This window comes from Heterodontus francisci, chromosome 37, assembly GCF_036365525.1.
Source record: "Heterodontus francisci isolate sHetFra1 chromosome 37, sHetFra1.hap1, whole genome shotgun sequence".
NCBI lineage: Eukaryota > Metazoa > Chordata > Chondrichthyes > Heterodontiformes > Heterodontidae > Heterodontus > Heterodontus francisci.
Genome location: NC_090407.1, coordinates 33,605,626 through 33,677,714, shown reverse-complemented (window position 1 = coordinate 33,677,714; position 72,089 = coordinate 33,605,626). Strand labels below are relative to the sequence as shown.

The 72,089-nt window shown below is 43.2% G+C and overlaps 2 protein-coding genes across 3 annotated transcripts; one reads left to right on the top strand and one right to left on the bottom strand.

Moving 5' to 3' along the window:
* Window positions 1-8,366: 8,366 nt before the first annotated feature.
* On the top strand, window positions 8,367-19,238 carry LOC137351925 (uncharacterized). Of its 2 annotated transcripts, XM_068016806.1 has the most exons (5): window positions 8,367-8,577; window positions 10,527-10,672; window positions 12,886-12,993; window positions 14,966-15,069; window positions 16,359-19,238. In XM_068016806.1, exons 1-5 carry the CDS (start codon window positions 8,431-8,433, stop codon window positions 16,529-16,531), a joined length of 678 nt encoding a protein of 225 aa, XP_067872907.1. In that variant the 5' UTR covers window positions 8,367-8,430; the 3' UTR covers window positions 16,532-19,238. The 2 variants fall into 2 exon arrangements, with proteins under 2 accessions (XP_067872907.1, XP_067872908.1); XM_068016807.1 differs by lacking the exon at window positions 12,886-12,993.
* A 7,884-nt stretch (window positions 19,239-27,122) lies between these two features.
* On the bottom strand, window positions 27,123-65,531 carry srm (spermidine synthase). Its single transcript, XM_068017506.1, has 8 exons — window positions 65,265-65,531; window positions 42,611-42,731; window positions 40,963-41,055; window positions 38,029-38,182; window positions 36,205-36,288; window positions 31,677-31,822; window positions 29,987-30,109; window positions 27,123-28,949 (listed from the first exon to the last, which is right to left on the bottom strand). Exons 1-8 carry the CDS (start codon window positions 65,393-65,395, stop codon window positions 28,932-28,934), a joined length of 870 nt encoding a protein of 289 aa, XP_067873607.1. The 5' UTR covers window positions 65,396-65,531; the 3' UTR covers window positions 27,123-28,931.
* Between the last annotated feature and the right edge of the window lie 6,558 nt (window positions 65,532-72,089).

The window sequence follows — 72,089 nt, the reverse complement described above, 5'->3', positions numbered from 1 at the left end:
TATTCTTTTGACCCAGGGTATCTTTTCTTAAAGGTCTCCACAAACCACTGACCACTTCGAGGCACTTACCCATTGTCTCTCTAGACAAGGAGGCCAAAGATTATCTTTTCTTAAAGTCTTTTCCTAAAATCTTTAAGAAAAGATAATCTTTGGCCTCCTTGTCTAGAGAGACAATGGGTAATCGCCTAGAGGTGGTCAGTGGTTTGTGGAGCAGCGCCTGGAGTGGCTATAAAGGCCAATTCCAGAGTGACAGACTCTTCCACAGGTGCTGCAGATAAAATTGGTTGTCAGGGCTGTTACAACAGTTGGCTCTCCCCTTGCGCTTCTGTCTTTATTCCTGCCAACTGCTAAGGCTCTTCGACTCGCCACTCTTTAGCCCCGCCTTTATGGCTGGCCGCCAGCTCTGGAGATCATTGGCAACTGACTCCCCTGACTTGTGGTCAATGTCACAGGACTTCATGTCGCGTTTGCAGACGTCTTTAAAGCGGAGACATGGACGGCCGGTGGGTCTGATACCAGTGACGAGCTCGCTGTACAATGTGTCCTTGGGGATCCTGCCATCTTCCATGCGGCTCACATGGCCAAGCCATCTCAAGCGCCGCTGGCTCAGTAGGGTGTATATGCTGGGGATGTTGGCTGCCTCGAGGACTTCTGCGTTGGAGATACGGTCCTGCCACCTGATGCCAAGGATTCTCCGGAGGCAGCGAAGATGGAATGAGTTGAGATATTGCTCTTGGCTGACATACATTGTCCAGGCCTCGCTGCCATAGAGCAAGGTACTGAGGACACAGGCTTGAAACATTCAAAATTTTGTGTTCTGTATCAGTGCGCCATTTTCCCACAACCTCTTGGCCAGTCTGGACATAGCAGCGGACGCCTTTCCCATGCGCTTGTTGATTTCTGCATCGAAAGACAGGTTACTGGTGATAGTTGAGCCTAGGTAGGTGAACTCTTGGACCACTCCCAGAGCGCGGTCGCCAATATTGATGGATGGAACATTTCTGACGACCTGTGCCATGGTTGATGGTTAGGCCAAATCCGTTGCAGGCAGCCGCAATCCTGTCGATGAGTCTCTGCAGACACTCTTCAGTGTGAGGTGTGAATGCAGCATCATCAGCAAAGAGGAATTCCCTGATGAGGACTTTCCGTACTTTGGTCTTCGCTCTAAGAGGGGCAAGGTTGAACAACTTGCCATCTGATCTTGTGTGGAGGAAAATTTCTTCTTCTGAAGACTTGAAAGCATGTGAGAGCAGCAGTGAGAAGAAGATCCCAAACAGTGTGGGTGTGAGAACACAGCCCTGTTTCACGCCATTCAGGATAGGAAAGGGGTCTGATGAGGTACCACTATGCTGAATTGTGCCTTTCATATTGTCATGGAATGAGGTGATGATACTTAGTAGCTTTGGTGGACATCCAATCTTTGCTAGTAGTCTGAAGAGACCACGTCTGCTGACGAGGTCAAAGGCTTTGGTGAGAGTCATTAAAGCAACGTAGAGGGGCATCTGTTGTTCGCGGCATTTCTCCTGTAGCTGGCGAAGGGAGAACAGCATGTCAATGGTGGATCTCTCTGTTCAAAATCGCAACTGTGCCTCAGGGTAGACATGCTCAGCCAGCTTCTGGAGTCTGTTTAAAACGACTCGAGCAAAGACTTTCCCCACTATGCTGAGCAGGGAGATTCCACGGTAGTTGTTGCAGTCACTGCTGTCACCCTTGTTCTTATAGAGGGTGATGATATTGGCATTGTGCATGTCCTGTGGTACTGCTCCCTCATCCCAGCACAGGCAAAGCAGTTCATGTAGTGCTGAGAGTATAGCAGGCTTGGCACTCTTGATTATTTCAGGGGTAATGCCATCCTTTCCAGGGGCTTTTCCACTGGCTAGAGAATCAATGGCATCACTGAGTTCCGATTTTTCTCCCCCTTTGCTCTGTACTCTCTGGCATCGCACACCATCTCGAGGACAGCACCTGAACACACAGTGATGTATAATGAAACCCCAGGAAATGTGTAAGAGCAGCTGGGGCAAAGGAGTGATACTTTCTCTTCCTTTCTGTCGGAAAATACCTGGCCTCTGCTCTGAGGTTGGAAACTCATTGTGCTGGGATTCATGGTCATCAACTAGAGTCTTATCCCCTTATCCCTCTGACTAACTCGACTGCCTCCATCTCAGCAATTGTTCCTTAATGATTTATTACAGTAATGCAAAATGTATAACTTTGCTTCACCAAAGGTACAGTTGGCAATTACACACTGGCCAGTTTTGAACCTTCATGCAGACCAGATACACTCCCTGTTCGATCTGAGGCTTGTGCTGTGTCAGCTGACTGATAAGTGTGATACAAATGGCCTTGATGCCGTCTTGGGCTAGAGAAAGAGAAATAAGCCAGAATTCCATCTCTTGAATACTATCCATGACTCATGGTCAAAAGTATGTGTATTTGGATTGCTGATGAGGACTGTGGTACTCTTCATGGCTAAATACTTTGCTTATACTCAATTCAGTCTGCTCATACATGAGGAATAGGCACTTACGAGGCTGGGCAGTGGCTGTGGGACCATACCCCAACTGAACCAAAACACTGCTGCTCATATGCTAATTCACACCACTTCCGCTTACCTATCACCCCTGTGCTTGCTAGTCTACATTGTCTCCCATTACAGCAATGTCTCAAATTTAAAGTTCAAATCCTTGTGTTCAATCCCCTCCATGGCCTCACCTCTCCCTATCTCTGTAACCTCATCCAGCCCTACAACCCTTCAAGAACTCTGCATTCTTCCAATTCTGGTCTCTTGTGCATGCCTGGTTTTTAATCGCTTCACGATTGTTGGCCGTGCCTTCAGCTGTCTCTGGAATTGCCTCCCTAAACCTCTCTATTCCTCTGCCCCTCATTCCTTCTTTAAGATGCTCCTAAAAACCCACCTCTTTGACAAAGCTTTTGGTCACCTGCCCTAATACTTCCTTAAATGGCTCAGTGTCAAATTTTGTATTGATAACACTCCTGTGTAGCACCTTGATGCTTTACTATGTTCTTTTGGGCCTCCTTATCTCGAGAGACAATGGATACGCGCCTGGAGGTGGTCAGTGGTTTGTGAAGCAGCGCCTGGAGTGGCTATAAAGGCCAATTCTGGAGTGACAGGCTCTTCCACAGGTGCTGCAGAGAAATTTGTTTGTTGGGGCTGTTGCACAGTTGGCTCTCCCCTTGCGCCTCTGTCTTTTTTCCTGCCAACTACTAAGTCTCTTCGACTCGCCACAATTTAGCCCTGTCTTTATGGCTGCCCGCCAGCTCTGGCGAATGCTGGCAACTGACTCCCACGACTTGTGATCAATGTCACACGATTTCATGTCGCGTTTGCAGACGTCTTTATAACGGAGACATGGACGGCCGGTGGGTCTGATACCAGTGGCGAGCTCGCTGTACAATGTGTCTTTGGGGATCCTGCCATCTTCCATGCGGCTCACATGGCCAAGCCATGTTAAAGGTTGTTAAAGGTGCTTTATAAATGAAAGTTGTTGTTTTATTTTTTGAGTCAGCAGAGAAGGGGATAAAAATGGATGGGGAGAAAATGTTGAAATAATCTCATTTTATTCATTCATTTAAATCCCAGTGTGGTGTCTCACTAGATGGGTGCAAGAAATCAGCCATATAGAGTTACAGCCTTGTGTCCAACGTGCACTCCCAGGTAGTGAAGCTCCACTCTGGGACTGGAGCCTCTGAAATTACCCCTACAGGGTTGTTGCACTGAGACATTTATACAGCTACATTTCCTATATGTATGTTTCGATTCCAACACAAGTGAAAATAGTTTCTCTGTATTTATGCTATTGAATGCTTTCAACATTTTTTAAAACCTCAATCAGATCGCCCCTCAGTCTTTTATACTCAAACTACCTCTCTGGGCATCCAGAATATTTACAACTTATTTTAATTCTGAAAGTATTTTATTGTGGGTCTTGAAATTCCTGCCTGCCACTTGCGGTTTTCTGTGGATGAAAGGATGAGCTGAAGGCTTAATGTTGGTATTTAAAAGGTAGACCTTGTTAAGTAACTCCTCATATATCTTTCTCTTTCTCAGTGTACTTCACATTACGATTCTCCAATAGCTCCTTCAGTCAATACCATCCAATTTCACATTGGTCTTTGATTTATCAATTACTCTTTTTGGGATTCCTCAGATTAAGATTTCCAAAACTGGCACTCACTGGTCATTGTTAATGTAAATATCTACTTGATCAATAACATAGAAACTGTGCCCCTCGTTGCCATGTCAATTGACTGTTGCTCCACAGGTCCAAGTGGATTTGCATAATCCAAATATGATGATCTCAGGGCATCAATGTGTCTGCAGTCAGCCCCTACTAGGTATGGGAGAGTGACTGGGCCCAATAGCCTGAGTTTGCCAGTTTTCTTTGGGGAAGCAGCCTGCTGTCTCCCCTCACTCTCTCTTCACAGAATGAGTTGAGATCAGGGATATCAAGGTGAACTAATTCAATCGCCAATCCATTCAGGGAGTCAGATCTATTCTGGCCCCAAACTGACAAATAACCCCCTCAGAAGATGCTTTCGTGTCACTGTAGGAACCTCGCCACCAGCTTTAGCGAATCTGGACAAGTCTCTTTGCAGGTGACACTGGCTGCGAGAGTTCCAGGTTTCAGAATCCCATGCTGTTACCACAGCTCTCACACAATTCAAAAAGCGTCTTTAGTCAATCGCCCTCTAGACCTTCCAGGTAAAAGTTTGATTTGAGTTGATTCCCTTTGGTTTAGTTTAGTTTAGAGATACAGCACTGAAACAGGCCCTTCGGCCCACCGAGTCTGTGCCGACCATCAACCACCCATTTTATACTAATTCTACATTAATTCCATATTCCTACCACATCCCCACCTGTCCCTATTTTTCCCTACCACCTACCTATACTAGGGGCAATTGCTAATGGCCAATTTACCTATCAACCTGCAAGTCTTTGGCATGTGGGAGGAAACTGGAGCACCTGGAGGAAACCCACGCAGACACAGGGAGAACTTGCAAACTCCACACAGGCAGTACCCAGGATTGAACCCGGGTCGCTGGAGCTGTGAGGCTGCGGTGCTAACCACTGCGCCACTGTGCTGCCCAGTGCCGTGCCACTGTGGTTGATGGCCATACTAAAGGTCCTCCAGCCATATTACAGCTGATTGTGGCATGGAAATGCTCTTGTTAGAATCTCCTTCTGTTCCTGTTAGAAGAGAAATTGCTAGAATGTTTTTGCAACATTGTTGCATTTCTGATAGGGGCTAGTCGAAACCAACCACTGATCTTTACATCTCACTCACCCAACCACACTAACCATATGGTGAAGGCAACCACTTTTGACCTGGGCCAACTTAATGAGGTTCTACTGTATTTTTATTAACCTAAAAATACACCTGCAGAATAGAAGTACCTAAATTCAAATATAATAACAACCAGAAAGTGTAGGAAATACTCAGCAGATCTGGCAGCATCTGTGGAGAGAGAAACAGAGTTAACGTTTCAGGTCTGTGACCTTTTATTTTCTGTTTTTATTTATATTTCTGTTTTTATTTCGGATTTCCAGCATCCACAGTATTTTGCTTTCATCTAAATTCAGTCTTTTTTTTTCCCTTTTTAAGTGGCAGCATTCTTGCCTCTGAGCTAGAAGGTGGGAGGTTCGGGTGCCAGTCTCAGTTCTGAGTCCATAACCAGTTGACACTCCAGTGCTGAAGGATCATTGTATTGTGTGCAGCTGTTGTCCTTCTGTTGAGATTTTAAGTGGAGACTCAATCTGCTTGTGGTTCAGGTGGCCATTAGAGTTCCCACAATTTGAAGGCAATCAAGTTCTTTGATGTCCTGGCCAACACTCCTCCCTCAATAAATACCATAAGAGAGAAAAACATAACAGTAACCGATCATTTATCTCATTGATGTTTGTGACCACTGCATCATCAAAGTGAATTGTTGTATATGTAGTGCTTAGAAATGTTTGTGAGACACATGTTAAATTTTGTATAAAATACATTCTCTCATAAAGCCCTGTTTTCTGATTGGTTGTTTTTTTTTGTCTATGCATATCTGTTCCACTAGCATTCAGGGTTTGTGATCTGATTTGCTCTTTTTGGCTGTAAATCTCACTCCTAACATTTCCACAATGTTGATGCTTTTGATCTCCAGTTTCTGACGTTTGCTTTGCTGCTCATAAAAAAATCACTGAAGACTTTAATCTCCAGGTGACAAGTCAAAGAAGTGGAAGAAAATAGACTTTAAAATCTAAGTTTTTCTGCCCTGGCTATATTTTACAAACTTTCTGGGAACCTCAATCAAAACAGCACCTTAAAGCAAGTGGCAACCTTACCTGGTCTTGGCATTAATCCCAGGCTATGGCAGCCTGTGGGGATTATTTATCTGCAAAGTACAAATCTTTTAACGACACAAAGTTAATGAAACTAGTATTGACTACATGTAAGTTAGCTACAAACATCAATTTAATTTAATCAACAGAGAGACTCCCATTTAGGTTTTGTCAAACATAGAAACATAGAAAATAGGAGCAGGAGTAGGTCATTCGGCCCTTCGAGCCTGCTCCGCCATTCATTATGATCATGGCTGATCATCGAACTCAGTAACCTGTTCCCACTTTTGCCCCATATCCTTTGATCTCTTTAAACCCAAGAGCTATATCTAATCCTTCTTGAAAACATACAATATTTTGGCCTCAACTGCTTTCTGTGGTAGTGAATTCCACAGGTTCACCACGCTCTGAGTGAAGTAATTTCTCCTCATCGCAGTCCTCAATGGTTTACCCCATATCCTTAGACTATGACCCCTGGTTCTGGACTCCCCCACCATCAGGAACATCCTTCCTGCTTCTACCCTGTCAAGTCCTGTTAGAATTTTATAGATTTCTATGAGATCCCCCCTCACTCTTCTGAACTCCAGCGAATATAATTCTAACCGACTCAATCTCACCTCATACGTCAGTCTCACCGTCCCAGGAATCAGTCTGGTAAACCTTCACTGCACTCCCTCAATAGCAAGAACATCCTTCCTCAAATAAGGAGACCAAAACTGCACACAATATTCCAGGTGTGGCCTCACATCCCTGCTCCTGTACTCGAATCCTCTCGCTATGAAGGCCAACATACCATTTGTCTTTTTTACCGTCTGTTGCACCTGCATGCTTATCTTCAGCGACTGGTGTACGAGAACACCCAGGTCTCGCTGCATATTCCCCTTTCTCAGTTTATAGCCGTTCAGATAATAATCTGCCTTCCTGTTTTTGCTACCAAAGTGAATAATCTCACATTTATGCACATTATACTGCATCTGCCATGCATTTGCCCATTCACTCAACTTGTCCAAATCACCCTGAAGCCTCTCTGCATCCTCCTCACAACTCACCCTCCCACCCGGTCTTGTGTCATCTGCAAATTTGGAGATATTACATTTAGTTCCCTCATCTAAATCATTAATATATGTTGTGAATAGCTGGGGTCCCAGCACCGATCTCTGCGGTACCCCACCAGTCACTGCCTGCCATTCAGAAAAAGATCCATTTATCCCTACTCTTTGTTTCCTGTCTGCCAACCAATTTTCTATCCATCGCAATACACTGCCCCCAATCCCATGCGCTTTAATTTTACATGCTAATCTCTTATGTGGGACTTTGTCAAAAGCCTTCTGAAAGTCGAAATAAACCACATCCATTGGCTCCCCCTCATCAACTCTACTAGTGACATCCTCGAAGAATTCCAGTAGGTTTGTCAAGCATGATTTCCCTTTCGTAAATCCATGCGGACTCTGTCCGATTCTACCACTGTTCTCCAAGTGCTCTGCTATAAAATCTTTGATAATGGACTCTCGAATTTTCCCCACTACCGATGTCAGGCTGACTGGTCTGTAATTCCCTGCTTTCTCTCTCTCTCCCTTTTTAAATAGTGGGGTTACATTAGCTACCCTCCAATCTGTAGGAGCTGTTCCAGAGTCTATAGAATCTTGGAAGATGACTACCAATGCATCCACTATTTCTAGGGCCACTTCCTTAAGTACTCTGGGATGCATACCATCAGGCCCTGGGGATTTATCGGCCTTCAATCCCATCAATTTCCCCAACACCATTTCTCTACTAATACTGATTTCCTTCAGTTCTTCTCTCTCACTAAACCCTGTGTTCCCCAACATTTCTGGTATGATATTTGTGTCCTCCTTTGTGAAGACAGAACCAAAGTTAATTGATTTACAGAGAGACAGCAAAGCTTTTGCACTGACAGCTGGTTTCAGTTCAAACAGCACCCTCTGGTGACACACTTCCATGTCTACAGCAACAGGCTAAGATGTTTACGTGGGTTGCTAATAGTAACCAAATTTTAAAACTTTTCCTCCAAGCTTCATGTGCTGGCCCTCAGCAGGCTTCTTGTGAAACTGGTGTAAAACCAAGAAATGCCTCCAAAGAAAAAAACCTTTGTGAAGAAAAAGAAGAAAAGGGTCACCAAAAAAGAGCCTCAAAAAACATCAGAGATTATCAAGAATCCTCCAGATCCTGTTAAACCTGATTACATGCCCCCGCCCACGATGCTGAGGGAGAAGGTGAGGTTGTTCTTAATCTGGTCATGTTAAAACCGAGACTTATTGTCAGAGTTGATTTGAGAATTTTCAAGGCTTCTCAATGAGATTTGTCATGGTAGCTTCTCAATCCTGTGTGCTTTTTCCATCTTCTGTATTGTGTGTGTGTGGCACGGAGATGAAAAGGCAGCATCTGCAATTGTGTGGCTGAGAATAAGTCTTTTTATATTTTTCATTTTTCAATTCCTCAGTGCCTTCCCTTATCCTATTTGATTTTTACCTTCTTTCCCTATCCAATTCTTTCCCCTCCTTTTCTCTCTTAACAATATTACTTCCTTACTGGGTTGGTCTATAGATACCAACCGTTGCACCAACTGCACCCGCCCAAACCCCAACCCCACTCCCCCCTCCACCCATCATCAACCTGCACCTCTGCTGGCATCCCACCAAGTGAACCTGATCTCCTGGTGAAGGTGAAAATAAACAAAATAATAAGAGGATTAACATATTGAAAGTTGGCTGTGCTAGTTTGAAGCACATCCTGGATGGTGTTAAAGATAAATGTGTGTCTGAGTGTGTGTATGTGTATTCTGTATTTGTGTGTCTATGTCTGCGAATGTGTGTGTGTAAAAGTGTGCATTTGTGTGTTTGTGTGTCTGTGAGTGTATATGTGTATTTGTGAGTATGCATGTGCGTGAGTGTGTCTATGTATGAGTGTGTGAGCATGAGTGAGTGAGTAGGTGGGTGTCTGAGTGAGTCTGTGTGCATGTGAGTCAATATGTGTGTGTTTGTGAGTGTGCATGTGTGAGTGTGCGCATGTTTGTGTGTGAGTGTGAGTTTGATTGGGGGTGGAAGTTTGTGCTGGCTAGGGTCTCAACATTGGGGGAAACCAATGCTGAGATCGCCACGTTGCCTCTTTTCCGGAAGGCCCGTCGAATTTAGTGCCAATCAGGCACTTACCTGGACAGCGGCTGGCCTTCCATAGATTTAGGACCTCGCCACCAGAAGTACCAGCCTTGCAAAGCTGCCAGCCAATCAGAGGCCAGCAACTGCAGTGCCAGCACAGAGATGGTGGTTGCTGCTGTAGCTACAGCCACCAGACACCTAGGAGTAGCGCTGGAACCAGGCTGAAGGTAGGTCAGGGCGGGAGGGTCTCAAGGGGTGTTGGGGGGGGGGATCAGCAGCAAGGACAGGGGGATGGCCCTAAGCGGGCCCTCCCCTTCCTGATGCCAGGCCCTGTGTTCAGACACTAAGTGATTTTTCATGCTGTGCTTCCCGTGTGGTGACAGGGCCGCCCACCGCATAGGTAATTGCAGCTACAGTGGGAAGAGGCCCTTAATTAGGGGTTAATTACCCAGTTAAGGGCATCAGTTGGTGGTGGGGCAGGAAGGCCGTTCACAGGCCTTCTAGCCCCGGACTAGATTTCAGTGGAGAAGGGATGGTCCCCCCGCCCCCCACCACCATCCCACCCGATTTTATGCTCTCCCCGCCTCCAAACCTGCCCTGGGGGAGAGCATAAAATTCCACCCTGTGTGTCTGAGTGTGTGTATGTGTATTCTGTGTTTGTGTGTCTATGTCTGCGAATGTGAGTGTGTAAAAGTGTGTGTCTGTGTGTGTTTGTGTGTGCATGTATCTGTGGGTGCATGTGTGTGTGTGTGCGTGTGCCTGTGTGAATGTGGACCTGCCCTGCCTATCTCTGTAACCTCCTCCATGCCATGCCTCCAGCCGTCTAGGCTGTAAACTCTGGAATTCCATTCCGAAACCTATCTGCCTCTTTACCTCTCTTTCTTCCTTTAAGATGTTCATTGAAACCTACCTCTTTGACTAAAAGCTTTTGGCCACAAATCCTAATGTTTCCTTTGTTGGCTCAGTGTCAATTTTTTCTGATCATGCCACTTGTTGGTGCCTTTGGTTGTTGAGCCATTGGGGAACTTTGGAGATCTGTGACCTCTTCAATGTTCTTTCCTCTACAGCTACTCGCTTTTCTCCAGGACTGGAAAGCTGAACAGCAGGAAGTGACAGGGGGAAAGCTGTCTGACAAAATCCACCAGGAACTGACACCCCAGGACATCAGGGATCTCAGGCTAGTGTTTGATGCCACTGACACAATTAAGACAGGGTGAGTGTGAAAGGAAACTGTTAATACACCACAGGATTCAGATGAAAAAAGCAAAGCACTGCAAGACTGAAACAAGAACAGAAAATGCTGGTAATATACAGCAGGCTAGTCAGCATCAAGTGCAGGAAGATATCGATGGACTGGTCAGGTGGGCAGAAAAGTGGCAAATGGAATTCAACCCGGAGAAGTGTGAGGTGATACATTTGGGGAGGTCAAACAAGGCAAAGGAATACACGATTAATGGGAGAATATTGAGAAATGTAGAGGAAATGAGGACCTTGGAGTGAATGTCCACAGATCGCTGAAGGTAGCAGGACAGGTCGGATAGCAGGAAGGCATATGGAATCCTTTCCTTTATTAGCCGAGGTATAGAATACAAGAGCAGAGAGGTTATGCTGGATCTGTATAAATCATTGGTTAGGCCATAACTTGAGTACTGTGTGCAGTTCTGGTCACTTCATTACAGAAAGGATGTAATTGCACTAGAGAGGGTACAGAGGAGATTTACGAGGATGTTGCCGGGACTGGAAGATTACAGCTATGAGGAAAGATTGGACAGGCTGGGGTTGTTTTCCTTGGAACAGAAAAGGCTGAAGGGAGATCTGATTGAAATGTACAAAATTGTGAGGGGCCTGGATAGAGTGGAGGTGAAGGGCCTATTTACATTAGCAGAGAGGTCAGTGCCTAGGGGGCATAGGTTTAAAGTGATTAGTAGAAAGATTAGAGGGGAGATGAGGAAACATTTTTTCACCCAGAGTGTGGTGGGGTCTGGAACTCACTGCCTGAAAGGATAGTAGAAGCAGAAACCCTCAACCCATTTAAAAAGTGTCTGGATATGTACATCAAGTGTCATAACCCGTAGGGCTATGGACCAAATGCTGGAAGGTGGGATTAGGCTGGATGGCTCATTGTTCAGCCGGCACAGACACAATGGGCCAAATGGCCTCTTTCTGTGCCGTAGACTTGCTATGATCCTATGATTTATTAAGGGAGAAGGGCCCGAACCTATCTTCAGGTCTTGTGGTTTTGTTTTTAATATACCATGGTGTCAGAATTAACTGGGCATCTTGCTATATTTAGAACAGAACAAATACAACAGAGTAATGTAAATTAGAACAAACAAAATCTTGGGGTGATTTGGCAACACTCTGTGCGCAAACGCTTAGTGTAATGAGGTGAATGAATTGAAGTCTTGGTCATGATCACTTTCTGGTTTGAGCTGCATTGAACATGGAGGTGCAGTGCGGCGGGTGGTGGGATTTTGGAGTGGGGAGAGAGGGAATCAGAGGAGAATGCCCCACAACTGAGCAAACCCAGGAACAACCCCTTAACTGAGCCCTTAACCTGTTAACCTATGTAAGCAGCAGTGAGACGGCTGTGTATCCGGACTGTGGGCTACAATGGTGTCAAGCCAGGAAGATGAAGAAGGGTTAAAATTCGAGGAGCAACAGGTGGAAAAAGAATCTGGAATTTATTCTCCCTGTCACCATGCTCCGAGACCTATGTTGAGGTTCAAGCAGACAATAATACCAGGGTAACGAACATTAATTATATCCTTAAGCAGGTAAGCGGTATCCCAAGCACTCTTTTAACAGGACTACTGAACTCTCACCCTCAGTGTGGTCATTTCTGAAAATAATGGGGTCTTCATGTCTGTATCCTAACTCACGACAAGTCCCATTCACCCATCACCCCTGTACTTGCTGACCTACATTGGTTCCTGGTTGAAATTCTGAACCTTGTTTTCAAACCCCTCCATGTCCTCACCCCTCCCTATTTCTGTAACCTCTTCCAGCTCTATAACCCTCCAAGATATCTGTGCGCCTCCAACTATCTGATTTTAATCGCTCCATCATTGGCAGTCATGCCTTCAACTGCCTGGGCTCAAAGCTCTGGAATTCCCTCGCTAAACCTCTCCACTTTTCTTTCCTCCTTTAAGATGCTCTTTAAAACCTAACTCTTTGACCAAGCTTTTGGTCATCTCCCTTAATATCTCCTTATGTGGCTTGGTGTCAAATTTTGTGTGATAACACTCTTAGGAAGCACCTTGGGATGTTTTACTATGATAAAGCAGAACAATTTTTGATAAATTCTAATCAGGCAGCACATATTGAAAACTCACATTGTGATCAAATACAGTCAGAAATTCTTGGGATTTTATTTATTTAACATTAGAAAATGCTTTACGTTTGTTAACTCCTTCTTTTACTCAGGTATCTTAATCTAAATGAAGTTTATACAGCTCTGCGGACCCTGGGATTTAGTGTCAGTCATCATGGACTGAGGAAAATGCTGAGGAATTTGGGGGAATCAAAAGAAGAGTAAGTGTAGATAATAATGGCCATAATTCACTGTGACAATCAGCACTTCTATCCTAAAATTTTGAGGTCTCACAAAAACCATTGTTTGTCAGAACTCTTCATATTACACAATCCCTTCAATCCAGCAGGTTGAACTCATTTCCTTTCTCTTCCCCTTTACTCTACCCTATTCTGGAAAGTGTTGACCTCTGCTTACGGAGGGTTCAATGGGCACCACCAGGTACCCTCACCCAAAAATCTATTCTTCACCTAGGATCCTAGAAAGTGAGAATTATCAAGTCACTTGGCCGCAGGGATAATCATTGTCCTTCTAAGATGTCCAATGCATGTGGTACTTTCCAGCAGATGTCATTACGGAGTACTCAAGAATGGAAATTTAGCTGATTTTTCCCCTTCATAACCCAGAGGTACTGGGGCCAACTATAGTGCCCTACCATTACTTTGTCTGATATGAGCACAGACCAGGGGGTAAATATAAGACCTTGGTTAGCCTGCCTGTTTCAGTACCTTTTCATATGGCACACACTGAGAAAACAGGAAGCCCATAGCTTCCATTGCCTTTGTCTATGATGAATGGTTCAGTTGCCTTTGTATTACTTTAGGTACAATTATTTAGGTACATCACCTCATTCCATGACAATATGAAAGGCACAATTCAACATGGTGGCTCCTCATCAGAGCCCTTTCCTATCCTGAGTGGCGTGAAACAGGGCTGTGTTCTCGCACCCACACTTTTTGGGATTTTCTTCTCCCTGCTGCTTTCACATGCGTTCAAGTCCTCTGAAGAAGGAATTTTCCTCCACACAAGATCAGGGGGCAGGTTGTTCAACCTTGCCCGTCTAAGAGCGAAGTCCAAAGTACGGAAAGTCCTCATCAGGGAACTCCTCTTTGCTGACGATGCTGCTTTAACATCTCACACTGAAGAATGCCTGCAGAGTCTCATCGACAGGTTTGCGGCTGCCTGCAATGAATTTGGCCTAACCATCAGCCTCAAGAAAACGAACATCATGGGGCAGGACGTCAGAAATGCTCCATCCATCAATATTGGCGACCACGCTCTGGAAGTGGTTCAAGAGTTCACCTACCTAGGCTCAACTATCACCAGTAACCTGTCTCTAGATGCAGAAATCAACAAGCGCATGGGTAAGGCTTCCACTGCTATGTCCAGACTGGCCAAGAGAGTGTGGGAAAATGGCGCACTGACACGGAACACAAAAGTCCGAGTGTATCAGGCCTGTGTCCTCAGTACCTTGCTCTATGGCAGCGAGGCCTGGACAACGTATATCAGCCAAGAGCGACGTCTCAATTCATTCCATCTTCGCTGCCTCCGGAGAATACTTGGCATCAGGTGGCAGGACCGTATCTCCAACACAGAAGTCCTCGAGGCGGCCAACATCTCCAGCTTGTACGCACTACTGAGTCAGCGGCGCTTGAGATGGCTTGGCCATGTGAACCGCATGGAAGATGGCAGGATCCCCAAAGACACATTGTACAGCGAGCTCGCCACTGGTATCAGACCCACCGGCCATCCACGTCTCCGCTTTAAAGACGTCTGCAAACGCGACATGAAATCCTGTGACATTGATCACAAGTCGTGGGAGTCAGTTGCCAGTGTTCGCCAGAGCTGGCGGGCTGCCATAAAGACAGGGCTAAAATGTGGCGAGTCGAAGAGACTTAGTAGTTGGCAGGAAAAAAGACAGAGGCGCAAGGGGAGAGCCAACTGTGCAACAGCCCTGACAAATTTCTCTGCAGCACCTGTGGAAGAGCCTGTCACTCTAGAATTGGCCTTTATAGCCACTCCAGGCGCTGCTTCACAAACTACTGACCACCTCCAGGCGCGTATCCATTGTCTCTCGAGATAAGGAGGCCCAAAAGATTTTAGTTTCATTGTTTATTTTTGTGGTTGAACTGAGGGTGTGAGTGCTGGCAAATGGAAAACGTCCCTACTTTCTGAATTTTGTGTTTTCCACAGGAAAGTAAGTTTCTCTGATTTCCTTCAGATTGTAATAGAGGGCCAGGGAGATTCGAGAGACACCTATGAGGAGATTAAACAAGGGTTCAGTCTCTTTGACTGTGGTAAGTAATATTAGGCCAACTTTCAAAATAAAGACAAGAATTTCACTAGACAACACATTCATGGATATAAGCAGGCATCCGTATTGCAGAATGACAGGATGGTAAATTTCATTCCCTAAAGAACAATGAACCAGTTGGGTTTTTGCAACAATCCAGTAGTTTCATGGTCACCATTACTGATACTAGCTCTTTTATCCCCCCAGATCTAGTTAATCAATTGAACTTAAACTCCCCAGATGTCATGGTGTGATTTGAACTCCTTTCTCTGGATCATTAGTCTGGACATCTAGATTACAAGTCCAGCAACATAACACTATGATACCATACCTCCTTATTGCACTTGCTGTGATATTTTGTTTTATGTGATAAGGGCTATCTGAATGTAAATAGTTATTGTGTAGTTCAGTTGAAGTTTGTTCTGCCAGCTCTTTATATGGTAATCTGGTACTACCAGTTCTCACGTTGCCCTCAGTAACTCAGTAGTTTTCGGAATGAATGTTTACAAAAGTAAAAGAAACTGCTGTCAGTTATCTAAAGGGTTGTAATTCAATCTATCAAATTTAACTATCAATAGATACCTATTAGAACATTCGTCATTTAATGAACTAAATTCAGGTCAGTATTTTGCAGTTTCTCTCCTCTTCTCATTTCTAAAGCTGCTGACTCATACAGGCATTTCACATTGGAAAAGTCTTTTTCCAATCCCTCACCCAAGCTCCACCCTCAGTGTGTGAGTCCAGACACTGAGATCACAGTCGACTCCAATTCTGTCCAGTGCATCTTACATTGTTGAGAAAGAGAGAACAGAAATGCTTCCTGCAGGCTTTGGGTAAATATTAACAATTATGTCTAAAAACAAGAAATCAGTTCTGATGAAGGGTCACTGACCTGAAACGTTAACTCCACTTCTCTCTCCACAGATGCTGCCAGACCTGCTGAGTATTTCCAGCATTTCTTGTTTTTATTTCAAATTTCCAGCATCTGCAGTATTTTGCTTTTAATTTAATTATCAGGCCCACTGATTTGGTGCAGTGTGACATCCCAGAAATCTCAGCATTTGATGTTTGTGGGGTGATTTGCTACCCAAATACTTCAATTTTGCATAAAAGGTCCTGGTGGCAGTTTCTGAGTAGATCTAGAGCACCAAATTATGTGCTACAACAAATATTTTGTCTTCTCCTGTAAACAAGACTGCAACTGTGAAAGAAGAATGAGAAAAAAGATAAATTAAAAAGAAAAAATAAATTTATCAGCTCTTTATGTAAGTGTGTAAATGTGATTACTTGCAGATGGTGATGGAAAAATAACCTTTGACAATCTCAAAGATGCTTGCAAGTCGGCAGGTGTCTATTTCTCACACCAAGATTTGCGGGAGATGATCAGAGAAGTGGACACTAATGGAGATGGTACCGTGGACATGGAAGAGTTCATCAATCTCATGCTACAGACAAACCTGTTTTGATTGGCCAACTACTCTGGACATTCTAGTTCTGTTAGCAGCTTCATTCCAATTCATATTTTAACCATTTCTCTCTGTGTCTGGTCAAATCTACCTCTTCATTCCTAGTCCACCTGAGGATACACCAAAAAGAACATAATTGATTTTGGATATAGATTAGACCTTACACTGCCATCTGTTTTTTATTGGCATTTTAAAATTCAAAATAGAAGTAATTCCCCTTTTCATCCAAAATGTCCCTTTCTAGATGAAAAAACTGCAATATCCATATTCATGACAGATTCCAAAGTACTGGAACATGCACCAAATAAAGTGTCAGAAATCTAAGTTTACTGGGGAGATATGCCCATAGGCCTCCCTGGAAAATAGATTATGGGGGTGTATTTCAATGGTGTTTCTGCTGTTCCACGGCCGTAGCTTTGATAGAAATTCTGTTCATGTGCTTAAACTAGTTCCTGCCAAACTTCTATTAAAGTTATGATGGCACAGCAGCAGACGCCCCATGGAAATTCTGGCATTGGTCTCTTCAACTTTTACATTTCTGCTTCAAGCTTCCATCTAGAAATGTTTTTCCTCCCTCCAATATTTGGAAAGGAATAGTTTAAGTTGCAATTCCATGTAACTACTTCTTGTCATGTCATAGGCTTATATTCAGGACTCTTTCTGAGCCAGTTGCTCTTTTTTGGAGCTTGTATTCAGCTTTTCCTGTCATCTAGCTTGGCATCTATGAGGTATCTGGTTTTTAACTTTTTGTCCCCTGGTGTTTGAATTCCTCTCCAGTGAATTGTTTGCTTGGGTCAACTTTCTCAATCCCTTTAGTTTTAAACTATTTCAACTATGCTGGTCAGAAAGAAATGGTTTTGATTGAATTAGAAGTAGACAGATGAGATACTTGGCGGTGGGAAAAACAAGAAGAACCAAAAAGGGAGAGAGTTAAAGGATTGCCCCACCATATAATCAATGCATTTTGCTCCTTGAGTTTGTGATTCTTGTATTTTCCTGTGTGGGAGGAACTGTTGCTTTGGGATTTAAATGCAAGTTTATATGTACAACATTGAGAACATACTGTGGCATCAGTACCAAACCATTCTGCTACAAACTAACACTGCAGTTGCAGGCTATATCTGGAGTCAGAGCCCAACCCGATATCACAGCAAAGTGGAGTGAGACTCTTTGGAGGAAGGAATCTCATTCTGCTTCATGTTGGAGTTAATTCAGGTCTTAATCCCTGATTTAGATGCCAAAGTTTCGCGTTGTTGCAAAATCAAAACTGCTTGGTATCTATGCTAACCTTATAATGCAAGTGCACTGTAACATACAAGCCCGGCACCAATATGCCACCACACTAGATGCCCTTACCTAGAGGTATAACAAGAGCCTGTCTGCCTCAGCCAGTAATGTGGGAGAGCATTTTGGTGGTAATGATCATAATTCAGTCAGTTTTAACATAATTATGGAAAAGGACGGATAGAACAGGAGTTAGAGTTCTCAATAGGGGCAAGGCCAACTGTACTGAGTTGAGGAGTGATGTCATGCAAGTGGACTGGGAACAGCTACTTAAAGGTAAATCAGTGTCAGAGCAGTGGGAGACATTCAAAGGGGAGATTTGAGGGGTTCAGAGTAAACATGTTCACACAAAGAAAAAGGGTGAGACAGCCAAATCTAGAGCCCCATGGATGTCAAGGAGCTTACAGGGTAAGATAAGGCAGAAAAGGAAAGTGTATGTCTGATATTGAGAACTCAATACTGCAGAGAGCCGAGAGGAGTATAGAAAGTGGAGGGGTGAAATCAGAAAGGAAATTAGGAAAGCAAAGAGAGGGCATGAAAGAATATTGGCAAACAAAACCAAGGTGAACCCAAAGATGTTTTAGCAATATTTTAAGAGTAAGAGGATAACTAAGGAGAGAGTAGGGCCCATAAAAGGTAAAGGTAACCTTTGTGTAGGGGCAGAAGATGTTGGTATGGTTCTTAACGAATACTTTGCGTCTGTCTTCACAAAGGAGGAGGATGATGCAGATATTATAGTTAAGGAGGAGGAGTGTGAAGTATTAGATGTGATAAACATAGGAAGAGAGGAAGTATTAATGGGATTAGAATCCTTGAAAGTTGATAAATCGCCAGGGCCAGATGAAATGTACCCCAGGCTGTTAAAAGAAGCAAGAGACGAAATAGCAGAAGGTCTGACCATCATTTTCCAGTCCTCACTGGATACTGGTGTGGTGCCAGAGGATTGGAGAACTGCTAACGTTGTACCTCTGTTAACAAAGGGAGCGAGGGATAGACCAAAAATTACAGGCCATTCAGTCTATCCTCAGTAGTGGGCAAATTATTGGAATCTATTCTGAGAGACAGGATAAACTGTCACTTAGAAAGGCACAGGTTAGTTAAGGATAGTCAGCATGGATTTGTCAAGGGAAGACCTTGTTTGATCAACATGATCGAATTTTTTGAAGAAGTAACAAGGAAGATAGATGAGGGTAGTGCAGTTGATGTGGTCCACATGGATTTTAGCAAGGCTTTTGACAAGGTCTCACATGGCAGACTGGTTAAAAAAATAAAATCACATGGGATCCAGGAAAATGCAGCAAGGTGGATACAAAATTGGCTCAGTGGCAGGAAACAAAGGGTAGTTGTTGATGGGTGTTTTTGCAACTGAAGAGCTGTTTCTTTTTTTTTTATTTGTTTGTGGGATGTGGGTGTCACTGAATAGGTCAGCATTTATTGCCCATCCCAAATTGCCCTTGAATTGAGTGGCTTGCTAGGCCATTTCAGAGGGCATTTAAGAGGTAACCATATTGCTGTGGGCTGGAGTCACATGTAGGCTAAACCAGGTGAGTATGACAGATTTCCTTCCCTAAAGGACATTAGAGAACCAGATGGGTTTTTACAACAATTGACGATGGTTTCATGGTCATCATTAGACTAACTTTTTAGTTTCCAGTGGCATTCCGCAGGGCTCAGTACTGGTTCCCCTGCTTTTTGTAGTATATATTAACGATTTGTGTGTAAATGTAGGGGGCATGATCAAGAAGTTTGCAGACGACACAAAGACTGGCTGTGTGGTAGATAGCAAGGAGGATAGCTGCAGGCTGCAGGAAGATATTCATGGTCTGGTCAGATGGGAATAAAAGTGGCAAATGGAATTCAACCCGTAGAAGTATGACGTGATGTATTTGGGGAGGTCAAACAAGGCAAAGGAATATACGATTAATGGGAGAATACGGAGAGGTGTAGAGGAAGTGAGGGACCTTGGAGTGAATGTCCACAGAGTCCTGAAGGTAGTAGGGCATGTCAATAAGGTGGTTAAGAAGGCAAATGAAATCCTTTCCTTTATTATCCGAGGTATAGAATATAAGAACAAGAAGGTTATGCTGGAACTGTATAAATCATTGGTTAGTCCACAACTTGAGTACTGTGTGCAGTTCTGGTCACCTCATTACAGAAAGGATGTAATTGCACGGGAGAGGGTACAGAGGTGATTTATGAGAATGTTGCCAAAACTAGAAGATTACAACTCTGAAGAAAGATTGGATAGGCTGTGGTTGTTCTCCTTGGAAGAGAAGGCTGAGGGGAGATCTGATTGAAATGTACAAAATTGTGAGAGGCCTGGATAGAGTGGATGTGAAGGGCCTATTTACAATAACAGAGAGGTCATAGAGTTATACAGCACAGAAACAGGCCCTTTGGCCCATTGTGTCTATGCCAACCATACAGCACCCAACTATTCTAATCCCATATTCCTGCACTTGGCCCATAGCCTTGTATGCTCTGGCGTTTCAAGTGCTCATCTAAATACTTCTTAAATGTTGTAGGGTCCGTGCCTCCACCACCTCTTCAGGCAGTGTGTTCCAGATTCCAACCACCCTCTGGGTGATAAAATGTTTCCTCAAATCCACCCTAAACCTCCTGCCCCTTACCCTAAATCTATGCCCCCTGGTTCTTGACCCCTCCGCTAAGGGAAAAAGTTTCTTCCTATCTAACCTATCAATGCCCCTCATAATCTTGTACACCTCAATCATGTCCCCCCTCAGCCTTCGCTGCTCCAAGGAAAACAACCCTAGCCTTTTCAGTCTCTCTTCATAGCTGAAATGCTCCAGCCCAGGCAACATCCTGGTGAATCTCCTCTGCACCCTCTCCAGTGCAATCACATCCTCCCTATAGTGTGGTGGCCAGAACTGTACACAGTACTCCAGCTGTGGCCTAACTAGCATTTTTGTATGTAGCTCCATCATAACCTCCCAGCTCTTATATTCTATGCCTCGGCTAAGAAAGGCAAAAATTCCATATGCCTTCCTAACCACCTTATTTACCTGTGCTGCTGCCTTCAGTGATCTATGGACAAGTACACCAAGGTCCTTCAGCCTTTCTGTACTTCCTAGGGTCCTACCATCCATTGTCACTGACTAGGGGGCATAGATTTAAAGTGATTGGTAGGCAGATTAGAGGGAAGATGAGGAAAATATTTTCACCCAGTGGGTGGTGGGGGTCTGGAACTCACTGCCTGAAAGGATAGTGGAGGCAGAAACCCTCAACTCATTTAAAAGGTGTCTGGATATGCACCTCAAGTGTCATAACTGCAGGGCTACAGACCAAATGCTGGAAGGTGGAATTAGATTGGGTGGCTCGTTTTTCAGCCAGCACAGACACAATGGGCCAAGTGGCCTCTTTCTGTGCCGTAAACATTCTATGATTTATGATGGAGTGGCAATGCTAATAAAATATTATCGATGGTTTGGTGACGAGCCCACCCATAACCCTGTCAGTGTGATAGTGAGTTAGAGGAAGAAAATAAATTTGTTATATCTAGGCTGTTTCTTTTTAAATATTCGCTCATGGGATGTGAGCATCACTGCAAGGCCAGCATTTGTTGTCTGTCCCTAATTGCCCTCAAGAAGGTGGTGGGAAGTCACCTTTTTGAACTGTTACAGTCCATGTGGTGTAAGTACGCCCACAGAACTTGCAGGTGGTGGTGCTCCCATGAGCCTTCTGCCCTTGCTCTTCTCGGTGTAGAGATCATGGGTTTGCAAGGTGCTGTTGAAGGAGCCTTGGCATATTGCTGCAATGCACCTTGTAGATGGTACACACTGCAGCAATGTGCACCGGTGAAGGAGGGAGTGAATTATTTGCAAGCATTGTTCCCATACATAGTCATCCAATACCTTTTAGCCTGGTAGTTGGGTGTGGACAAGGCATCATTTTTTAATTATGTCGTTGCACATGACACACTAAGTCAGCCTGTTTGCAAGTGCGTTTACAGCATTTGGCTTGTAGCATGGTATGCTGATGTACTGAATCAACTCAACCCCCTTCAGGGGGGTCAGAAAAAAGGGTAGAGCTCATGGCAGCATAGACATAAATATACATGAGTCATCACATCTTGGGTTATTTTTGTTCAGGCACGCCAACGATAGAAGCATAGGCCTAAAGCCAACAATACTCTGGCTATGCTTGGTAGGTAGGAGTGGAACAGAGTAACGGCATTCCATTGAGCTGGACAATGGCAGAGGTGTATTGGAACAGGAAGGTGTGGTTGATTGTGTCAAAGCTGCAGCGGTCAAGAAAGAGGAGGAGGGTTAAATATCAAAAACATTTCCATGCATCTAAATATAGCCAGTAAAATTGAGATTCAGATTTTGTGCAAAATAGCAGGCTCTGCATTAGGAAGTCAGAATCCAAATGCCAGAAGCAGAGTAGCAAAGAGATAACATTTCAAATGGTTAGATGAACTCTCGTCAAACTGAACTTTTAATTACAATGGATTTTAAGTAGATTTTTTTTGCTGGCATACATTCAACAAGTTTATTAAGTACTAGAAAATTATTGAAAGCACCAATGCTTATACAGCTGCTTGTCAGTAGTGCATGATCAGACTGCAAATCATAATTACAGTCCATCTCAAGAGTGTAAAGATCCAAGATATCCATGCCACAAAGGGCAGATTCATCAACTGCAATAGTAAGACAGTGGTTCACTAATCATTGCAGTCATGCTCATTTGTATCCAAACCAAGTAATGCTGCTGGTATTACATTACAGTGACTACACTTCAAAAGTACTTCATTGGCTATCAAGCACTTTAGGCTATCCTGAAGTCATGAGATGTGCTGCACGATAGAAATGCAAGTCTTTCATTAGAAATTAGACACATCTCAATTTTGGCTTGAATTGATTTTGAACAGAGATGTTAATCTGGTTATTTGCACATGCTTGCAAAATATTAGATTGTTAATTCAATCATCCAAATGTTCAGAACAAAGCATCACTGAAGCAGAAAAACACATAGAAGCAAGTCTAAAAAAGGGAGCCAACAAAAATTTGACTACAACTTTCTCAGGCAACCAAGCCATAGGCAAAGTAGCCCCAGACTGCAGGACCTCTGCTCGATGATCAGATTTCTATATTTGTCAATTTATTAGAAACAGAAATAGCCTGATTTTTAAAAAATGTTGGCACATTAGCATTATTTTCCTTTGGTACATAACATTTCTGTAATTTTACAAGATGAGAAGCCCAGAAATCTGCTGTTTTGGGAGAGTGTCAATATCAAGAGGAATCACTCCCTCATGGAAAGTTTACAAGCCACCTAAAAGGAACCAGTAAATCACAGCAAAGTTATAATAGGAGGTAGTTTAGAGAACAAATCTAAGTTGTACATACAGAATTGAACAAAGTTATTCTAAATGAAAAAGTATTTAAAGCTTTATTTTTCCATGAACATTAATACTAATGTCTGCAGCATTAAAAAAGTGTGCAGTCAGATTTATACATTGCAAAGTCATTATAAATAATGAAACACATTATGGTACAACATAAAATCTTAAGTTAGATGAAAATCTGACAAGCATGTTAGCTAGAAGTTGCTGTTAAAAAGGGAGGGTGCAAGCATTTCCCAGCATTTCTTTCAAATGGAATTCAGAAATCAAATGAGGTGAAATATCTGGTCATTTTTGGATAAATCCTATATAAAAAGTTTATAAAAAACTGTTTTTGGATACCCAATCTTTTTTCCATGCAATTTAATGTCATGGTGATTGAAGTCATTTCAATGCTGGCGAAAATTATATATTTAGCGTTCAGTGACAGTCAATCCATTCTTTGTTAAATGAGTTTTGATTTTATTATTTGGTGCAGTAGGAGGCAATCTTCCCTATAGCTTTGAACTCATTGGAGATGTTGTCACTATTCACAAATGACCAAAGAGGGACTGAGGCTTTGTTCCTACCTCACTCAAGGAGCACAAACCAGATAACGTTAAGTCATTTAAATTGAAAATCCAAGACAACAAAATGTTGGTTGCAGATGTAAAAAATTAAAGCCTTGATAAAAAAGACACATGCAAACTAGTAGGCAAGTACCATAAAATCCCTTATATAAGTCACACCCTACATGCAGACTTTTAGACCCTCTAAGGAGCAGCTACTTATACAACCAGAACAAGCTGTAAGGTCACTGAAGCCAAAACAGCAACTAAAAATAGGGAGGAGTCTTAGAATCCAGATTTTGCAAGGAGTTGTTCAGGGGGAATAATTTTTTATTTATTTTTTTTTTTTTTAAAAAGGGAAAATGCTGGAGAGAGTTCGGTCAGCATCCGTAGAGCAGACAAGCCAAGTTAACCCTTCAGATACTGTCCTCCTTCAGTACTGAAATGTGAACCTGCCTTTTTCCTCTACAAATGTCAGACCTGTTGTCTTCAGAATTCAGATATTCAGCATTCCCTCAACCTGCCCCATGCCTGATAGAAATTGCCAAATTATCAAACCATTTCAAATTTATATGCTCAAGTTGAACAGACTAAATGAAGAACTAATTCATCTACTGGGTAGAAAAGTGAAAGGACAGAAATTAAAACCAAACTATATCTGCCTAGAGACCTTTAAAACTATTAAGCCATAAGCAAGCCACAATCCTTCAGTTAAGTACCAAAAGTATATCAACTAAACCCTTGATCACTTCTACTAAAAAAGTGAATGTGAACATTTGGCGATTTATATGGTGTTGTTCTACTCCAGTCGTCACAATACAGATCAGTGAAAAAGCCACATCTTCTTCAGATATCGTCCACATTTTCATTAATCTAGTGGAAATAGGTGAATAATTTACAATTTTAATACCTTAAAAATGTATTTGCCAAACCCAGGGTGTGCACTCATTCCAATTATGAGAAAAGATTATGCACTACATATTGCTGCGATAGTTCACACTTTACAAAGCGAGCCCCAAAACCAATGGCAAGCAGCAGGTTTTTTTTTTAAAAAGGGCAATTGTGTTCAAGGTGAAGGGAAGGAATACTTGCCCTATTTCAGCCACCTGATGTCAGCATTAAGTATTTCCAGATCAGACGCTTTACAGTTGGATATAGAAAAACTCCTTCCATTTGCCCAACATATCTGTCTCAACCTTAAGATCCATCAAGGTGACAGGTTGATAAGATGGTTAAGGTGGCATATGGAACTCTTTCCTTTATTAGCTGAGGTATGGAATATAAGAGCAGGGAGATTATGCTGGAACTGTATAACTCATTGGTTCGGCCAGAACTCGAGTACTGTGTGCAGTTCTGGTCACCTCATTACAGTAAGGATGTATTTGCACTAGAGAGGGTACAGAGAAGATTTTAGGAGGATGTTGCTAGGACTGGAAAAATGCAGCTATGAGGAAAGATTGGAGAGGCTGTGATTGTTCTCCTTGGAACAGAAGCAGCTGAGGGGAGATTTGATTGAAATGTACAAAATTGTGAGCGGCCTATAGTGGATGTGAAGGGCTTATTTACCTTCACAGAGGTCACATGGAGGGGGGGGGGGGGGCATAGATTTAAAGTGATTGGTAGAAAGATGAGAGATGGTGTTTTTTTCACCCAGAGGGTGGTAGGGGTCTGGAACTCACTGCCTAAAGGGTAGTAGAGACAAAAAACCCTCAACTCATTTAAAAAGTGTCTGGATATGCACCTCAAGTGCTGTAACCTGCAAGGCTATGGACCAAATGCTGGAAGGTGGGATTAGGCTGGGTGACTTATTTTTGGCCACACAGACATGGGTCAAGTGGCCTCTTTCTGTGCTATAAACCTTTGATGATTTCTATAATCCCAGGTTTTCCATCTCCCAAACCAGCCTTATGGCATCTCAGAGCAAGGCAACTATTTGTGCCAAATTATATACAAGATGTGTGAAGAAGGTTTGTGTCCATTAGTAACTAGGTTGAGACTGCCAGTAGCATAATGGTAATGTTACTGGACTAGTAATCTTGTGGCCTGGATTAATGCTCTGGAAACAAGCTCATGTTCCACCATGGCAGCCAGGGAGGAATTTATATTGAATTAATTAATAGGCACTTAAAAGTTCTAAGCTCAATAGTGATTAAGAAACCTACCAGATTGTTGTAAAAACCCATCTGGTTTACAACATGCGACTCCAGATCCACAGCAATGTTGTTGGCTCTCATCTTCCCTCTGAAGTGGTCTAGCAAGCCACTCAGTTGTATCAAACTATTACAGAAAACTACAGAATGCAGCAGTTCAAGTAACTCACCATCACCTTCAAAGGCAATTAGGGACAGACAGTAAATGCTGGCCTTGCTCACATCGCAAGAAGCAATGAAGAAAAAAAAAGCATTTCTTTGGGGCTTAACAGCCAATGGAGAATTTCAGACTTGGTTAGATGTGAACCTAGATCCCAGAAGTGAAGCAGTAGCCTTACGACAGTCCTGGGAATATAGTATCAGACAATACAAACCATAAAGAATCTAAAGAACATTTAACTCAAAGTCAGTGTTCCTCACCCCACCCCTCTCCCTCAAATATACCTTTAAAATTGTACATTAAGCAATTTATTGAATAAAAAGGTCAACTTCCATCATACATTAGCCACTGATTTTTCAATGCTAGTCCTGCAAGTAATCTTAGACTACAAATCATAAATTAAAACTGTTACTTTACAATGAATGAATTAAGTTGGAATCCCAAAGTTGGAAAAAAGGGAAAGCAGGAAATTTATACAGGACAGGTTCTTGGTGCTAAATCCAGTTCACCTTGCCACAGAAGTGACCATTTCTCTGCCCAAACTATTGCTTTTGAAATGAAAATGTGGATTCTTAATCTGCCAGGTGCATACAGCTCTTGGGTAGGGCTCTACTGGAAATATCCATTAGTAAAATCCTGTCATGTAGTTACTTCCACTTAGGAATGTTAGACCACATGGCTTGTAGGTATACTATTCAGCATAATCCTTTAAAGGCTTACTGCAAGGTAACGGTTCTTTGAGATTTAAATTGCTGACCATTTTGGAACAGAAATACTGTTAATTGTGCAAATGTAAACAATGCTAAAAGTATGTTGTGTTTTAAAGTATAGCTTAAATAACAGGCACCTTATGTAATCAGGTTAAAAAAAAGTCAAGCTGCTCTGCTCTTGGAAAGCATACTTCTGTGCAGACTCACCAATTTAGTGACAGGTTAAATTTCTCATTACATACAACTGAGATTTTTAAGCTTGCCTTTTGACTACATCTGCTTTTCCATGATTATGGAAAACCAATGGTTGTAATTAAACATTGTATAAGGTGACTGCTATTGCTTATTCAGTTATTGTAAATGAATGGCACTGATGAGTTAAATTCCATTTTTATTACATGATTCCCACTGGTGTTTTGGGAATCATATTCATCTTTCCATGAAACCAATGATTTTGATTTGAGCATACAACACCCTACTTTTATTGTATTATTGCACAAAACTGCAAAGGTCACATCATACCTGGGCCAACTCAAACTTTCAAATAGAAAGGAAAATGAAAGGGGTGGGGAGTTTGTTTTGCTTAAAACCATTCCAAAGATATAAATTGGGGTGGGGGAGGAAGAGAAATAACTTAAAAAATGGCAAATCTCTACCTGATGACGACTCAAGGAAATCAGTCACCTTCCTCACTCAACATAGAAAACAAGCAGCTCTGTTGAAACCAGGGGATCGTCATCATTGTTAGCTGACCGATGGCTGACAGACCTTAGAGAAGCAAGTCACTGATTTGGGCAATTAAAAAAAATACTTAAGACATTCCTTCCTCTGTGAGGGTATGCAGTTAACAGGGACCAAGAACTCAAGCTTTAAAAGAAACTTGAAGCCATTGTAAATAAAAGTTGAGGAATTGAACCATTAGAAGAGAGTGTGATTTCAAAGACCAAGGCAGGCCAACCAAATGCTGGAATTCACTTGCCTTCACTGGACAAGTTTCAACTTGTCCAGAATGCTATCTGGGCCATGAGAACGATTCAGAGTTGCCATCTATTAGCTCCCTTTCGTCACTTCCTTTCCCCCCCTCAATATTTCAACTACCACGTTTTCATAAACATGCCCATAGCATCCATCCTTTAGAAAAAATGTACTCGTTCCAAGGTGATGATATATTGTATCCCTTCACTTTTAGGTTAAACTTCACCTATCCCTTTACAGTGTGAAATACTGGGTTATGACCAGAATGGAGTTGTCAGAGCAAAGTTTCACCAGGAAAAGACGGTCTGCTGGCTCGCAGTTACAGAGCAAATATATAGCCACCAACCAGGCATATATTAAAGATGGAAGCCACTCATTAATTTAGGTGGTTTACAATGATTGGAATACATACAAGGCTGGAGGGAGAGCGAGAGCCAAAAAGGAGGGGAAAAATCACCCGAGGAAAAAGGGAGAACAGAAAGTGCAAGAGGGTCAATGAAAAGCAAGTGCTCAAGGGTCAAGGGGAAACAAAAGGTGATCCTATGTGAGATGGAAAGGGAAAGAGTGCAACTAAAACAATCCATTGCACATTGAGCTAATTGTGTGAGCTTCCACTTCAATACAATTGTAGTGCATCCTACTGAAGACATCACACTTTAAAGAGTAAGCATGCCGTTTGGACATAAAGCAATCAGGATTTGTGTGTTCCTTTTTGTCTTGGAAGTTTGCCAAAAGTTCTCAAGTCCAAGTTCCAAGCATTATCTGGTTTCATTTTTATTAGTATTTTCTTTAAAACTTTTTAACCCTTCCCAGTCTAGGACCATCATGGATTAAGGCCTCAGCGGTCCACGCCATCAGCCACGTGCAGTGTCTATAAAAATAGAGGTTATTGGTTAGTCAGCCGACCATACAAGGTCTAGAGGTCCGCTGCTCACCTGACCAATTCCACAAGAATCAGCAATCACCCAACAATCCCAGGTAAATCACAAGGCTGTGACTTTGTAAAAAAATTACTGAAACATGGTCTTTTATTCACACCAAGAGCTGTTATTTCCTGGCTTCCTGGGCAGTAGAATGACAATTTCCTCTTTGAAGACAGGAAAGGGTTAATTTGCAGGATGGTACATTACAGGTCCACTATAAATCGATGACAGATTTTGCAAAAACTTTCCAGTACTGAAGGCAGTGAACAGTGAGCAATGGAATTGTTATGCATCATTAAGAGCCTGGAAGACAAAAGGGGGAAAAACATTTGTTTCTAGTGCATGAACTCATTTTCACAATACAAAGTTGTAAATAAGGACATGTTTGCAGAATGTGATCCTGAAATTCCAGAATCTCAAAGAAAAATTCAGTTATCAGAAAAATGGGAAGTGATAGCAGTCCCTTGGCAAGGACATTTCCATTTTGATTGAAAAACGGATGGAACAACAGAATACAATCAAACAAACAATCTCCACGGCAGTGGCGTAGTGGTTAGCACCGCAGCCTCACAGCTCCAGTGACCCGGGTTCAATTCTGGGTACTGCCTATGTGGAGTTTGCAAATTCTCCGCGTCCGCGTGGGTTTTCGCCAGGTGCTCCAGTTTCCTCCCACAGCCAAAGACTTGGAGGTTGATAGGTAAATTGGCCATTGTAAATTGACCCTAGTATGGGTGGTAGGGAATATATGGACAGGTGGGGACGTGGTAGGAATATGGGATTAGGGTAGGATTAGTATAAATGGGTGGTTGATGGTCGGCACGGACTCGGTGGGCCGAAGGGCCTGTTTCAGTGCCATATCTCTAAATAAATAAATGAGTAGATATGTTACAATAACAGAATTGATTTAGTCATTGTAAAACAGTGGCCTGACAATATGTGAATTCATATGTTGAAACATCAAAGCATTTCACACAAGAAACTGTTGTGGTAAAACATTGTAAATATTGAAGACAAGTGGCCAATTGGGAAGACTGCTGTTTAAAATACTGCCATGGGATTTTTAAACTTCCCACTGAACCATCAGAACAGGCAACAGTATCTCCATTTAAATTACCATCTCAGCAAGGGAGGGATGAGTTAGAAGAACAGAAGGCACATGCTGAAATATAGGACTTAATGTTGTCCAAGTAGGGGTGAAGCCATGGAGGAACTTGAGTACTGATGAGTTTGAACAGTAGTAGGGGTGAGGTGAGCACCCATGCCAGAAGGAAATAGAAAACGTATTAAACCAAATCATTCTAAATTTCAAACTTAGGATTAACCTGATCATATAGGATTACCTTTCTGGCAAACTCTGGCAGAACAAATGCTGCCTGATGCATATCTGCATTGTAGTATTTCAGTTGCATTCTGTCCACTTCCTCTGCTGACAGTTGTCTCACAGGCTCACGAAAACTAGTGTCCTATAAAAGATAATCCAAAATCAGTAAGTTTTCACTGACAATGAAGCCCTGGCAAAGATTTTACAAGAATGCTTGCACAAGGTGCATATGCATCTCTTCCAGAAATGATGGCACTCAACTGAATACATTCTGCGTGTTCTCAATGCCACTTTGCTTAGAGATCTATCCAGGCACTGATGGGCATGTAAATTTTAAATGTCTGTAAAGTGCAAGTGTTACAAGGTTAACAACCTTCACTGTGAAACAGGCAGTTAGCTGGCTATTTGTTGACTGTTCAAACTAAAATTGTTTCATTTCCATGGTTACCTTAGAGTCAAATTCACGACTAATATTGTACAGCAGAACATGCAGTATGAAAAAGTCATGCTACCATCATTATGTCTATATACTTGTCCTGATGTCAGAAGGTCTGCACAGGCCAACAATGTCAAAAATCACCAGGTACAATAAAACATCAGACCTGCTGACAAGAAATGGCAATGCAAATCTGTGCCCCAACTAGAACTTTGCCCCCAAAACTTTGAGCTAGCCATGGCACCTTCACAAATTGCTTCAATCTGGTTTAATTCTCATGGCAAGAAATGTTAGTGCTGACTGCAATACAATTAGTGGGTGAAGATAGTGGAGCATCTCACCTCAAATAACTGGCCATCCACAGCTCACCTCAACAAACAATACAATTTTTGAAAGGACTATTGAGTTCACAAAATCAAAGTACTGCAGATGCTGGAAATCAAAACAGAAAATGTTGGAAATACTCATTAGCAAAGGCAACATCTGTGGAGTGAGAAACCAAGTTAATGTTTCAGATTGATGACCTTTCATCAGAACTGGGAAGAGAGAGATATATAGCTGGATTTAAATAGAGGCAAGAAAGGGGAGGAAGGAAAAAAAAAATGCAACATCTGATAGGTGGAATGTAGGCAAAATTAAATGGTAATGACAATGCTTGGGGTCATGCTTGCAGACTGAATGGAGGTGCTCCAGAAAGGATTCACCCAATCTGGATCTGGTTTCCCCAATGTTGGTTACTTCTCCATCCCACTTCCACTCTTGAATGGTCCTTGGTCTCCTACACTGGTCCAAGCTCCAGGAAAATCACGACATCTTTTAATTAGGAACTTTACAGCTTTCTGGACTCATTGACTAACAATTTCAGATCATATTCACCGCTTCCACTTTTCCAGACAGCTGCTGCTGGAAATGATTCTGGTGATGTCATTTACAGTTCCTCTAGACCCATCTTCTCTTTTCTTGGCCCAATACCATCCACTTTTGTCTTGAATCATCCTCCTTTGTTATTTTCTCTCACCTGTCTTCCACTTTTTCCCTGATTCTGTACTTGCTTAAATGCGGTTTCATCCCTAATTTTTTCCAATTTTGATGCAAGGACAATGACCTAAACATTAACTTAATTTCACTCTCCACAGATGCTGCATGACCTGAGTAATTCCAGCATTTTCTGTTTTTATTATTAACTTCACACACTGCTTGCTCACTGATAATAGATAAAACAATCTAGAATTTAACATGGGGAACAAACTTAACAGAAGGACATTTGACTCACAGGATTTTTACTGCACAGCATAAAGCCGATCTGTCCACTGGGGTACGTAGGGATTGTGCTGTACGCATATTCAACCACAGGAAACAAGGATTTACAAAACCTCCGCATCTCCTTTATGAGTTCAAGGTGCAGCCATTGACATTCACCTGCAGAAGTCAGTTAGATCAGTAACAAGAAAATTCCAAGTTTCTTATTTTTAAAAAACATACTGTCAACTTGCAAAACCTTTACCCCCTTCACTCTTCTGTTGGGAGCTGTCAGGCATCTGGTCATACTTCAAAATGAGCATGGAGCAGATGAAGAGTAGAAACCCAGTTTGGCATTCTTTCCTCTCCTTAGTTCTGAAGCCTTGTCTGAGATTAACTCAGAGATGGAACTTGACTTTCCCAATTTGTATGGCTCACTAACCCAACGAATAGTAGGTTAGACTAGATTTCACTTTGAAAGCAAACAATAAAAATTACAAATGCCTAACATCCTAAAGAGCCTTATAACAAAGTTTAAATTGCTTTTCTCCCTCATTTAAGAGATCAGATAGCATCTTTGTTCAAAAGATCAGGCTCATTTCCTTGATTTAACAGGCAGTATTGCACTTCAACTACAATATTTATATTAGCACCTTTAATGTAATAAAACATCCCAAGGCACTTTACAGGAGCATTATAATACAAAAGTATGACATTGAGCCAGATGACCAAAAGCTTGGTCAAAGAAGTTGGTTTTAAGCAGCATCTTCAAAAGGAGGAAAGTGTGGAGAGGCAGAGAGATGTATGGAATGTACTCCAGAGTTGGGGCCTAGGAAACTGAAGGTGCGGCCATCAATGGTGGACCGATTAAAACCAGGGATGCACCAGAGACCAGTTTTAGAGTGCAGATATCTTGGAGGGTTGTGGGACTGAAGATTACAGAAATAAATAGGGAGGGGAGAGACCATGGAGGGATTTGTAAACAAGGACATGAATTTTAAAAAAAATCAAGGCATTGCTTGACTGGGAGCCAATGTAGGTCAGCAAGCACAAGGCTGATAGGGAATCAGGGCTTGGTGAGAGTTCAGACACATGCAGTGGAGTTTTGGATGACCCAAGCTTAGAGTAGAATGTAGGAGACCAGCCAGGAGTGTGTTGCAATAGTCAAGAAGTAATGATGAGGGTTTCAGCAGCAGACGAGCTAAGATGGGGCAAAGTCGAGCAATATTAAGCAGATGGAAATAGGCAGTCTTATTGAAGGCATGAAGAGGAGGTTGGAAACTCATCACAGGGTCAAATGTGACACCAAGGTTGCGAACAGACTGGCTTAATCTCACTGTTGCCAGGAAGAGGAATGGAATCAGTTGCTGGGAAAGAGAGTTTGGAGTGGAGACTGAAAACAATGGCTTCAGTCTTAATATTTAATTGGAGGAAATGTATGCTCATCTAGTACTGGATGTTGGATAAGCAGTCTAAATTTAGCAACAGTGGAGCAATCGAGAGACGTGGTAGCGAGGGAGAGCAGAGTGTTGTCAGCATACATGTAAAAACTAACACCATGCCTTCAGATGGTATCTCCAAGGGGCAGCAAGTAGATGAGAAGCAGATGCTTGGCAGACAGAGGAAACGCCATTGTAAGTGATTCTCTGGACATGATTAGACAGACAATAGAATCTGTTCCATTCCTTTGATAGGAGTACTAGTTTGTTTCATGAAGACATGTATACAAGGAACAGCCATGTAAAGACTTCATATCTCTAGCACATTCACCACTGCAGTTCTAACAACTTTTATTAACTATTATAAATGTATGGAGTGTCTGAAAACCTCATTAGAGTTTTCAAAGTGCTGGTTGGAAACGTAAGGGACGTCAAAAGTGGGAATTTGAAATGCTTATAATTGATCAGACAGGAGTTTCAGTTTATACCCTGCATAAGAGACAAACATGTAGAAAAAGCTGATGAGATTTTGAAATAGGGTGAATATGCCATGAAGACAAGTGCTTTATTGCAAGTGCAGAAACTCAATCCTGAAGCTGTTCAAGTAGTAATTGGTCTATAAAAGATTTCTTTACTGAAAGTTTTTTTTGGAAAATGGGCAGACACATGGCAATTGAAATTTAATGTAGATAAGCATGAAGTGATACATTTTGTTAGGAAGAATGAGAGAGGAAAGAGAAAATAAGGGATAAAGGTACAGAGGGACCTTGGGGTATATGTGGACAAATCACTGAAGGTGGCAGAGCAGGTTGAGAAAGTTTTTAATAAGGCACATGCAATCCTGGGCTTTATTAAAGAAAAAGGCAGTGTGTATAAAAGCAAGGGAGTGATGGTGAACCTATATAAAAACACTGGTTCAAGATCAACTGGATACAGTGTTCAATTTTGGGCACCACACTTTAGGAAAGATGTGAAGGCATTAGAGGGTGCAGAAAAGGTTTATGAGAATAGTTCCAGGGATGGGGGACTTCAGTTATGTGGTTGGATTGGAGGAGCTGGAGCTGTTCTCTTTAAAGATTGAGAGGACATTAGATAGAGGTGTTCAACATCATGAAGGGTTTGGACAGTAGACAGGGAGAAACTGTTCCCATAAGGGTTGAGAACCAGAGGACAGATTGAAAGGTGAATGGCAAAAGAACCAAAAAAAGGTGACATAGGGAAAGGCATTTTTCAAAACAGTTCAGATCTGGAAATCATTGCCTGTGTGGTGGAGGCAGCTTCAAATCGCAGCTTTCAAAAGAGAACTGGATAATTATCTGGAGTAAACAAATTTGCAGGGCTATATGGAAAGAGTGGGGGAGTAGGACTGGCAGAATTGCTCTTGCAGAGAACTGACACGGACGACAGGCCAAAAGGCTTTTATGCTGTGTTACGACCAGGTGAGAAAAAGGTGTCTAAGGGTCTTTTGCTGACTTCACCTGGTCTTATTCTAACAGGGTTTAATTTTAAACAGTGTTTTGAGCTCCCCCTTTGGTGAATCCTTGTTCACAGCTTTCCAATTATAAAGGAAAAGAAATGAGTACACCAGGTTTTCTTAGGTTTAAAAGAGTGAAATTTATTAACGCCTACAGATATACAACACACCCATGCAAATAGACAGAAAAAAAAAAGAAAACTGAAATGGAGGTTTGAGGCAATCTCTGAAGAGGGGTTTTTTACTGTGCTTTGAGCTCACTGTAGTCCTTTTGTAAGTAATTCTTGCTTTTCGTTGGGACCCAGTATTATTCTTAAACCTTGTTCATTGTAGGAGACTTTTCTCTCAGGGTTCACATCTTCAATGGTTTCCGAAGCAGGAGACAGAGACACAGAGACACAGAGACACAGAGACACAGAGACACAGAGACACAGAGACACAGAGACACAGAGACACAGAGACACAGAGACACAGAGACACAGAGACACAGAGACACAGAGACACAGAGACACAGAGACACAGAGACACAGAGACACAGAGACACAGAGACACAGAGACACAGAGACACAGAGACACAGAGACACAGAGACACAGAGACACAGAGACACAGAGACACAGAGACACAGAGACACAGAGACACAGAGACACAGAGACACAGAGACACAGAGACACAGAGACACAGAGACACAGAGACACAGAGACACAGAGACACAGAGACACAGAGACACAGAGACACAGAGACACAGAGACACAGAGACACAGAGACACAGAGAGAGAGGTCTTTTCTAGCCCATAAGCAAACAGCCTTCCGGGATTTTTCTTCTCTGGCAAGTTCAAATTCAAAAAACTCCAACAGTCTCTAATGTGGCTCCAATGTGACTAAACTGGCCTGACCATGTCTGTGTATTCAGCCATCTTAGCAGTTTACCAGACATTGAAGCATTCCAGGTTATCAAAAGTCCATTGTGGAGTAAACTGGAGCATGGAATAGCCCCTTTGTCCTTTGAAGTACTGCCTGGTGATATGCTAATTTCTCTCTCCAGCCAAAGTTTCCATTTTTTTTTTAAAGCAAGTTCTTTCTTCAACAGTTTAAAATCAATGTTCATGTGACAAAATTAATTTTCCTCATTTGGGGGGGGAAACTTGCCTGACATCTAACTATTCTAAGATAATGCATTGATATGGCATTCAATAATATTAATTACAATAAAGATGAGTTTAGCAAGTAAGACATATATTGCCATATATCCAAAGAATTTGTTAGCATATTGGGACTATTAATCTAGTAGTGAAAATGACAATAATTGATTTAATGATTTAGCTTCTCGATTACACAACTTGATCAGTATATGAAAGCTACAGCTTCTGGATGGTGGGGGACAAAAATTCACTTGCAGGAACAGTCAAGAAGATTCTTTTGAAAACCAAGAAACCTACAAGACTTCACATTAAAAAGTGTTAATTTTTTTTTTATAAAAGGGATGGCAATCAATATATTTTGAGAAGATGATTTAGTTGTCCATTTAAATATTCATTTTTTTTTAAACTTCATATTGGAAGGTGGGGGAAAAAGAACACATTTAAAGTCTTACCAGTGAACCATCTCAACATACAAATATTTTTGGGGTAGAAGAGGAAAAGCTTCCTACCTTGTGCACCAAGGATTCCATCTTCATGCAGAGCATTTTTCATCAGCTGGTAGTAAGACTCTTGAAACAGACTCTCAGCAGGTCCTTGGTTTCAGACAGGAGAAGGAGGGCAGGAACAAGGAGAAAGCAGTAAGGAATGAACAAGAGGGAGAAAAATGAAGGAATTAGTTTATTAGCAGGTTGGATTCTACAAATGTAGAACAAGTTTTAAAAAGCTCATCCACCAAGTACATTTCACATTTATACAGTTGATTTTTAAGATATCTCCCATTGTTTACAACTCTGGTTGTCAAATTGCTAGATAGTCAAATTGACAGGCCAAGGGTGCGGTGGTGGCGTTATGGAAAAATCATGGCCGAAACTCAATTCAAAGATATTTGATTCTGCCCAAAGGATTAAAAGCAGAAATATAAACAAAGTATTGTTTATGTTTTTAAAATGTTGCTGGTTCGTCAGAACCAAAGACTCAGTTTAGCCCTGCTTATGAGCTAAAGGCAGCTCACCACCTGGGTGGGTCAATAAATGCTAACCTAGCCAGTGACACCCATGAACAAATGAATAAATAAGAAATACACAGAAGTGTATGGTGCAAGGGTGGGGGGGGGGAAATTGAATTCACAAGTAGGGAGGGGTTATGCTTCAGTCATACAGGGTGTGGGTGAGACCACATCTGTAGTACTGTGTACAGTATTGGTCTCCTTATTTAAAAGGAGGGATGCAAATGTGTTGGAAGCAGTTCAGTGAAGGTTTACTAGACTAATACCTGGAATAAACAGGCTGTCTTGAGGAAAGGTTGGATAAGCTATGCTTGTATCCACTGGATTTTAGAAGAGCAAGAAGTGACTTGATCGAAACATACAAGATCCAGAGATGTCTTGACAGGGTGGATGTGGAAAGGATATTTCCCCTTTTGGGAGAATCTAGAATTAGGGGTCACTATATAAAAATAAGGGGTCGCCCATTTAAGACAGAGGAGGAAAATCTTCAAGGTCATGAGTCTTTGGAACTCCCTTCCTCAAAAAGGCTGTGGAAGCAGTCTTCAAATATTTTTCAGGCAGAAGATAGATTCTTGATAAGCAATGGGGTGAAAGGTAATCAGGGTAGGCAGGAGCGTGGAGTCAAGGTGACAATCAGATCAGCCATGATCTTACTGAATGACAGAGCAGGCTCGAGGGGCCGTGTCCGACTCCCAATTCAGATTTCCACCCACTACACGGGTAGTTCACAAGATTAAAAATAGCTGAGCAAGGCCATTTGACCCATCTTAGCTCACCCTCTAGGAAGACCCAACAGTCTCCTGTCACATCATCCAAAAACAATTGGATGCTTCGAGGTTTTCGGCACTACGCTATCCAGAAGTCTATTTCATGTGTTGATTGCTGTCTGAAGAACAACTTCCTGGCATCAGTCCCAACTTTGCTTTTTACTACTTTGAAAAACAAAGCAAAGTGTCCACATTCTACTCTTGTGGTTTTATTTTCAAGTAACTTTCTGAATCTACTTTTCCAAATAGTTTACTGTCCAAATTCACAAAAAAATGCAATCGGGTGCTACGTAAATTGAAGGTTTCTCTCCCAAACCTCCCCAAAAATCAACAAGTCAACTATTTCAGCTTTAGGAGCAAGAGATTGACAGTGCAATAAAATCTTAAAGGAACATTTCATAATTAACTATTCTGATCATTAACAAAATGTCTATTTACCCTTTGAATCAAACACCTAAAACTACAGAACATTGGACAACATCTCCACCTAGTCATCTGAAGACAGCTGAAGGAGTCCAGTAGCCAGTTACCACTCATTACCAACTGAACTCAATTCGTACCTACTGGATCTGAGGAATCAGTGATAATTACATCAAATGCATCCTGGTTTTCTTTCATGAACTCAAAGCCATCACCAACATGGAGCTTCAGCTTGGGACTTGAGAAACCCACTGCCATACCAGGAAGGTACTGTTTAGAAACCTTTATTACATCCTAAGGATTTAAAAAAAAAAGCAAATTACTCAGGTGTGCAGTGTTATCTTGCAAATTTAATGATCTGTATGGCTTTCACAATTGAAAAATAAAGAACAAGGCAGGGAGAGGAACTGTGAGGCAGTTTATCCCATGTTTGATGGGATAAATGTCCTGTCAATAAAAAAAAGTCCTATGCAAAACAAGTTTGAGGTTGGGGCCATGTTGTCTAATGGAGAATACCAGATGCCGACACTGGATGCTTGAAATGGGAAGAGTTTAATTTCCCCTCACTAGAATTCAAATACCTGGAGCACAAAAATAATTTAAATATAGAATATACAGTGAGGCGGGAATTGATTTAAATAGATTGGCATATTAGAAAATGAATTGTCAAGTAAAAAGGTAGATCTACAGTAGGAACTTCCATTCAAAGCAGATCATCCTTTACATAGAATTGAATTGGCAAATACGAGGATGCATGGGACACAGCATTACTTCTGGCACAGCAGCTTTGTAAACTATATTCTGTGCTATATGCAAATGTCACATCTTGTTCTGATCAACCTCCTCAGTTCATTTGATAGAACTGACCAAGTTAATGAGAACTGTAGCTCCTACACCAGAGATACACATTTGTACATGGAGAATATATTACATTGATATTGCCTTCCTTATACTACCAAATATAAATAAGATAATTAATGTAATATCTTCCTTATTCAGTGTGTGCACAAATAAATTACACTATAGCTGTGGAGAATAAATGATTAAATATAAAAATGCTGTGCATCTTGTATTGTAAAATCTAATGTGTTCTTTATTACATCATAAAAATGAACTTAAACAGAAAACCTATGTTGATCACCCGTCCCCTCAATAGGAGAGCTAAATCCAAAACTGGGTGGACCAGATAAGAGTAGCAGGTGGGTCATGGCCAGTTTCATGAGGAATATAAATTATACACTTTGGTTTGTTTATGTGCTGAAAAATTAAATTTAAGCTATCCAGTCATAAATGTTCATTTTAAATACAAACCAGTGTGCTTTGCAGATCGGCTTGTGACCATCGTCATGCTAGGCCCCCACCTGCCAAGAATGAGGCGCATTGATTTGAAACTGTTACTGGAGTGAAGAAAGGACTTCTTAAACAGATCAGCCGTGGCTGGAAAATACATTTGCATATTAAATTGTTTGGAAGGACAAAGCAGCCATTCCCCGACATATTCAACCCCCAATGGACTTTTGATCACCAGACGAAGGTGGGGGAGCTTGCATTCCAGTTTGACTGCTAAGATGGCCGAATACACAAACAGACATGGTCAAACCAGCTAGTCACATGACCAACGTTCTGGGCAACCTGAGTTTTTTGAAATTGTGCAAAGAGTTTGAGCAGAAAGCAGAATGTTCCTGGACTGAAGATCTCTCCTGGCTGGCTCACCACAAACTCCCGTCTGCCTGCTCCCATCTTTCCCACACGCCTCTGAATCCACTGAAGACATATGAAGCCCAAGAGAGAAAAGTCTCCTATAAGGTTTAAGAATACTGGGCCCCAATGAAAAGCAAGATCTACCTACACTCAAGGACACTACAGTGAGCTCGAAGAACCATAACAAAAATTCTTCAGATATTGCCTCAAACCTTTCCACTATTTTCCTTCTGCTCTTTGCCATCTCTATTTGCATGTGTATCGCATATGCACGCTAGCATGGGCATGTTGTGTATCCATAGGCATTAACCGAATTAGAGTTTAAGTTTAATAAATTTCAACTCTTCTTTAAACCTATGAAAGCCAGTCTGTGCTGGTTTCTTTGCCTTTCCATTGGAAAGCGATGAACAAGGGTTCACCAAGGGGGAGCTAAAAACACTTTAAAATTAAACCCTGTTACGGTAAGACCAGGTGAAGACAGAAGGACCTGTAGACACCTTTCTCACCTGGTCGTAATACCATCCTTTCAAAATTATTAATAAAAGCAGTGTTCCCCTGAACTAGGGGTGGAATTCCACTGGAACTGTTCCATCACAGGGAGCTAGTTGCACATTTGCACATTGTTTGGGCTTGACAGTATGGAGTAGATTCTAGTCTAATGTTCAGCAAATTTGTAATTCAGCTTAGGGGTCAACTGAACCTTTTAGACATTTTATAAAAATATACCTCTGCTTCATTGTAATGTTTTTGACAAAGCAGACAGATTTACAACCAGGTGCAGACTGTGGTTTAAAATGGATGTTACTGGCTGTGAACTCCACCCTCCAGTCACCCAACTCAATCTGGTAGCAGATTTTACCCCCAGACAAGAGTTACAGGGCAAAAAAAAACACCAAGTAGAATAACTGTAGTTTTTAATTTTTTCTTACTCCTCCCACCCTCCCAATGACCATTAGATTATGAGGTAGACAGATGTTCCCACTTATGTGGAGACCAAAACTAAGGGCCATAAATATAAGAGTCGCTAACAAATACAATAGGGACTTCAGGAGAAACAGGTTTACTCATTGGTAAGAATTTGCAATCCCTTACCACAGACGAGTAGTTGAGGCAAATAAAAATGCATTTAAAGGGGAAGCTAAATAAGCAGGTGAGGGAGAAAGGATTGAAGGATATGCTGATAAGGCTAGAAAGAGAGGAAGGAAGAGGCTTTTGTGGAACATAGGCATAGATCAATTGGCCTGAATGGTCTGTTCCCATGCTATTGACTATGCACTATGTAATTCCCAGATCTCTGCAGGGTAAACAGACCCAAAAATGGTGGAAAACAGAAGAAAATGAGTTTCTTGTTTAATCAATTTGTATTTCATTACCTCATCAATTTCACACTGTGCTACAGACTCTACAGCAGAATGTTTGACTACTTCTCGCAGTACACCACCATCACCACCTCCAATAATAAGCACCTAAATTATGAAAAACAAATTGAGAAATTATATTTCAGTTCAGCACACACTGCAACAAATTCCTTCTGCTGGCAAGAACATATTCAAACAGCAATTTCAGCTAATTATAGGTATAGCTTGCAGGAAATTGGCTGCAGCGTTTGCCTAAACATCATCTTGGCCCAGTGGTAGCACTCACCCGAGTCAAAGTAATGGGCTCAAGCCCCACTTCAGGATTTGAGACAATCATGTTGACAGCTCCATACAATACTGAGGGAGCGCTGCACTAGTGGGATACCCTCCTTTGGATAAAATGTTAAATGGAGGCCACACCTGCCCCCTCAGGTGCATGCACAAGAGCAGGGGGCGCTCTCGCCTAATCTAAATTCACTCAACCAACTAGAAATTAGGTAATTCATCTCATTGCTGTTTGCGGTGTCTTACTGTGACGAAGCAAGCTGTGGCATTTCCCTACATCATATTTTATTCATATTCCTATTCAGAGTATTGACAGAATAGACAGTCAGCCGTCGAGTCTGTGCCATCGCTCTGCAAGAGCAATGTAATTAATCAGATTCCCCCAACCTTTCCCTGCAGCCCTGCAAATTTCCTCTCTTCGGGTACTCACCCAACTCCCTTTTGAAAGCCACAATTATATCTACCCCCACCAGACACTTAGGCAATGACAACACTCAAGTACTTCATTGACTATGAAGCACTTTACAGCTGTCTTAGAGCCATGAAAAAGTACTATACAAAGGCAAGTTCATTCTTTTAATTTCATTGGTTACTAAGTGTTGGGAGGTGTTGTGGGCATGAAAGATGCTATATAAATGCAAGTTCTTTCTACAGTTTCAATTTTAATTAACTACCTTTCATTATAGGATTGATTACACAATCCAGCAGGAAGCTAATGCTTACATGGGGCGTGAGTAGTAGAATCAGTGCTTGTGGAACGAATGAGTGAAGGTTGCATACTTCTCCACTCAGTCAATAACTTGCAATTATACCACATCTTTAAAACAGGAAAATAGACAGCAGCTCACAGGCCGAAGGGCCTGTTTCAGTGCTGTATCAATCAATAAAGACAAAAAGATTCATAGAGACCCTGAACCAAAGACCACTTGAACTATTAGAAAGTGGTATTGCAGCTGGAGAGAAAAAAAAAGTTTGTTTCCAAATAAAGACACTAGGTAGCAAAAATAAAATTCCTATACCTATTTTGAAATGTGCTACATTTCACTACGTTACATAAATGCCAGCTGTTTCAGTGCATCTTACCCTTCCTTGCGGCAATGAATTACTGTTAAATTGTATGCAGTGGCTTCTGGTATGTATGTAAGTAAACAGACAATTTATACAGCATAGCAGAAAAAAATCCTAAACAGGAATTGAAATGAATAACTGGTTAATTGATTTTGGTGGTGATGTTGATACTTGGCTCATAACAGCACTCAGATTCCAAATGGCATGGGTTAGATGCAAGGTAGAACTCCAACAATGCTTTCAAATTTCTTATTGAACAGTAACATTTTCATTCCCAAAGATTCTTAAAGTAACAGGAATTGAATTGTACCTTTTTGGGGTTAGGATGGCTGCAAAGAGTTAGATTTGCGATCATCTCTTGGTATGCAAACTCATCCCTTTCAGTGCACTGTATCACACCATCCAGCACCAAGACATTACCATAGGTTTTGCTGCACAGAAAAATGGACAATTTAATTTCAAACAGTGCACCTCAAATCCTGTAATCTAAACTTGTGCAGTAATGTCATACTCTAGTTGAACTTACATCAGGATATTTTACTTTCAAACTAGTTAGGTTTACAAAAAATGATAAAGACCTCCCCAAAAGCCTAATGGGTAACAAACATGCATGGCAGGTCTGTGTTGGATCTGTCAGGGCAGCAGTTGGAGTGCTACAATTGGTCCTGGGTTTGGGAGGTGGTAGGGATAGGCATTAGCCAGGATTCCTAGTTGGCCCTTGGAGCACTGAAAATTTGAGTTTTTTGTTTAGGTGATGGACCAAGAGTGTGCAGTTGAAAGAAACCTTGATCAGACACATCCTGCCCAGAGAAAAAAAAGGTTCTTTTGTTAGTGTCATCATCATTTTGGAATATGAGCCTAACCAAATTTCAGACTGTCAGAGCAAGAAGATCTATCTCAAATGTGGGTTGGGTTCACAAAGCAGAGTATGGTTCAACTCAGTGCATAACCCAGTCCCTAGAACTTTGGAATTTGCCAACTGCCCAAAATTGAGATACACGATTGTGAAGGCCTTTGTACTTTAACTATAACAGTTAGAAAAGTACTTTTCTGGAAAGAGACAGATTTGTTTCTGGATCTATCCCAACAATTTTAGGCATAGCAGTAAATGGGGAAGTACAACTTGCCTTAGCACTCCTGGCATTGAGATGGGGTTGGGGGCAGGAAAGTTGTCCTGAGACACAGAGAGTGCTTATGTCAGGTGAGGACAACAGGCTGAATTGTGGTAGCATCTGGCAGAAAGACAGACTTGCATTTATATAGTACCAGTCATGACATCCCAAAGCACTTTACAGGCAATGGAAAACATTAAGTGTAGTCACTGTTGCAATGTAGGGAAAAAAATCAATTACTACAGACTTAGTCTGCTGATACTGTCTGCATTGCATTCATGTATGGGGAAAGGTCAATTGAGGGAAGTATCATAGCTCTTGAGAGCATCCCAGTTACAGACAGTGCCTTCAGACAAGGGCCAAAAAGGAGATAAGAATCAAAAAAAGCAAATTTCTAAATGCTTATTTAGAAAAGCATTTGATTGCTTTATCAGGGAATCATTTATTGGTGTTTAACTAGGAGGGTTTATTTGGCAAATATTTAATTACTAAAATGTAAACATCTGGCAAAATGCATTTTGCCCAACTGAAATTTAAGTTATATAGGGAAAAGTACTGAGCAAACTATTGGGGTTGAAGGCAGACAAGTCCCCAGGGCCTGATGGCCTATATCTTCGGGTCTTAAAGGAAGTGGCAGCAGAGACAGTGGATCTATTGGTTATAATATTCTAAAATTCCCTGGATGCGGGAAAGGTTCCAGTGAATTGGAAAAAAGCTAATATAATGCCCTTATTCAAAAAGGGAGGGAGGCAGAAAGTAGGAAACTATAGACCAGTTAGTTTAACATCAGTCATTGGGAAATTGTTAGAATCCATTATTAAGGAAGAAATAACAGGACATTTAGAAAGTCAAAACGCAATCCATCAGAGTCAGCATGGCTTTATGAAGGGTAAATCGTGATTGACTAATTTGCTAGAGTTCTTCAAAGATGTAACAAGTAAAGTGGATAATGGGGATCCTGTAGATGTAGTTTATCTGGACTTCCAGAAGGCATTTGATAAGGTGTCGCACAAAAGGTTAATACACAAGGTAAGATCACATGGGCTTAGGGGCAATTTATTAGCTTGGACAGAGGATTGGCAAACCAACAGAAAACAGAGTTAGGATAAATGGGTCCTTTTCTGGTTGGCAAGATGTAACTAGTGGGGTGCCACAGGACCTCCCTATTTTTAAACTCCAACCCCCTAGCAATAAAGGCCAAAATTCCATTTGCCTTATTAATTACTTGCTGCACCTGCATGCTAACTGTGTTTCATGCACAAGAACACCCAGATCCCTCTGTGCTGCACTTTTTTGAAGTCTCTCTCCATTTAAATAATAGTCTGCCTTTTGATTGCTGCCTTGACAGTGAATAATGCCACAATACTCTGCAGTCTCACTAAAGCTTGAGCCAGCATCACTTCCTTCCATCAATATTACCCTACATTCAATTTTTTGGACAATGAACATGTCACACCCAATTCAACTTTCTCAGTAACATCCCTTCCACGATCACACTTGTTATTTTTAAGCACAAATGCTGACTTTCAAATTAACTGCCCTTCACAGCTAATTCCCAAATATCAGATCACTTAATTTAATTTCACCCTTCCCATAACTTCCCAGTTTCACTTGTACTTTGTTGTCCTGCCCAAGCAATTGGCTGCAACAGCTGTGGATAAAGGAGGGGGAAAAAATTGGTCAGCTAGAATGCTTGCCTCTGATCATCACCTAGTGACTTTTGTTGAAATGTTCCACTGGAATGTTCATATGAATGTCAAGTGGGAGAAGGATCCAGCTCAGGCATGACACTCCACAATTAGAAATAAAAAAACAGAAAATGCTGGAAATACTCAGGTCTGGCAGTATCTGTGGAGAGAAAAAAAGTTAAGATTCCAGGTTGATCACTTCTGACAGGTCATCAACCTAAAACATTAACTGCTTCCACAGATACTGTTTGACTTGCTGTGTTTTTCCAGCATTTTCTGTTATAATTTTAGAACATTTGCTGTCAGGTTCACATTAAAAATCAGAGCATTAGAGTGTGCCTGGACCTTATCGGATCCTCCTCCAGCATAAGTTAGCAACTGCTGGAAAGATGGAGAAATATTCAAAGACTTTTTCAAATTCGCAACTGTAGATAATAAATCTTCTATTGTCTAATTCATTGCTCCTCCATCTCAGAACTGACAACTGTTACATTTAGCCTTCTGACTTATTGCTAGATGTAAATTTTTGCAGGAGCACGAAGTTCAAATTGTTTTACCCGATATGGTGCATCAACATGGTGCTTTTGTTATTGAGAACAGGAATGTACAGTGTTAGTTGTGCTATTTGCTGTGTATAAGCCAGTGATATGGGATAAATTGCTCACCTTATAAACACAATCCCAGATAAATTCAGTTCTCAGGAAGCTGGCCTTTGCAATGAGCATAAACATAAAATGCTGAGAAGTAGCATGAATTGCAACATAGACATTCCCTAAATGAAACTGCTCAACCCTCCACTTTCCCAAAAGGAAGTTGTGACGGAAATCCCACAAGCCAAATGGAAAATATTAATTTCATCATATGGAACATTGCCCAAGACTTTTTTTTAAACCGACATTACAAATAACTTTTAAAAAGCATAACCGAACAGCTGAAGATGGCAACACACAATTGTGAATTGCGTCAAAAAAAAAATAGCCAACAGTAACAGAACTCAAAGAAGCACTTCTCTCTCTAGCAAAGTCCCAGGAAAGCCTCAGCTGCAGCTAGACCTCAAATCTACCGATCCTCACAGGCAACAACCAAGAGGCCAGATAAAGACTCTTCAGCCTTCCAGGAGGAGAGAAGCAAGCCAGAATTGTGCACATGGCCTAGTCCTAGTGAGGACTTAGAGACTTTAACTTCAATTAAAGACATGAAACTCAGTATTTGAATTCCATTTAATACAGATTTTACTTCAACCTCAACTCTTTTCCCCCTCTATCTATTTGTGCATGTGCGCCTCATATGAATGCGAGCGTGGATGCATCACATATTTTAGTAATTTCAACAGGTTTAGAGTGAAAAGGTTAATAAACTTGCATCTTTCTTGTTTAAACTCAAGAAAACCTGTCTGATTGGTTCATTTGTAATTATATTCAAGGAACAGTGAGCAAGTGGTAAGCTAAATCACTGTTTAAAAAAATAAACCTTGCTGCAGTCAAACTGGAGAAAAGGCGAAAGGAGAGCCCAAGACCCCTTCTTCACCTGGTCAAAGTTTTTTTTAAATCAGGTGTGAAGCCTATGCACTGGGGCCACAGCTTTTCACTACTGATAAATGACATGAATGAAGGAATAGCTGTAAATCAGGGAAGGGAGGGAGGAACTCAAGAAAATTATAACCACCAGGAAAGTGGTACTGAACAAATTGCTGGAGCTGAAAGCTAACAAGGCTGACAAGTCCCCAGGTTCTGATGGACGTCATCCTACGGTCTTAAAAGAAGTGGCTGAGATAATTGATGCATTGGTTTTAATTTTCCAAAATTACCTAGATTTGGAGAAGATTCCATTAGATTGGAAAATAGCCATTGTAACTCCTTTATTCAAAAAGGGAGAGACAGAAAGCAGGAAACTACAAGCCAGTTAGCTTAACATCTGTCTGATGGAAAATGTTAGAAGCTATTATTAAAGACGGGATAGCAGGGCACTTAGAGAAATTCAAGGTAATCAGGCAGAGTCAACATGGGTTTTGTTAAAATGAAATCACATTTAACCAATTTTTTGGAGTTCTTTGCAGTACCAAGTGCTGTTGATAAAGGAAAATAGACAGACATACTGTACTTCGATTTGCAGAAGGCACTGGATAAAGTGCCACAAAAGTTATTGCAGAAAATAAAAGCTCATGGTGTAAGGGGGTAACATTTTGGCATGAACAGAAAAGATTGGCTAGCTAACAAAACAGTAGGCATAAATGAGTCATTTTCTGGTTGGCAAGATGTAATGAGTGGCGTGCCTCAGGGATGAGTGCTAGGGCCTCAACTTTTGACAATTTATATGAATGACTTGGATGAAGGGACTGAAGGTATGGCTGCTAAATTTGCTGATGACACAAAGATAATGTAGGAAAGCAAGTTGTGAAGAGGACATAAGGAGACTACAAAAAGGGATACAATAGATAGGTTAAGTGAGTGGGAAAAGACCTGGCAAATGGAGTACAAGGTGAAAGTGTCCATTTTGGCAAGAAGAATAAAAAAAGGAGCATATTATCTAAATGGTGAGAGATTGCAGAGCTCAGGTGCGATGCAGAGGGATCTGGGTATCCTAGTTCATGAATTGCAAAAGGTTAGTATGCAGGTACAGCTAGTAATTAGGAAAGCTAATAGAATGTTACCATTTATTGCAAGGGGAATGAAAATAATCAAAAAAGCTAATGGAATGCTAGCCTTTATATCTAGAGGATTGGAGTATAAAGACACAGGTTATGCTGCAGCTGTACAAAGCCCTGGTTAGACCCTACTTGGAGTACTGTGAGCAGTTCTGGGCACCACACCTTCGGAAGGATATATTGGCCTTGGAGGGAGTGCAACATAGGTTTACAAGAATAATACCTGGACCACAGGGGTTAAGTTACAGGGAGAGATTACACAAATTAGGCCAGTTTTCACTAGAATTTATAAGGTTAAGGGGTGATCTGACCGAAGTTTAAGATATGAACAGGAAAAGACAGGCTAGATAAAGATAAACTATTTCCACTGGTTGGAGATTCTAAAACTAGGGGGCATAGTCCAAAAATTAGGACCAGACCGTTCAGGAGAGATGTTAGGTAGCACTTCTTCACACAAAGGGTGGTAGAGATTTAAGCCGCACATCAGCCATGATCTCATTGAATGGCCTACTCCTGCTCCTATCTTCCTATGAATAAAAAAGTAGGAGGTAATGTTTCAGCTATACAGGACATTGGTAAGACCACATCTGGAGTACTGTGTACAATACTGGTCTCCTTAATTAAGGAAGGATGTAAATGCATCTGAGGCAGTACAGAGAAGGTTTCCTAGACTAATACCTGGAATTGACAGGCTGTCTTGTGAAAAGGTTGGACAAGTTAGGCTTGTATCTGCTCGAGTTAAAGAGTAAGAGGTGACTTGATTGAAACAAAGTCCTGAGGGGTCTTGACAGGGTGGATGTGGAAAGGATGTTACCTCTTGTGGCAGAATCTATAATTAGGAGTCACTGTTCAAAAATAAGGGGTCACCCATTTAAGACAGATGAGAAGAATTTGAGGATTGAGTGTCTTTGGAACTCTTCCACAAAAGGCAGTGGAAGCAGAGGTAGATAGATTCTTGATAAGCAAGGGGGTGAAAGGTTATTGGGGGTAAGGAAAACTGTGGAGTAGACATCATAATCAGATCAGCTATGATCTTATTGAATGGCAGAGCAGACTCAAGTGGCCTACTCCTGCTCCTAATTTGTATGTTCGTATAGACTAGGCTTGTATACCATGAAATATAGAAGATGGGGTGGTTATGATTAGGATTTGATAGGCTAGGCAGAATCTATTTCTTGTCAGGGACTCCCAAACAGGGGGTCGGGGGAGAAAGGAAAAAACCTCAAAATTAGAGCTAGGCCATTCAGGGGTGATGTCAGGAAGCACTTCACACAAAAGGCTACAGCAAAAGCCAAACAGGAAATGTTTGTGACAATATTCAGCTCAACAAAAGATGCAGTTATACTTCGAGTAAATCAGGAAAAGATAACATACTGTTGACTGGCATCAAGGCATGCACTTCTAAGCAGGACACCCATTTTGACTCCATTAGTAAAAATGATGGGAAAGTCTTGCTACAATGGAGTTGCAACTATATTTACATGTCACATTCTACCCTGTAGATGAATGATTAGGGCATTTGGCCCTAGTGGAAAGGTGCTAGACTCAAGTATGACAGTATTGGTAGGAGTGACCACTGCACAGTCCCTGTGGAGACAAAGGGCTGGATTTTACCTTCCGCGGACAGGAATTCGCCAGACGTGAAAGTTGGTGGTGAACCCGCTTCTGCCTAGCTCTGAGATTCATCCCACATTCTATGGGTCCCTGGGCTTTAATTGTTTCAAGGCAGGACTTGAGGGAGGAGGTCCCGCCTCAGGTGAGCTGCTCGCCAATCAGCGGGCTGGCATCTTAGTCCCAGCAGTGCCACCAGGAGCGGTGGCCACTGCTAGGACTGCAGCCCAACCAATGCCTGGAGTGAAGGCAAGTTGGGGTTGCCTCACCTGCAAGGGGGGGGAAAAAAGAGAAAGAAGGAAGAAAAAAAAAAAATCTGGTCCTTCCCTGGAGGCTGGAATGGTCTTTCGGAGGGGGGGGGGGGGGGGGGGGGGGAGATGGAGAGAAAGTCTTGGGTCCCAGGAGGTGGGTTGGGAGGTGGGGCAGCAGCCCTCAATTGGGCACCCTGTGCCTGACTGCCATGCCCACCCCCCACAGAAAGGCCGGCAATTATCGCTGAGTCGCATTTCATGCCCCCAGCACGCCCACTTGCCATGGGTAAATACCTGCGGAGGCAGGCCAGGGCCCTTAAGTGGCCACTTAAAGGCCTTGATTGGCCTCAGGCAGGCAGGCCATTGCACCCCTCCACCCCCCCCCACACCAGACACCGTAAACGTGGCCAGAGGCAAAAGCGGGGCAGGTAGGCCTCCTGGAGCCTCCTGCTCAATTTTACGTTGCCCCCACTCCACCCGCTGGGGTGGTGTAAAATTCAGCCCAAAGTCTGTCTTCACATTGAGAATACTCCGTTGTGTGGCACTACCACTGTGCTAAATGGGATATATTTCAAACAGATCTAGCAATGCAAAACTGGGCATCCACGAGGTGCTGCAGGCCATCAGCAGCAGCATTGTACTCAAAACACAATCTAACCTCAAGGCCCGGCATATCCCCCACTCTACCATTACCATCAAGCCGGGGGATCAACACTGGTTCAATGAAGAGTGCAGGAGAGCATACCAGGAGCAGCACCAGGCATACCTCAAAATGAGGTGGCAACCTGGTGAAGCTACATCCCAGGACTACTTGTGTGCCAAACAGCATATGCAGCATGCGATAGACAGATCTAAGCAATCCCATAACCAATGTGTCAGAACTAAGCTCTGCAGTCCTGCCACATCCAGTCGTGAATGGCAATTGACAATTAAATAACTAACTGGAGGAGGTGGCTCCACAAATATTCCCATCCTCAATGATGGGGGAGCACAGCACAGTGCAAAAAACAAGGCTGAAGCATTTGCAACAATCTTCAACCAGACATACCAAGTGGATGACCCGTCTCTGCCTCCTCCTGAAGTCCCCATCACAGATGCCAGTCTTCAACCAATTCAATTCACTCCACATGATATCAAGAAGCAGCTGAAGGCACTAGATATTGCAAAGGCTAAGGGCCCTGACAATATTCCGGCAGTAGTACTGAAGACTTGCCTCCCTGCTAGCCAAGCTGTTCCAATACAGCTAGAACACTGGCATCTACCCAGCAATGTGAAAAATTGCCCAGCTGTGCCCTGTACGCAAAAAGCAGGATAAAACCACCCAGCCAATTACCGCCTCACTCTACTCAATCAGTAAAGTGATGGAAGGCATCCGACAGTGCCATCAAGTGGCACTTGCTTAGCAATAACACTCAGTTTGGGTTCCACCAGAGTCATTCAGCTCCAGACCTCATTACAGCCTTGGTTCAAACATGGACAAAAGCTGAACTCCAGAGGCAAGGAGAGTGTGACTATCCTGGACATCAAGGCAGCATTTGACAGAGTATGGCATAAAGGAGCCCTTGCAAAACTGGAGTCAATGGGAATTTGGGAGGGGAAGGGGGGGGGGGGTGGGGTGGGGAGAACCGGGACCTCTACTGGTTGTAGTCATACCTAGCACAAAGGAAGATGGTTGTGGTTGTTGGAGATCAATCATCTCAGCTCCAGGACATCACTGCAGGAGTTCCTCAAGGTAGTGTCCTAGGCCCAACCATCTTCTGGTGCTTCATCAATGACCTTCCTTCAATCACAAGGTCAGAAGTGGGGATGTTTGCTGATTGAACAGAGTTCAGCATCATTTGCAACTCCTCAGATACTGAAGCAGTCAGTGTAGAAATGCAGCAAGACATGGACAATATCAGACTTGGGCTGATAATTGGCAAGTTACATTCATGCCACACAAGTTCCAGGCAATGACAAGAGAATCTAACCATCTCCCCTTGACATTACAATAACTGAATCCCCCCACTAACATCCTGGGGGTTATCACTGACCAGAAACTGAACGGGAGTAGCCCTATAAATACTGTGGCTGCAAGAGCAGGTCAGAGGCTAGGAATCCTGGGGAGTGTAATTCGCCTCCTGACTCCCCAAAGCCTGTCCACCATCTACAAGGTAGAAGTCAGGAGAGTGATGGAGTACTCTTTAGTAAAGGTCTGCTATCCACCCCAAGGGACCAGACATGTCGGGTTCGGGTCGGGGTTGCTCTTCCGGGTTCTGGTCAGGTACACAGTACTAGAGTCCTGACAGTGATTATATATTTTTTATATAAATACTGTATAATAATCAATCACTCAGGACCTTCCTGGTCTCTGCATCTCAGCTGCTCACTGGATAAACTTGCATCAAGTATTTTAACCTATAAAGCAGGAGTTGAGATAATGTATAATATTCTGAGCCTTCGGGCAATTGCCATGTTTATTTTAAGCAATACAGATACCAGTACAGTGTGGCTCAACCTGTCTGGGCACAACTCCATGGGTTTCTGTTTAATGTGAACAAACAATCACTGACTTCATGGCTCTAATCTTTATTTTTTAAACACAACCTTTCAAGTCCAATTACAGTTTTTGTTGCTTTTCTGCACAAACTGAAAAACGGTTTTGGAATCAGAAGGTAGGTAAAGTGAACATTCCATTGGTCGGGTCAGGCTTGGCGCAGGAAAAAAAGGACAGACTTGGGCCAGGTTTTTTTTTTCCTGACCTGAACAGGCCTTTACTCTCCACTTGCCTGGATGGGTGCAGCTCTAACACCACTCAAGAAGCTCGACACCATCCAGAACAAAGCAGCTTGCTTAAATGTTTGTGGATGGAGGGCCATTCACTCACTCCACCACTGACACAGTGGCAGCAGTATGTACCATCTACAAGATGCACTGTAGTTACACGTCTAGGCTCCTTAGACAGCACCTTCCAAACCCACAACCTCTACCACCTAGAAGGACAAGGGCAGCATATGCATGGGAACACCAACACCTGCAGGTTCCCCTCCAAGCCACACACCATCCTGACTTGGAACTATATCGCCGTCCCTTCACTGTCGTTGCATCAAAATCCTGGAACTCCCTTCCTGCCAGTGAAAAATCAGTGGGCCACGTGTAGGACAAGCAGCGCATGGAAGACAGATATAAAAGACCAGAAGCTGACAAATACCACAGGAATCTGAATTTTAAATTAATAAATTAGTGTATATTACAGCAAATTTCTCAAATGCACCAAGAATACACTATGAAAAACTGCAATATAGATGGGCTGGACACCTGTAAGGACATCTCAGTTATCAGAAGCAAAGATTTACAGCACAGAAGGGGGCCATTCAGCTCAATGTCTGTGCCAGCCAAATCCCACCTTCCAGCTCTTGGTCTGTAGTCTGCAGGTTACAGCACCTCAAGTGCATATCTAAGTGTTTATTTCCCCAAAATGTGATGAGGGTTTCTGCCTCTACCACTCCTTCAGGCAGTGAGATCCAAACCCCATCACCTTGTGGGTAAAAAAGTACTCTTCAACTGCCCTCTAATCCTATCAAATTACTTTAAATCTATGCTTCCAGTTATTGACCGCTAATGGAAATAGTAGAGAGGAGGGACTGATCGCATCAATTAAATCTCCCATCAGCCTCTTCGGTTCTAAAGAAAACAACTCCAGTCTATCCAATATTTCACAAGAACACAAGAAATAAAAATAGCAGTTGGCCATTTGGCCCTTCAAGCCTGCTCTGCCATTCAATGAGATCATGTTGATCTCATTGTGGCCTTAATGCCACTTTCCTGTCTGCCCACCCCCCCATAATCCGAACTCCCTCATCAATCAAAAATCTACCACTCAGCTTTGAATATATTCAATGATCCAGCCTTCACTGCTCACTGGGGAAGACAATTCCAAACACCACCCCCAGCCCCCACCCCGAGAAGAAATTCCTTCTCACCTCCATCTTAATTGGGAGATCCCTTGTTCTGAAACTGTGCCCCCCAATTCTAGATTCCAAGGGGAACATCTCAGCATCTACCCTGTCAAGCCCCCTCAGAACCTTATAAATTTCAATAAGATCACCCCTCAATCTTCTAAACTCCAATGAGTATAGGCCTAACCTGCTAAACTCAAGACAAACCCCTCATCCCAGGAATCAGCCTAGTGAATCTTCTCTAAACTGCTTCCAATGCAAGTATGTCTCTCCTTAAATAGTGTGACCAAAACTGTACACAGTAGTTTCCTCAACTAAAATTCTGCATTCCTGGCAACATCTTCATAAATCGGTAAGAGTGTCAGAAAACAGTCGAAGCAAAGTTGTTTTGTTGGGACTAGAGGAAGGTATTCAGCAGAGATGCCCAGGACCACAGCTTTTCTTGATCTTTATTTAAGAAGAGACTTGGGTGCACAGGGCACAATTTCAAAATTTGCCAATGACAACCTGAAAATATTGTGAACTCTGGGGAGGATAGTGATAGACTTCAAGAGGACATACAGGGCTGGTGAAATGGGCAGACACATGGCAGATGAAATTTAATGCAGAGAAGTGTGAAATAATACATTTTGGGCATAAGAATAAGAGGCAATGTAAAATAAAAGGATACAATTCTAAAACGGGTGCAGGAGCAGAGCGACCTGGGGGTGTATGTGCACAAGTTGTTGAAGGACAGCGCAGGTTGAGAAAGTGGTTAATGAGGTATACACAATCCTGGACTTTACAAATAGGGGCATAGAGTACAAAAGCAAGGAGGTGATGGTGAACCTTAATAAAATGTTGGTCTGGCCTCAACTGGAGTATTGTATCCAACTCTGGGCACCACACTTTAGGAAAGATGTGAAGGCATTAGAGAGGGTGCAGAAGGTTTACAAGAATAGTTCCAGGGATGAGGGACTTCAATTACATGGACAGACTGGAGAAGCTGGGGTTGTTCACTTTAAAAAAAAAACAGAAGGCTGGGAGGAGATTTGATAGAGGTGTTCAGCATCAGGTGGGTCTGGACAGAGTAGATGGGAGAAACTATTCCTGTTGGCAGAAGTATTAAGAACCAGAGGACACTGATGCAAGGTGAATGGCAAAAGAACCAAAAAAGCAACATGAGGAAGAAATTCTTTACACAGTAACTGGTTAGGATCTGAATGCAATGCCTCAGGAGGATGGTGGAGGCAGATTCAATCATGGCTTTAAAAAAGGAAATTTCTATACTTAAAGGGAAAAAAATTATAGGGTGCGGAGTGGGACTAGCTGAATTGCTCTTGGAGCTGGGACAAACATGAAGGGCTGAATGTAAGCATTTTATGATTCCATGATCTGTTCTGTGCCCTCATGTGACACGTCCTCCCTGTAATGCACTGATCAGAACTGTATGCAATACTGTAGCTGTGGTCTAACTAGTGTTTTATATAGTTCTAGCATAGCCTCCCTGCTCTTGTACTCTAGGCCTCAGCCAGTAAAGGAAAGTATTCTGTATGCCTTCTTACCCGCCTTTAGGGATCTGTAGGCATATACTCCAAAGTCCCACTGTTCCTCTACACTTCGAATCCTACTATTTATTGTGCATTCCCTTACCTTGCTTGTCCTTCCCAAATGCATTACCTCACTTCTCCAGAATGAATTTCATCTGCCACCTTTCTGTCCATCTGACTAGTCCATTGATATCTTCCTGCAATCTACAACTTTCTTCATATGAAGAATTTTCATATCATCTGCAAATTTCTTAAATCAAGTCTAAATCATTGGTTAGATACAATGAACAGCGAGACACCCAGTACTGAACCCTGCAGAATTCCACTGGAAACACACCCCTCAACCAGAACCCTTTGCTTCCCACCAGCTAATTTGCCACTCTGTTGGATCCCATGATCTTTTAATTTTTTGACATGTGGAACTTGTCAAAAGCCTTCATCCACCCTCCTGGTTACCTCCTCAAATTTGATTGAGATGGCCATACATGATTCCCTTAAATCCACACTGACTGATTAATCTGCACCTCTCAATGATTTATACCATGTTTCAGAACCTTTTCCAATAACATGCCCACCTCGGAGGTTCAGTTGGCTGGCCTATAATTACCCTTTTTTAGTGTGGAAACGCATGTGTGATGAACTCTTTAGCTTCTCCTTGAATGGCTTCCACTGCTCTGACAAGGATTTAACCTTCAAGTAACTGTTTCAGTCCACTTTTGTCAAAACATGTCCACTTAGTAAAACTGGCCTTTCCAAATTTGTAACTTTTACCCATAACTACTCTAAATCTAACTGAATTATGATCACTCCCACTAAAATGGTCTCCCACAGATACCCCTTCCACCTGCCCAGATTTAATCCCTATAACTAAGTCAAGAACTGTCCCTTCTCTTCATGGGCTTATGACCAGGTGAGAAAAGGTGCCTAGGGGTCTCTTTCAGCCTCCACCTTAAAGCCTGGCTCAGGTATAAAATTAAAACCCACCCGACCACAGACAACCCAAACCTGACTTGAGCCCACGTCCTTTAATTTTTTTTTTGCGCCTGACCCGGCCCGAATATCCTTCATCCGTTCTGGCAGCAGGTTATTCCTACAGATGGAGTTGTGGGGAATCATGGGTAAGCCTGATCCCGTGACTTCCCAGAAGCAGCACTGTCCAGCCCAACCTGATCAAAGCCCAAATGCTGGACACTGAATATAGACCCAAACCATATAGTCAGGTCTAGTCGGCTTCGGGTCAGGTAGCCAGGCTTTACTTCACCTGGCCTTATTCTAACAGGATTTAAATTTTAAACACAGTTTTGAGCTCTCCCTTGGTGAATCCTTGTTCGCTGCTTTCCAATTATAAAAGGCAAAGAAATGAGCACAAAGGCCTTCTTAGGTTTATAACAAAAAAGTGAAATTTATTAAACTTAAACTCTAATTCTGTTAACACCTACAGATACACTCCACGCCCCATGCTAGCATGCATACACGATACACACATGCAAATAGAGACAGAAAAGAGAAAAAGAGAGAGGTTTGAGGCAATCTCTGAAGAGGGGTTTTTGTTACTGTGCTTCAAGCTCACTGTAGTCCTTGCTTGTAGGTAGATCTTGCTTTTCGTTGGGGCCCAGTATTCTTCTTAAACCTTGTTCACTGTAGGAGACTTTTCTCTTGGGGTTCATATGTCTTCAATGGATTCTGAAGCTGGTGAGATGATGAGAACAGACAGGAGAGGTCTTTTCCAGTCCAGAAGCAAACAGCTTTCTCAGTTCAAATTCAAAAAACTCCAACAGCCAGCCATGTGACTGAACTGGTCTGAGCACGTGTGTGTGTATTCAGCCACCTTAGCAGTTAACCTGGAATGCTAGCTTCGCCACCTTCAATGTCTAGTAATCAAAAGTCCATTGTGGATTAAATTGGAGCAGGGAGTGGCCCCTTTGTCCTTTCCAAGCACTGTGTTATATGCAAATGTCTTTCCGTTCAAGGGCCTGCTGTTCTTTTAAAGCAAGTTCTTTTTTCACTCCAGTAAGAGTTTAAAAATTAATGTTCATGTGGCAAAATATATGTGCCTCATTCTTGCTACATATTTGCCAAAAAAGTTCTGAATGCACTAAGAATGTGGTACTCTCTACTTTGTAGAACAAATTTATCCCAGTTCATATTAAAAAGGTAGCTGAAATACCCAAATACTGCCCTTCAGTAATTTGACTGCATATTTGCTTTTTCTCTGACTGTTTGGGCATTCCAGCAGTGTGATGGTCCTTTTTGCTCTTTAGTTCAACCCATGTGGCTTCATTGAATGCTCCTTCCAGTCGTTCAGCCTCTTCGCAGCTGTGATTGTTTCTTTAACCAATATTGCCATCCTCCCTCTTAAAAAAAAAATTCCCCCTCTATCCAATCTGAAAATCCTGCAACCAGGAATGTTGCACTGCCATACCTGCCCTTCTTTAAGTCACATTTCAGTAATAGCTATGATAGCATACTTCCAAGTGTCTATTTGTGCCTTCAGCTCATCTGCGCTATTCACTAGACTCTCCTGGCACTGATGTATATACCACTAATCACTGAAGAACTTTGTTATCCATTTTCTACTGTTTCCTTAACCTTCCATAATCACTTACTAATTTTCTGCCTTTTATTTCTAGTTTTGCTTCTTTTCCTTCCAATTCTGGTGAAACTTGTTTGTTCACTGAGCTTATCTGGTCTGCTCAGTGGAAATCTCAAATCAAATACATGAAGGATGAAAAACGATGATTTGTTTCAATTAAAAATTCTAATCTGCGGACACAAAGCATTTGAGCTGTAGCTTCAAAACCACCAGGCCAGGCCTCCTTAGCATTCATCTCGAGGGGAAACAAGCACCCCGGTAGCCTGTTGACACCAGCTGATACTGGGTGGAGAAAACTCTGCATCCCTCTGTCCAGTACTCTCCTAAAGTGGTAAGTGGGGTCCTATTCACGAGAGCCAGATTGGCATTTTGAATAGGTCTGCTGCCCAACTCAGGTGTGCACACGAGCCATGCATCAGGAGGCCTAGATAAAGATTGCAGCCGCCACAGCAACAATGGGAGCAGGGCAGTGTGCATCATTCTCCACTATTTTTGGGCTTTGTTACAGAGAACCTAGAAAAAGACACTGGACCACTGAGTACTTTGCCCAGACCAGCTCTTGCTTTACATTGGGCCATGGCAGCTTTATTCTGATAACACTCAAGATTTGGTGAGAAGGTCATGAAGTCAAACTGCACTACATGACTTGGCACTTCAGTGAATGCTGAAGGAGTACTGTCACTAGTGTCACCCTTGGGACGAGATGTTAAACTAAGTGAATGTAAAGATCAAGATACCATGTAAAAAGCAGCAAATCAGACAAAGGCCAGAAAGTAATCCCTGCCTTGATCTCTAGCGCTTGGTTATCAACCCAAAGAATTTTGCTCCACATACCCCACTTATATTTCAGAAGTACTTTACATGGAAGTGGTCCTGCAATATTCTGGCTGTTAGAGTACACACTACATTATGGTTTGGATTCAGAGCTGATGGCATGACAAGAACTGCATTGCTGGCTTGTACAGATAGCTGAAAACAAAATGGCTTTGACATGCAGCAATACTGATGGCAGCCACTTACATTTCAACGCTATGCCTCTTGACAGCCGCTGAAACAATGCCTTGTATTTATATAGCTCCTTTCAACTTAGAAAAAACATCCCAGACTCTACATAGGAAAAAATAAAAAGCTGATGTTAAATGACTGTTGGAAAGTTGACTGTAGCAATTGTCATGCTAGGCCCCCACCTGCCAAGAATGAGGCACATTAATTTTGTCATGAATATTGATTTTAAACCGTCACTGGAGTGAAGAACGGACTTGTTAAACAAATCAACTGTGGCGAGAAAATACATTTGCATATTAACAGACAGTGAGTGGAAGGGCAAAGGAGCATCCCCTGACACATTCAACCCACAATGGACCTTGATCACCAGGTATTGTGTGTAAGAGGAGCATTCCAGAGACTAAGGTGATACAATCCAAGATGTGGTCAGACCAGTTAGTCACATGACTAACTGGCTTGGCAACCTGGGGTTTTCAGAATTGTACAAACAGTTTGAACTGAGTGGCTGTTTGCTCCTGGATTGACAAGATCTCTCCTGTCTGCTCCCATCTCTTTCCCAAGCCACAGAAGACACGTGAACCCCAAGAGAAAAGTCTCCTACAGCAAACAAGGTTTAAGAATACTGGGCCCCAACAAAAAGCAAGATCTATCCATGATCAAGGACTATACAGTGAGCTCAAAGAACCATAACAAAAACTCTTCAGATATTGCCTCAAACTTTTCCACTATTTTTCTTCTGCTCTTTTCTGTATCTATTTGCAGCAGCGTATCGCATATGCATGCTAGTGTGGGCATGTCATGTATCTGTAGGTGTCAACCGAATTAGAGCTTAAGTTTAATAAATTTGAACTTTTCTTTAAATCTAAGAAAGCTTGTACGTGCTGGTTTCTTTGCCTTATAATTGGAAAACAGTGAATAAGGATTCACCCGGGGGGAGCTAAAAAAACACTTTAAAATTAAACCCTGTTATTGGAAGACCAGGTGAAGGCTGAGAGGGACCCCGAGACACCTTTCTCACCAGGTCATAACACAACTGAAAGCTTGGTCAAAGACAGGTTTTAACAAAGCTTTTATTTAAAAAAAATGTGGAAAAGGGATTTAGGAAACAAGTTACAAGGAGTATGGTTGAGGAATCTAAAGGCTCTGCCACCAATGTAGGATGGAAGAGGGAAGTTTTGCAGAAGGAAACAGTTGGACCAATGGGTTTAGGAGGGCACACAAGGTTTGGTGAAGTTATTATGTTAGGGTGGGATAAAGCTGTTGACAAACTAAAGACTTAATTCAATGCATTAGGATACATGCAGGCCACATAGATGAGCGAGAACAAATTGAGTGGAACTTTATGTATATGATACAAACAGATGAGTTTTGATAGAGTTTGAGGGAGCAGGATGGGAGGCTAGTAATGAAGATGCTGGAGAAATTCTGTCTAGCAGTGACCAAAGCATGGATAAGGGTTTTGGTAGTAGGACAAGGTCAGGGTAGAAGTGGAGTAAGCAGTCTTGGGTGATGGATAGGATACAGGGTTTGACTGCTCAATTCTCGATCATCTCGGATAGCAACTTTTTTATATGACCTGGTTCAAACAGAGTGAGTGACCAGAAAAGGAGAATAGAATCAGTGATAAAGTGGTGTGCTCCTAGAGGCAGATTTATGGACTTGTTACAACATTGCTGTTGTATGAGTTATAAAAAGTGAAATACTCGTCATTTAAATACCCCATTAGACCATTATTAAAAACAGAGCAATGCTCTCCAAACACTGCTTGTTGAATCCAAGTAGTTATCTTTGAAAATGGAACAACACTAAGGTTCAAGCAGAGTAAACAATCTGCATCATTCTGCACTTTCAAGAGCATCAATGTTTTCAGCCACTTCCTCTGTTTGAGCTGCCCTTAACAGCTTGGAACTGTTAAAAGACATTGGGCAAGTGTCTCACTCACTGGGAAGCAGTTCCATAGCACTTCGGGAAATCTCAATTTCCCATTCCACCATCATGCACCTCACTTTTAAAAGCAAAAGTTTCATATACATGTGCTTTAGCTTCATGTTTGATTTCCTGCAATTGTTATAAAAACATAGTAAAGTTAACTGTAGCATGCATGGCTTTGCTTTAATTAGGACTACATTATTTAAATAGGGCTGCAATCAGTGCCACTGTCTCAAGTCTTGCTCACTTCCCTTGTGTTGACAGCTTTCGATTTAACATATCTTTCTGATATGCTTCTAATTACCTGGATTTGGGTATACAGGGAATAATTTCAAAAGTGAGTTTTGTCATCTGCAAGTGTAGTAAACAGTGAGGAGGATAGTGATAGACTTCAAAAGGACAAACAGACTGGTGAAATGGACAGACATGGCAGATGAAATTTAACAGAAATGTGGTGATTGATTTTGGTAGGAGGAATGTGGAGGTAATATAAAAAAAAAGGTACAATTTTTAAAGTTCGTGCAGGAACAGAGCAAGCAAGGTGTATGTACACAGTCTTTGAAGGTAGCAGGACAAGTAGAGAAGGCGGTTAAAAAGGCATACAGGATCCTTGGCTTTACAAATTGAGCAAAAGTACAACAGCAAGGAAGTTATACTAAACCTTTAAGTCACAGGGTTGGCCCCAGCTCCAGCATGCAGCTAATTCTGGACACTACACTATGACTAATGCCAAAACCTTGGAAGTAGTTTACTAGAATGGTCAAAACACTCAGGTCAGGCAGCATCTGTGGAGAGAGAAGCAGAATTAATGTTACAGGTCTGTGACCTTTCATCAGAACTTCTGATAGGTCACAGACCTGAAACGTTAACTCTGCGTCTCTCTCCACAGATGCGGTGATCTGCTGAGTATTTCCAGCACTTTGTTTTTAATTTCAGATTTGCAGCATCTGCAGTATTTTGCTTTTACTGTATGAGAATTCAGTTACACGACAGTAGGGAAACTGGGATTGTTGCATAGGTTAAAGGGGAATTTAGATAGGTGTTCAACATCATGAATGGATTTGATACCATAAATAAGGAGAAACTGTTAAGTGACAGAAGGGTTGGTAATTAGAGGACATAGACAGCCTCCTTCTCTGTACTAATTTATGATTCTGGTTAACTGGCAAAACAAACAGAGGCAACAGGAGGAATTTTTTTTTTTTTAAAACACAGCAAGTTATTATCTGGAACACACCTCCCGAAAGAGTGGTGGAGGTGAATTCTATAATTTTCTAAAGGGAATTGGATAAATACTTGAAAAAGGAAAGTAATTGCAGGGCTACAGGGAAAGAACAATTGAATAATTCTTTCAAAGAGCCAGCACAGGCACAAAGGGCCAAATGGCTTCCTCCTGTGCTGTACCATTGATTGTACAGAATCAGAATTTCAATTGACCCCAGTTAAAACTTACTGATCCTTATTGAATAAACAAGAACCTTCAGATTTTCCCTCATGAAATAAACCAGTTTAAAAGCCATAAACAAATATTTTATTCTCACTAATAAATTACTAACAGAATGAATAAGGACATAAATAAGAGCAGGAGTAGGCCATTGATCCCCTCGAGCATGCTCCAGCATTCAAGATCATGGCTGATCGGATCATGGTCTCAACTCCACTTTCCTGCTTGTTCCCCATAACCCTCAACTCCCCTGTAGTTCAAAAACTCTGTCCATCTCAGCCTTGAATATGTTTAATGACAACCTCCACACCTCTCTAGGGTAGAAAATTCCAAAGATTCACAACCCAAAGCACAGAAAGTCCTCCTCATCTGTTTCAAAGGGGAGACCCCTTATTTTGAAACTGTGCCCCCTAGTTCTAGATTCCCCATGAGTGTAACACCCTCAGCATATACCCTGTCAAGCACCCTCAATCGGTGTTTCAATAAGATCACCTCATTCTTCTAAACTCCAATTAGTACAGGCGCAATCTGCTCAACCTTTCCTCAAGACAATCCCTTCATTTCAGGAATCAACTTGATAAACCTCATCTGAACTACCTCAAATGCAATTATAGCCCTCCTCGAATAAAGAGGCCAAAGCTGCATGCTGTACTCTAGTGAGGATGTTTGCTTTAAGTTAACCTCTCCCTTTTGGTCCCCAATTTTCAGGATGGTTTTAGTGTCTTCTACTGTGAAGACAGATACAAAAATATTTGTTCAAAGACTCTGCCATTTCCTGGTTTTCCATTAATTCCCCAGTCTCCCCTCTAAGGGACGAACACTTACTTTAAGCCACTCTTCCTTTTTATATAACTTGTAGAAGCTCTTACTGTCTGTTTAGATTGAATAATCTAGTAAGAAATATATTTTCCCCCCCCCTGTATTTTTAAAACTCATCCTTTGCTGGTTTCTAAAATTTTATCAAATCTTCACTACACTATGCCTTTTCTTTCAATTTGATACCATGCTTAACTTCCTTACTTAGCCATGGATGATTCATCTTTCTCCATCTTTGTTTCTTAATAGACTATATCTTCATTGAGAATTATGAAATATCTTAACTGTCTACCATTGCTCATCTACCATCTTACATTTTAAGCCGTTTCCCAATCGACTTTAGCCACTGTTTCCGTACTCTTGAAATTGCCTTTAAGTTTAAGACACCAGTTTCAGACCCAAACTTCTCACCCTCAAACTGACCGTGAAATTTTATCACGTTATGATCACTCTTGCTGAGAGGATCCGTTCCTGAGGTCATCAATTCATCCTGACATTACACATTGCCAGACAGAAAACAGCCTTTACTCAGATTGGTTCCACAACATACATTTCTAAGAAACTGCTCCAAATACACTATGAACTCGTCCTTTGTCACTTGGATTTGTCCAATCTGTAAAATGATTCAAGTTGCCCACTATTATTGCAGTCCTTTCTTACAAGTCCCCCCCCATTTTTTCTTGATTTATACTCTCCTACAGCATAGCTACTGCTATGGGGCCTATAGACTACTCCAATCTGATTTGAATTCCTTGCTATTTCTTACCTCTGCCCAAAATGATTCTACATCTCAATATTCCAAGCCAAGATAATTTCTCCCACACCACTGTGTTACGAGGTGGGAGGAGCGCACTGTTTTTTTTTTATATATAGTTCCACTTCTCCACAGGTCACATGTATTTAAATGTTTACCCAGTTACCGACACGGTGAATCATGTTCTGTTATCCCGGAATACAATACACCAACTAGGTTTCTGTAATAAATAGAATTATCAGTAACCGCACACACGCAAATACTTGCTGATTCTTAAAAAAAAAAACAGAAAGAGGTCAGTTGCCCCTTTTTGGTTTAGCATCACAAATACGCGTAGATGGCAGTCTCTGGGATCTTCCTAGAGAAGTTCTTTTCCGGGGACATTGAGGATCAGTTCAGCAAGCTTTCCAGCAGAAGCGCAGCAACAGGGGTTTCTGGCAGGCTTTTCAGGAGGAATGCAGCATCAATTTTTCTATTTCTTACACTCGCCAAGAACTTCTTAAACAGATGGAAAAGCTGGCAGGCTTTTCAAAGAGATGGAAGAGTGTGCTGATGGTGACTGATCTCTTGAAGGGAGCTGGGGAAAACCGGCCAAAACAGTTCACATTACCACATGTCCAAAGTGACCCCAATATATCTTGACCTGTCATTTCTCTGTAAACCTTCTCCAAGTCAAAAAGCTCCTGCTGGGTATTTATCTGAAGACAGGTGACCTTCAGTAAGCGAAGTTCATAAACCAAGTCAAAGAGACCTTCCAATGACCCCAGTGGAAAAAACATCTATTGAATCGTTTTCAGTTTTCCTAAATAAAACAATGTCCATAATTCTAAAATACATGAGTCATCAAAAAAGTACTTAAATATAGAAGCACCATAACAACTGAGCCATACATTCAACCCTCCAATCTTAGTGACCCTATACGTATTTGCTTGAGGCTCAGGTAGCAATCTAAAGATGATACACCATTGTGGTTCTGCTTTTCAAATTTAGCCCCTAGTTGCTCATGCTCACTTAACAGAACCTCTTTCTTGGTAGCAACTGGATCATTCCCCTCCCACCCCAAGCTCTCCTCCAGCCCTCTGGAAAGGTCTTTGACCCTGGCAACAGGCTGGCAACACAGCCTTCAGGATGCCTGCCCTCAGCAGCACAGAACAGTATATCCCCCTAACTATACTGTCCCCTGACACTACTACATTCCTTTTTTACACCCCCAAACTGAATTGTCCTCTTGTACAACAGTACTGTGGCAAGTTTGCTCATCCAGAGAAGACAGGAGTTGATGCCCACAGCTGGACTGCAAAGTGACTTCAGTATCTGATTGCCAATACAGGAAGTGCAGTGGAGTGGGAGAGTTAGCTTTAACAAAATCAGACACAGCACAAGAATGAAAATTTAAAACAGAATAAAAAGGGGGAAAATGATCACATTGATAAGAAAATAAAACGTTACTCTTTAAATAGCTTTAAAAAAACTATTTGATCTGGCTGTCAGCACAGGACAGGCCTGAACTGACCGCAGGAGGCTTAGGGCTGCACATCTTCCACAGCTACTGAGAACGACCTCCCCCAGCAGCTTGATTTTTACTCAAACTTATATTTTCTTATTTTAAAAAAATGAAGAGTCTTCCAGAAGCTGCTGGAAATTTCTGACCTTTTGAAGACAACCACATTTTGGAAGGGGGATTTCTGGTGGTACAGGACTTCTTCCACCTCCAGTGACATAGCTTGACCCGGCCAGAGGGTGGAGGTTTCCGTGAACCAGCCGTTCTTGATGGTGTCCATCGCTGCTGGCCGGTGTTTGCAAGCCGCGCTTTCCGTCTCTCTGCCTCGACAGGCGGAGGAGGAATGAAGGGGCCTAACTGGCCCCGCCGTCCAGCTTTATCACCGGCCACCGGCTGAATGACAGCGATCTGCACCAATCGGCTACCGCTCCCAGCCGCGCGGTGACGCCCAGCCAATCAGCGCGGCGGACAGGGACAGGGCGGGGTTAACAACTGAAGGTTGTGCGCTGGACAGCGGAGAGCGGCAAGAGGAGAGGAATAGGAGGGAATGAGGGAGAAGAGGAAGGAGAACAGGAGGGGGAGAGGGAGAAGTAAAAGAGGAAAAACAGGAAGGATGAGGGAGGGAGAACAGGAGAGGGAAAAGAGGAAAAACAGGAGGGGTGAGGGAGGGAGAACAGGAAGGGGTGAGGGAGGGAGAACAGGAAGGGGTGAGGGAGGGAGAACAGGAAGGGGTGAGGGAGGGAGAACAGGAAGGGGTGAGGGAGGGAGAACAGGAAGGGGTGAGGGAGGGAGAACAGGAAGGGGTGAGGGAGGGAGAACAGGAAGGGGTGAGGGAGGGAGAACAGGAAGGGGTGAGGGAGGGAGAACAGGAAGGGGTGAGGGAGGGAGAACAGGAAGGGGTGAGGGAGGGAGAACAGGAAGGGGTGAGGGAGGGAGAACAGGAAGGGGTGAGGGAGGGAGAACAGGAAGGGGTGAGGGAGGGAGAACAGGAAGGGGTGAGGGAGGGAGAACAGGAAGGGGTGAGGGAGGGAGAACAGGAAGGGGTGAGGGAGGGAGAACAGGAAGGGGTGAGGGAGGGAGAACAGGAAGGGGTGAGGGAGGGAAAACAGGAAGGGGTGAGGGAGGGAGAACAGGAAGGGGTGAGGGAGGGAGAACAGGAAGGGGTGAGGGAGGGAGATCAGGAAGGGGTGAGGGAGGGAGAACAGGAAGGGGTGAGGGAGGGAGAACAGGAAGGGGTGAGGGAGGGAGAACAGGAAGGGGTGAGGGAGGGAGAACAGGAAGGGGTGAGGGAGGGAGAACAGGAAGGGGTGAGGGAGGGAGAACAGGAAGGGGTGAGGGAGGGAGAACAGGAAGGGGTGAGGGAGGGAGAACAGGAAGGGGTGAGGGAGGGAGAACAGGAAGGGGTGAGGGAGGGAGAACAGGAAGGGGTGAGGGAGGGAGAACAGGAAGGGGTGAGGGAGGGAGAACAGGAAGGGGTGAGGGAGGGAGAACAGGAAGGGGTGAGGGAGGGAGAACAGGAAGGGGTGAGGGAGGGAGAACAGGAAGGGGTGAGGGAGGGAGAACAGGAAGGGGTGAGGGAGGGAGAACAGGAAGGGGTGAGGGAGGGAGAACAGGAAGGGGTGAGGGAGGGAGAACAGGAAGGGGTGAGGGAGGGAGAACAGGAAGGGGTGAGGGAGGGAGAACAGGAAGGGGTGAGGGAGGGAGAACAGGAAGGGGTGAGGGAGGGAGAACAGGAAGGGGTGAGGGAGGGAGAACAGGAAGGGGTGAGGGAGGGAGAACAGGAAGGGGTGAGGGAGGGAGAACAGGAAGGGGTGAGGGAGGGAGAACAGGAAGGGGTGAGGGAGGGAGAACAGGAAGGGGTGAGGGAGGGAGAACAGGAAGGGGTGAGGGAGGGAGAACAGGAAGGGGTGAGGGAGGGAGAACAGGAAGGGGTGAGGGAGGGAGAACAGGAAGGGGTGAGGGAGGGAGAACAGGAAGGGGTGAGGGAGGGAGAACAGGAAGGGGTGAGGGAGGGAGAACAGGAAGGGGTGAGGGAGGGAGAACAGGAAGGGGTGAGGGAGGGAGAACAGGAAGGGGTGAGGGAGGGAGAACAGGAAGGGGTGAGGGAGGGAGAACAGGAAGGGGTGAGGGAGGGAGAACAGGAAGGGGTGAGGGAGGGAGAACAGGAAGGGGTGAGGGAGGGAGAACAGGAAGGGGTGAGGGAGGGAGAACAGGAAGGGGTGAGGGAGGGAGAACAGGAAGGGGTGAGGGAGGGAGAACAGGAAGGGGTGAGGGAGGGAGAACAGGAAGGGGTGAGGGAGGGAGAACAGGAAGGGGTGAGGGAGGGAGAACAGGAAGGGGTGAGGGAGGGAGAACAGGAAGGGGTGAGGGAGGGAGAACAGGAAGGGGTGAGGGAGGGAGAACAGGAAGGGGTGAGGGAGGGAGAACAGGAAGGGGTGAGGGAGGGAGAACAGGAAGGGGTGAGGGAGGGAGAACAGGAAGGGGTGAGGGAGGGAGAACAGGAAGGGGTGAGGGAGGGAGAACAGGAAGGGGTGAGGGAGGGAGAACAGGAAGGGGTGAGGGAGGGAGAACAGGAAGGGGTGAGGGAGGGAGAACAGGAAGGGGTGAGGGAGGGAGAACAGGAAGGGGTGAGGGAGGGAGAACAGGAAGGGGTGAGGGAGGGAGAACAGGAAGGGGTGAGGGAGGGAGAACAGGAAGGGGTGAGGGAGGGAGAACAGGAAGGGGTGAGGGAGGGAGAACAGGAAGGGGTGAGGGAGGGAGAACAGGAAGGGGTGAGGGAGGGAGAACAGGAAGGGGTGAGGGAGGGAGAACAGGAAGGGGTGAGGGAGGGAGAACAGGAAGGGGTGAGGGAGGGAGAACAGGAAGGGGTGAGGGAGGGAGAACAGGAAGGGGTGAGGGAGGGAGAACAGGAAGGGGTGAGGGAGGGAGAACAGGAAGGGGTGAGGGAGGGAGAACAGGAAGGGGTGAGGGAGGGAGAACAGGAAGGGGTGAGGGAGGGAGAACAGGAAGGGGGGAGGGAGGGAGAACAGGAAGGGGGGAGGGAGGGAGAACAGGAAGGGGGGAGGGAGGGAGAACAGGAAGGGGGGAGGGAGGGAGAACAGGAAGGGGTGAGGGAGGGAGAACAGGAAGGGGTGAGGGAGGGAGAACAGGAAGGGGTGAGGGAGGGAGAACAGGAAGGGGTGAGGGAGGGAGAACAGGAAGGGGTGAGGGAGGGAAAACAGGAAGGGGTGAGGGAGGGAAAACAGGAAGGGGTGAGGGAGGGAAAATAGGAAGGGGTGAGGGAGGAAAAACAGGAAGGGGTGAGGGAGGAAAAACAGGAAGGGGTGAGGGAGAAAAAACAGGAAGGGGTGAGGGAGGAAAAACAGGAAGGGGTGAGGGAGGAAAAACAGGAGGGGTGAGGGAGGAAAAACAGGAGGGGTGAGGGAGGGAGAACAGGAGGGGTGAGGGAGGGAGAACAGGAGGGGTGAGGGAGGGAGAACAGGAGGGGGAAAGGGAGAAGAGGAAGGAGAACAGGGGGGGAGAGTGAGTGAGGGAGAACGGGGGGAGAGTGAGTGAGGGAGAACAGGGGGGGAGAGTGAGTGAGGGAGAACAGGGGGGGAGAGTGAGTGAGGGAGAACAGGGGGGGAGAGTGAGTGAGGGAGAACAGGGGGGAGAGTGAGTGAGGGAGAACAGGGGGGAGAGTGAGTGAGGGAGAACAGGAGGGGGAGAGGGAGAACAGGAGGGGGAGAGGGAGAACAGGAAGGAGAACAGGAGAGGGAGAACAGGAAGGAGAACAGGAGAGGGAGTAGGAGAGGGAACAGGAGTGAGGGTGAGGGCAAAGAGGAAGGAGAACAAGAGGGCTAGAGGGAGCAGCAGCAAGAGGGAGCAGGAGGGAGTGAGTGAGGGAGAAGGAGTGAGGGAGCAGGAGAAGGGACATGAGGGAGAAGAGGAAGAACAGGAAGGTGAGTGGGAGTAGGAGCAGGAGAGAGTGTGAGGGAGAAGAAGAAGGAAAATAGGAGTGTGAGAAGGAGCAGCAGCAAGAGGGGGCAGGAGGGAGTGAGGGAGTAGGAGAGGCAACAGGAGGGAGGGAAAGAGGGAGAAGAGTTAGGAGAAGAGGGGGGAGAGGGACCAGGAGGGATAGCAGCAGGAGGGAGAGAGTAAGAGGGAGCAGGAGGGGGAGAGGGAGTGGGAGGGGGAAAGAGTGTGGTAACAGAGAGAGAGAGTGGCCTCGGGAGGGGGAGAGGGATTGGCAGCAGGAGGAGGAAAGGAGGTAGCACCGTGAAGGGAGTGACATCAGGGTGTGGCACCATGGAGGGAATGAACCTGGGTAGTGGCGGAGGATGAGAGAAAGTTAGGGAGAAAGTAAAACCAGGTACTGGGGAGAGGACAAGCTTGGCATCAAGGAGAAAAAGAGCAAGTAATACTGGGTAGTGAGGGGGCTGAACTGAAGAGGGAGGTACTGGCAATGAGCTTTGGACAGACTGGCATTCGGCATGGAAAGAGTTCTGCAGACCATTTTGGATGTTTTGCATGTGCTGTGGCTCCTTTACGGACACAGAAACTTACTCAATGGAAGAAGCTGAGAGGATGAGTTATATGGAAAAGAATGAGCAACACTGACTCCTACAAACATCACTGTGAGAGTGGAATGTTTGGGTGGAACTTGGTATGTGAACAACCCAAAGATTGGTGACAAACCTAATAAAATACATACCTAACCTTTGTACGATCTGTTTCATTCTTACTCATACATATTTTAGGATAAGCCCATTCATAAATCATTTGTTTTTCGGACTGGACAAAGTATATAGTGGGGTTCCCCAGGGGTCAATGTTGGAACCACTGCTTTTCTTGATATATATAAATGGCTTTATAAATAGGGGCATAGAGTACAAAAACAAAAGTTATGATAAACCTGTATGAAGCACTGGTTGGGCCTCAACTGGAGTATTGTGTCCAGTTCTGGACACCACACTTTTGGAAGGATGTTAAGACATTAGAGCAGGTGTAGAAAAGATTCACAAGAATGGTTCCAGGGATGAAGGTCACTGACCTGAAACATTAACTCTGCTTCTCTCTCCACAGATACCGCCAGACCTGCTGAGTATTTCCAGTGTTTCTTGTTTTTATTTCAGTTAGGTGGATAGGTTGGAGAAGCTGGAGCTGTTCTCCTTGGATGAGAAGATCACAAGGGGATTTGATAGAGATGTTCAAAATCATGAAGGGTCTGGACAGAGTAGATAGGGAGAAACTGTTCCCATTGGCCGAAGGATCCAGAACCAGTGGACACTGATTTAAGGTGATTGGCAAAAGAAACAACAACGACATGAGGAAAAACTTTTTTACGCAGCGAGTGGTTAGAATCTGGAATGTGCTGCCTGAGAGTGCGGTGGAGGCAGATCAACTGAGGCCTTCAAAAGAACTGAATAATTATCTGAAGAGAAAAACATTGCAGGGGTATGAAGAAAAGGCAGGGGAGTGGGACTCGGTGAGTTTCTTTTGCAGAGAGCTAGCAAGGACATGAAGAGCCGAAAGGCTGTCGTCTGTGCTGTAACCATCTTAAGATTCTATGTAAGAGACTAAATGGATAGAAACTAAACAACATGAGTCAAGTGTCGGCGGGTTTGTTCACTAATGTGTTAGGCAAGTACAAATAAAATCATGCAGAAATTGTACCCAAAATGTAAATTGATGAATGCAACCATTTGTGGAAAGGTTGTCCTCCAGTGGAATTTCTTCTTGTGGACTATAGCTGCCCAATATTCAATTGTTTTCCAGTCTTTTCTTTAAATGTGTTCTGTTGGCTGGAATTTTCTGTAATGTGATGGATAAAAAAGGGGCCCAAAAACATACAATTTGTCATGACGAGTATTATTAAATTATGGTACCTGACTGTAATCTGGTTGCACAGTGCATTGAAACAACAACAGCTTGCACTTTTTTATAACATGTGCTAAGGCACTTCATAGATGTGTAATCAGACAAAAATCTACACCAACTCAAAAAGGAGCTCTGAAAGTGGGCGACTAAAAGCTTAGTCAAAGAGATGGGTTTTAAGGAGGGTGTTAAAGGAGCAGAGGGAGATGGAGAGGTTTAGGGAAGGAATTCCAGAGTTCAGGGCCTAGATTCCTGAAGGTACGGCTGCCAATGGTGGGCCAAAGAAATTTTGTGATCCATAAGAAGCCAGCATTGAAGAAACACAAAGCTCTTGGAAAGTAATAGGGCAGAAGAATGATACAGAGGTAGGATGGGAGGAAGTCATGGAGGTATTTGAACATGAGGGTGTGAAATTTAAATTTGAGATGTTGAGGAATGGGGAGCCAACGTAGGTCAGCAAATAGAGGGGTGATGGGTGAGCAGGACTTGGTGTGGGAAAGGATACAGACAGTGGAGTTCTGGATGAGTTGAAGTTTATGGAGGTTGGGAGATGGCCATGGGAGCATTGGAATAGTTACGTGGAAGTATCAAAGGCCTGCATGATGGTTTCAGTAGCAGATGGACTGTGATTGAGAGGTAATGTTACGGAGCTAGAAGTAGGAATTCTTTCTCATGTAGAGGATATAGATTAGAAATTCAGTTTGGGGTGAAATACAATAGCAAGGGTCACAGATTGCCCACGGAGGAGGGACCCCCCACCCCCCCCAAGCCCATAGGGAGGGTACCTCATATTACTGGGCGACCTCCCTGTGTGGCGAAGGACACCCAACCACTGGTTAAATCCCAGCGGCAAGGGGGAAGAGGCCCTTAAGTGTCTGTCAATAGGTCACTTAAGGGCCTCAATTGGCCTCTGGGCGGGAAGGCCTGACAAAATTACTTGGTGATGGGGAGGCGATGAGCCGTCCACCCGCCTCCGACCCCACCTCAGAGGACCCCATAAAACCCAGCCCAGTGTGTAAAAACTCAAAATTATAATCACAGCAACTATAATTTCCAGATTACAGGTTTTTGCTGTAAAAAGGTTCAAATAATCATAAAAATAAATAAGTTGTGTAAGT

Coding starts and splice junctions, on each gene's coding strand:
- LOC137351925 (XM_068016806.1), top strand. CDS start 8,431: ATGCCTCCAAAGAAAAAAACCTTTGTGAAGAAAAAGAAGAAAAGGGTC. Junction 10,673..12,885: donor ACTGACACAATTAAGACAGG/GTGAGTGTGAAA, acceptor TCTTTTACTCAG/GTATCTTAATCTAAATGAAG. Junction 12,994..14,965: donor TTGGGGGAATCAAAAGAAGA/GTAAGTGTAGAT, acceptor TGTTTTCCACAG/GAAAGTAAGTTTCTCTGATT.
- srm (XM_068017506.1), bottom strand. CDS start 65,395: ATGGACACCATCAAGAACGGCTGGTTCACGGAAACCTCCACCCTCTGG. Junction 42,732..65,264: donor AATGTGGTTGTCTTCAAAAG/GTCAGAAATTTC, acceptor TTTTCTGTGCAG/CAAAACCTATGGTAATGTCT. Junction 31,823..36,204: donor TGGAATCCTTGGTGCACAAG/GTAGGAAGCTTT, acceptor TGACTTCTGCAG/GTGAATGTCAATGGCTGCAC.